Source organism: Caloenas nicobarica, chromosome 7 (assembly GCF_036013445.1).
Source record: "Caloenas nicobarica isolate bCalNic1 chromosome 7, bCalNic1.hap1, whole genome shotgun sequence".
Lineage (NCBI taxonomy): Eukaryota > Metazoa > Chordata > Aves > Columbiformes > Columbidae > Caloenas > Caloenas nicobarica.
Genome location: NC_088251.1, coordinates 35890378 through 35956182, shown reverse-complemented (window position 1 = coordinate 35956182; position 65805 = coordinate 35890378). Strand labels below are relative to the sequence as shown.

Sequence of the window (65805 nt, the reverse complement as noted above, 5' to 3'; positions counted from 1 at the left end):
GTGCCATATGGGATAGTCAATATTGTATTTCCATGTTACTGAATATATTTGGTGTCAGCATGTGAGGGCAAAGAAACAAATACGGAAATCCTTTGGCATAATATTTGAGAGAGTTTTGGCCCAGTTTGGTAAAAAGCATGGCTTTCAATTTCTGCTCGCTTGCCTTGCAAAATGCTGGGGTTTCCATGTCAAAGGGAGAGGTTATTGCTTCTTTCTCACTTTCCTTCAGAGTGAAGCTAAAAAGTTTTTTCACTGACAAGAAGCTCTGAAGAAATCAGTGAGGAATCAGTTGTGAGACTGAAAGAGCAAGGCGAAATTGCAAATATTACTACAGCCACTCTGAAGTCAGGGTGACGAGGTACTTGTTGCAGTAAATCTGGCTGGAAAGGTGCCTCTGACAGGGAGCGATGCCTCTACCGAGTTCTGGGCAAGCAGGATTTTCTGTGAATTCCAACAGCTGGGAAGGTGTCAGAGGCTGCCTCAGTTGTGGTCTAATAGTCTGGTAACAGCCTGCATTGTTCTCTAGCTTGGATTGAATTTACTAATATTCTACCAAGGGAATAGTAAGAAGTTTGTATCCAAGTATTTTAATATGAATTGGGCTGATTCAGTCCAATGGTAAAACTATTGCCATTACATTGGCAATTGTCATCTTCTTGATTTGTCTGGTTTATTTTGCAACTCCCAGGAACATCACCTTGCGTTTGATTAAAAAAAGATGTATTTTCTGGGTTGATGCTAGAATGCTGCTTGGATGGCTGCAGTGGGCAGCAGGATGTGGCAATTTATGGAATTTCTCCAAACTGGGCTGGGTCCTGGTGCTCAGGAAGGTGAAACACTGTCAAAGTGCTTGTGCGAGTACCAACTGTTAAAAGCCGGCTGACAGGGCAGGATCTTACCCAAACATTGCCAGATGCACCTCTGCATGTAACTTCTGCTATGCAATTAAACCAGGATGTGATACCATGATTTTCTAAGACGTTTAGGGGCATAGCACTGGAAGGAGTCGCACAAATCGCACGCACGCAAATGCATTAGGACATACAGTGCTGACACTGATGTTTGGTCCATCTTGTCCTTTTCTGCCACTGATCTTTAATATATCCAGCACCTGTAGAAAGAAGAAGCATGTGGCTTGAGCAGGGCAATTGTCAGACCTATAGGGATCAGAGGGACGAGAAAGAAAGAAACCAGGATGGGAACAAGGACAAAGACCAGAGCAATAGTGGTGACAGGTTGGGGAGGACCAGCAGGTGACACTAGGATGTGTCTGGAGTGCTGCAACAAGGTGACACCTTCCAAGTGACACACGACAGCCCCCTGGAAAGGAAAACCTAAAGTGTTCTTGCCATAAACAGCGTCAGAAATGTCTGGTTTGGGAGCGCTGGGGTCAGCGTTTGCAAGAAACCCTCAGGCTGGCCAAAAAAGTAGATGTTGCAAATCTGCTACTCAGTGTCTTGCATTTCCTGTTCCCAGCTTGTGGCAGATGGTGTCTAAGGCTAATGGCTCTGCACTCAGTAGGCTTTTCTCTTTGTTTTGGAAGGGCAACAAATTTCTCTTGGGGAGCTACATGTAAAACTGGACAGGAAAGGGGAAAAAATAATCCCCTGAATTTTTTTTCCCCCTGTTTTTCTTCTAGAGAACGGCTGCTCTTTTACTGATTTGCCATTTCCCGATCTTGTACTGTAGTCATTAAGCTAAGTAATTTCTTCAGAGTTTATACAAAACCAGAGCTTCGTATTTATGTCTTAATATATACACAGAAGGCATAACACAAATATTTGTTTCCATGTGCTCATATTTCAGCACTTTGAATAGCTTCTGCCCTTGGCAACTTGGAAACAAGAAAATAAATGGGATTCCTTTTAATTCCACCAATTCCAATGTAATTTTCTGTAAGATGAGAACCTATGTTGCCTGCCAAATAGGAATACTGTACAGCTGTTTCAGGAGCTGAGCCCATATGTGCACAATATAAAGTTGCATCACTGAAGATTACAGGAAAGAATTTTGCTAGTGTAGATAATAGCTGCTGTTCTTGATCTGTTTAGTTATAAATCAAACAAATCAACAGGAAAATTCTAGGTTAATCAGACATAATGGGGTTTTTTATGTAAACCCGTGTTAGGCTTTCATTGTGAGGGCCCTTTGAGCTCATTTATTTTTATATTGCTTTTTAAAAGGCTGTTCCTCTGATTGGTATGAGTTTTCTTCTAGTCCTCATCCCTCAAAGGTGTATTCATGTATTTAATTTTACGCACCATAAATTTTGATTAAGTTTGTGCTGTACTTTGAGCTAAGGCTTAGAGCATCTGCTCTAGACCAGATTTGCCTCTTTAGGTCTTCAAGAGTAAGCTGGGGGAAGAAAGCTTCCTGTTGACAAAGATCTATATAACCACACTTTTTTTAATGGAGTAGTTTGCTGGATGTACTGTACCTGGCTCAGTCTCTGCAATGCATTGCACCCCTGTCTCATGCAACATGACAAAAAAATCCTAACAAGGCACTGATGCAGTTTTCCCTGAGACAATCTGGGGTTGTAAACAGCTTAAATCTGGGTTGTCCTTATAGCAGCATCTCCCAGCCGAGTTACAAGTGCCCTGTGTAATATGGATGTGAGCAGTCAGATCAGAGCATGCTGTGCTGAAATACATCCCGCTCCATCTTTGCAAAATTTGGATTATTGTTCGTTTGCAAAAGCTGCTCGATGGGTGCATGAATTGGGATTGTGTGTGATGGGCTGTGCTCTAGCAGACACTTGGTTGATCTCTATAGGCTTCCATGTGCTGTGGCCACTCATGTGAGCCATGTAGTGGTAGAAGGGAAATGTTGTTCTTTACCATCAAATCTCTCTTGTCCTCTGCTCCCCCAAGGCTTGCACAGAACCATGCTAACAAAACAGACTAAATGACAGGAGAAGTGTGATCTGGGCTCTGTTAACATCATGGATGTTTGGATGGAAATATGGGTCTTGATCTTTACAAATCACTTGTGGGCAACAGTGAATTTACTTAGTTTTGCCACATCTACTTTCTGTTCCTAAGTAGCGATCAGGTTATTTTCTTAAAATGATTCAGTTAACTATATCACCCAGGTTTTTGAGATTACCTGCTCAGCTGATGAATTGCTTACAGACTGCATCTGCTCCGTACTAGTTGCGACCCCTCATCATAAGAAGGACAATTGGTACTAGAGAGAGTGCAGGGGAGGTGATGAAGCTGGTGAGGGACCTGGAGCACAAGTGTGATGAGAAGCGGTTGAGGGAACTGGAGCTGTTTAGCCTGAGAAAAGGAGGCTGAGGGGAGACCTTATAGCTATCTGCAACTACCTGAAAGGAGGTTGTAGCATGGAGGGTGTTGGTCTCTTCTCCCAGGTAGCAAGTGATAGGACAAGAGGAAATGGCCTCAAGTTGCACCAGGGGAGGTTTAGATTGGTTATTAGGAAAAAATTATTCCTGGAAAGGGTTGTCAGGCATTGGAACAGGCTGCCCAGGGCCGTGGTGCAGTCACCATCCCTGGCGGGGTTTAAAAGGCATTTAGACGAGGTTCTTAGGGACCTAGAGTTAGGTTATGGCTGGACTCCATGATCCTGAGGGTCTTTTCCAACTGGAATGATTCTATGGTTCTAGTTATGGACACTTCAGTGGATATTCGGTATGATATTGCCTGTTCTTTGATTAGGCAAGGGAGAGGATGGTGGAAGCCAGTTCAGATGGTATCTCCTCCTTGAGCCTTTCATATTCTCCAAATAAGCAAGTGAAAACCGTCAGTGGGCTATTTCTATCCCAGCTCAAGCCTCTACAAGCCATGGCTGGCTGGAGCAGAGGTTGTAGCTCCTGCCTGTTGCTAAAGTGGGGAGCAACGTTTCTTGCAGCAGCACAGGTTTATTGCACCTTCCTGTACGTTTGAGAATTACAGCTGGAGGTTTGCTAATGGCTTGGCTATTGATTTGTTTCTTAATGTGGCATTGGTGATTCGCTTAGGTAGGCAACATTAACTGCTTATAAATGGCAAATCTGAATGATGGTAAGTCCTGTGGAATCAGAGGAAGTAATGCAGTCTCTAAAAGAAGCCTTCTGATCAAATGTAGATCGAGAACCTTAAATCTACGTTAAATTGTGTTACTTCTCCCTGTCTTTTAAAGGTTAGCCCATTCCTTCTCTTCAGGACTGCCAGATCTAAGCAAAGTGGCGTTGAATAAGTGAAGCTGTTAGTACCTTAAACTACATCAAGAATATATTATCCATCTAAAATCCTCACCAAAAATATTTAAACCTGCTTTTTCCTCTCCACCTTGTGCGGGTGTCTCACCTGTGCATGTTGAAGCCAGGGTGCTGCTGACACCTTAACTGAGAAGCTCTGCCTTGTGCTGCTTCATCGCAGCTTCTTGTGTTCCTCATAGCCAGCTGGTTGCTGCTCGCTTGCAGGAATGAGCAGCGAGCGTTGAGGCCAAGAGAAGAGGGGTTTGTTCCATTCAGAAAGTTATTATAACCCGCTCTTTTCATTACTTGGTGGAAAGAGGAAAAAAACACGCCTTTTTTCACACTCGACTGCCTTCAGACTTCACTTCTTGCATCAGCCCTTTAGCTGGCTAGTCCTGCTGGATTGTGCTCAAGGACATATTTTTCTCTTATAAATATGTAACCTGTAATACCCACGCACAGTCCTGCTGGCAGAGAGGGTCTCGGAGCATTGCAAAACCAGGACTTTTTTTTTTTTCTCTTTCTCCATCCCCTTTTCCGAGACAGCCTTTAAAGGAGGGTGCGAGAGCTCTGTTTTAGCATGGGCAACGCTGGCCTTGCTTGGCAGAGTGGAGGTGGCCAGACTGTGAGACTCTGCGGGAGAAGTCCTCTTGGCATCACTGGGAGGATGCAAGGGCTAAGGTGCTTTCATTTTATCTTCATCTGAATAGCAGCCAAAGCCATTTCTGGCTGGGCTTTGGAGGAGCTGTGTGATGGACCAGAAAAAAACCCATGGAAACCCTGGTTTATAATGAATATGGGAAACCTAATGTCCACAGAGTAAGTCCCCCACTTTCAAAGGCTCGTTGGTTGTTATTGCTCTAATGGAAAGGCTGCTGCAGAACCTTGGCTCTCTCCTGGCTTTAAAACCTCTTGCAGTTCTCAGCCTGAATTTGCATTCATTTGTACTCATGTCACCATTGTCCTTTCACTTAAACAGCTCCTCTTCCTCCTGAACCCTTGTATTTATAGTGAGATACAGTGTTCTTCTCTACCTGTGCTTTTAGTCAGATTAAACAAACCAAGCCCTTGTTTTCCTGGCGTTGTGTGAAGGTGTGTGTATAGATTAGCAAGGCTTGCAAGGATGCATCCTAGGAGGTGGTTTTTTTTAGTTTCAAAGGGACAAACAAGATTTCCTCTCACTCTCTTGAGAGCAAGATGTTACATAGACATAAATGCATTTGTGTGTGGTTTTTTTTTTTTAAAGGATGTTTTCCAAATAGCAACATTTTTCAGCAAGTTTAGGGGCCTCACTGCTTATTGCAAATGTTGTTTCAATCAGAAAACACAGCACTTCTGGGGTCATCTCGAATAGATGCTTTCCTGCTTGGCAAATGCACAGGAAGAAGACCTACTTTTCGAGACCGATCATGGGTTAGTAACAGATCTGTTTGTTCCCTTTTCTGCTAAAAAGAACATCTGATGTCTAGGAATACTTCTAAAAACACTCCCTGGAGGGCAGTTTTCTTGAGATAAAAGTACTGCCTGGTGACTTATGTAAGATGCCATCTTCTGTGAGGAGACAGCTTGGATGGCACAGTGACAGCTGATGAAAACAGTTACCACTTGTAATGCAGCACAGAGTTAAATATTTGTACTAACTACAAATGCCAAGAGCTGGTACTTGTATACCCATTTCAAAACATTATAAAAACAAAAGTATGGGAGGTTAAATGCAATCACTTAAAAAGCCACACCAGAGTCTGTGCAAGAGAATGTACAGATTTATAGATTTTAAAACCAAGATACATCCTGGAGTGACTAACCAGAAATCTTCAGTTTTAGTTTTTATGAACCTAATGTCTTAGTAGGTTTGGAAGCTTGCAACAAAAGGCGCATCTCCAACACTTTATTATGGATACAAGGGACAACAAATAACTGCAGGTTTTGATTGATCTCTGGCAAAGACATCAATGATTATTCAATAACTGGTTTGAGTGTGGGCTTCAGACTCTGCACTGCAAGAGCTCCTGTGTAGGTCCAGGTGAAGATGGGCACTTGCCCCTGGTCATCTCCAAGGAGAGGGCAGTTGCTCGGAGTAAAGCACCAGGCTGTGGCAGAGGCAGTGCCCTGTGACGCCCTGAACTGTTCCATGCGTTAATTTTGGGGCTGGAAATGAGCCAAATGCTACTGTGGTACGTGTCCAGTTCACACCAGTGGCAACGGGAGCATCCACTTGTGTGTTTGCCCTGAAAGCGCAACCCTACCCGAAGTCAGGCTGCTCTGCTGTCGCTGTGCGAGGAACTACTTATTTGAAATGTTTGCCTTTCTTTGCGGCACTGCCCTTTGGATGTTTGCCCTGGATGCCTAAAAATTGCTGTGCTTGCAGGTGGCTGGACCTAAACGCTATTCTGCTGCTTGTGTTTGAAACCCAGCACCCAGCTTCTGTCTCATGGGGTTCCCTTATCCACCCAAAAGAGAGTTTATTGCGATATTGACTGGTAACTCCTGCGTTGTTTTGCACAGAACATTCTTCAAAAAAAAAAAAAAAAGGGCAGAAACACTGTGCATCTAACAAATGTATCATAAAACCAGCGATATGGGTTTAAGAGCAAATGGATGCTGGAAAAAACTCTGAATAAAATATCTCAAGGGCTTCGGCTGCTCTTGTGCTAACTAAACCTTTGGCATGCATGGGGGTGTCTGTGTGTTAATGCGGAGTTTTTAAGGTAAGGGAAAGCAAGGGCCTGTCCTTGTGTCCCTGACAATATTTCATATTTTCCTTAAGGTCTAAAATCCTGGATTTATGATAATCTCACATTACACATTTGAAAGGGTAAGCTTCTGGTTCTCATGGCTGCAGAGAAATCTTGAAAATCTGAATTTTTAGACTCCGTAATCGGAAGACAACCACCTCTACAATCTTTACGTTTAAAAAATCCCAACAAACTGTAAGCAATCTCGTACTTTTTGGGAACATGACTCAGAATTTGAATGTTTCGATTTGGCACTAATGCTTAACTTCAGCTTTGCAAAACAGTCTTCATACTTTCCATATGAAATTGTCAGGCTTACTCATTTTTTAGGGGCTGCAGTTTTATGACTGGTCAATGTGAGTTTGTGAAGGCCATAAACACAAGTCCTTTCTAACTATCTTGAATAATTACTTTTTCTCACCCTATTTCTGGATCAAGACCCACTTGTTGGATTTCGACATCTAAAGTGAAGGAGGCAAATATTTATATTTCGAGTACATTCATACTCAAAGCTTGCTGAAATTGGTGGACCTTTGCAGCAGCTAATTAGGAGGCAAGCTCTGAGAACCGCTTGTTTGTTGATTCCTTAAAACTCTATTATCAGGAGTTTCCCTGATTGTGGTGGTGTGAGGAAGCAGCTCGTTGGACCAGGGGTGTCAACAGGGCGGGTTTATAAACAGCTTTTTTAGGCTTTTAACCAAAAGCCAGCGTTATCCCGTGCCGCAACACTGATTCTCGTGGCTTTAAAATTGAGGGGAAAAAGGTGAGGATGGAGCCAGGCTCTTCTCGGTGCCAACCAATGGTAGGACAAGGGGCAATGGGTACAAACAGGAGGTCCCACTTAAATATGAGAAGAAACTTGTTCCCGGTGAGGGTGCCAGAGCCTGGAGCAGGCTGCCCAGGGAGGTTGTGGAGTCTCCTTCTCTGCAGACATTCCAACCCGCCTGGACACCTTCCTGCGTAACCTCGTCTGGGTGTTCCTGCTCCGGCGGGGGGATTGGGCTGGATGGGCTTTTGAGGCCCCTTCCAACCTCTGACATTCTGTGTTAATGCGGAGTTTTTAAGTTTAGGGAAAGCAAGGGGCTGTTTTGCAGCAGTTAATTAGGAGGCAAGCTCTGAGAACCGCTTGCTCGTTGATTCCTTAAAACGCTATTATCAGGAGTTTCCCTGATTGTGGTGGTGTGAGGAAGCAGCTCGTTGGACCAGGGGTGTCAACAGGGCGGGTTTATAAACAGCTTTTTTAGGCTTTTAACCAAAAGCCAGCGTTATCCCGTGCCGCAACACTGATTCTCGTGGCTTTAAAATTGAGGGGGAGGGAAAAAAAAAAAAAAAAAGCCTTAAATTAGGCCTCCTGGGGTGTGTTTAGGCCTCTCCCTCGCGGCGCGCCCAGCAGGGGGCGCTGCCGGGAGGGAAGCGGTGAGTGCGGGGCGGGAGAGACGGGGGGAGGCGCCCGGGCAATCTCGGTGCCGGGGCGGGGAGAGCTCGGCCAGGGATTCCCCCCCCGCCCTGCGAGGAGGACGAGGGAGGAAGGAAGGAAGCAGGAGCGATGGTGAGCCGGGGTGTTGTGTGGGGTCGGGCGGCGCACGGAGGAGGGAGGGGGAAAGGTGTCCCGGTGCGGCCTGCGCTGTCCCGGGCCCTGAGGCGGCCAGGCCGGGGCCTTGTCCGGCGGGGGGCGGGTGTGGGCCGGGGCCTCTCGGTCGCTTCTCAGGGGGCTCCTGGCCGAGCTCGGCCGCCGGCGGGGGGGGGTCGGGGCGGGGGGGACCGGCGGGAAGGGGCCCAAGGCCCCTTCCCGCCGGTCCCCCCCGCCCCGACCCCCCCCGCCGGCGGCCGGGCGAGGCCCCTGCTTAACGAGAAGGCGGTCAAAACGGGGTCCTACCGAATTTTTCACTTCTTATATACAGAAAAGATGGTATCTGCGTCTTATCAGTCTGTCACCGATCTGGTTTTAAGTAGATCTGCGCAAATTAAGACCGAAAGCCAAGCCGGAGTAGAGCAGCGCATGAGTTTAGAGAAGTCGTGTAGTGCGATTAAGGCTTTAATCGGGTAAAAGTGTTTAAACTTCCCTCCTCTCGTTCTATGCTTGTCACAGCCAAAGAGGCGCCAAAAAGGCAGGAGTCGGACTCGATGATCCTCGTGGGTCCCTTCCAACTGAGGACATTCGGTGATTCTGGCATGCAGTTTGAGTCCTCAAGCTTGGATAGGGTGCTATCTTTATATTTTATTTTATTATTTTATTTTTTTAATCCCCCCAGGAAGCTACTTTGAAATCGTGGCTGCCACTGGACGGTAGATGAAAGAGCATCATCTCTGGCCAGCTGCTTTTTCTCACTCGGTCACGGGGAGCGGCTGTCGGTGCCCAAACACTCAAGTGCCGCTTCCTCTTCCCACTTTGGCGTGGAGCTGAGCCCAGCCAGTGTGTCACTGCCTCTTTGTGGGGGACAAAAGCAGAGCCCGTGGCATGCCCATCAGCACGGATAGCCTGGGACAACACTGAGAGTTTGCACCGCTTTGTGTTTCAGTTGCCAAAAGTTAGCTCTTTTGGAACCGAGTAAATATATTGCACACCTTGTGCACTATGTGGTCTAGACTAGCCTGGGGTTGCTGGAAGCATGCTGCGTGGTCAGGCTGTTCTTGCCTTAGTCTCTCCGTGCCAAGGCTTTGTGGAGAAAATGGCTACTTACTGTGTCTGGAAGAGCTGTGCAGGTTTGCTGTTTCATTTGTTAGTCTAGACAGTAGCTATTGCATAGGGTTTGGGGCTTCTGGAATGCTAAGTTGGTTGTATATGTGGGGGCTGGAGCTTTCTCTGGAGGAAAAAATGAGTCACAGCATTTAGTGGTTTTTACTGTGATACTTCCCATGACCTTAGCAAAAGGGATTGCGAGACATTGGAAATTTTCTTACCTAGATGAAGAAGAATCTTGCTTCTCCCATGTACTACACGCTTCTAGGCTACTTAGAGTTTTCTGCCACCTCACTGCCCTTAAAAGTTATAGATGAATTGCTAACGTGAGCAGGAGATGGTCTGCTGAGATGACACAATATTCCTTGCCTTTGATTTCTCCAGTGCATATTTGCACTGTTTGGTAGTGTTAAGATAAACCTAATCACAGCATTTATTGCATGCATGTGGTTTGACTGGTGTGGCAGCGATCAAAACCTCGCTCTGATTCTCTTGGCAAAAGGTATTTTCAGTACAGCCTGTTTCCATGAGTAAGGATTTTGAGGTACTGCTTGTCTCTTCTGCCAAACACACAATTCTGGCAATAAAAAGGCGCCGTTTCAATCTGATCTCCTCTCGTACCAGCTATCTCCCACCACAGACCCCGGTGTGCAGTGAGGGTTGTTTCAGAAGCCCCGATCTGTTCACGCTCTTTGGTTTTTTGGAAATGGAGTGATGCGTTTTTGACCTAGAACTGTTGCTCTTATTCCCCGCATCCCAGGTGATCAAAGACTTTTCCTTTCAAATATCAGCAGGCCTGCTTTCTGGAGTATTTGCTACTGAAATCTCTTTGTGTACTGGATAAATGGCTGTGGCCTTTTTACTGGTTAGTGTAGCGATCAGGGCTTTGAAGTACATTGTAGTACTGTTCTTAGTGTGCAATGTGTAACTAAGATTTGGATTCCATCGATTGATGCTGTAGTAGCAGGTGCGTTGGTCTCTTTGCAGTGAGCTGTGGTGACTGTGATAGGTTGTGTGTGTTTTTTTTTTTTTTCTTTAAGGAACAATTTCTATTTCCTAGAAATTTGCAGATAAGTCATTTGGAAGCCCTTGTGTTCTGAGCAATTCCAGTTCCTTTGCCCTCTGAGCTCATCAAGATCCATCCGTGCCACATTTCTGGAAGGCATGTGACGAGGTATCACAGGGGCTGATGGGTTTTGCACGTTGGTGTCGATAAGATGGCCCTTGAGGATCCTGCACTGTGGTCAAAGTTGCCCAACAACAGGGCCCTTAACGAATAATAGCGACATTCAGTTTGTGCTGATAGTAGGGATTTTGTCAGGGCTTGCATAACCCTGCTAGGAAGCTGTGCCAGGTTTTGGTGCTCCCTTTGTTAGCCAGTGCTCGTCTCCAGAACAATTGCCACGCTGTCGTCTGCTTGCAGACAGCTCCCGCCAAGAGTTTATCTTTTAATGCTGCGTGTACCTGTGCATGCCACTGAGCTACTCGCAAAATGTTTCAAATAAATAACTAGTTTTGCCCTGCAGAAGTCATATAGAAATGACTGTGTGATCTGCATCTGGCAGGATGCTGAGTGGAGGAGTGAACAAATGAGTCTGGATGAGTCCCAGCACACAGGGAACTGAGTGCTTCTTTTATCCTAATTATTTGGTATGCCAAGAGAGGAGGTTTCCTTGCAGGAACTGCATCTTCTTGGAGCTGGTGACCCACAAGCTGATCCGTAATGGGTTCACGTAGGGCATCTATTGAGTGAATCCTGCCTCTTGTGAGCTTTGAGGTCTGTGCTACCTCGACTGTGCCAGGACTTTGTTTCTATAAATTGGTTTGTTGTAGTGAGCACAGTGAAGAATAGGCAGCAACATCTCTGTGTTTTGGGTTAAAAGAAATTAGAAATTGCATCTCATTTTGTAAGTCCTTTGGGCTCTCATAAAGCTGCACATTTTTTTGAGCCTCAAGTCAGCCTTTTTCCATCTTGTTTTGATTGTTTCATGCTCCTTCTCTGCCAGTGGAAGCTGGGATGCTGCTGGCCTTACTCCGAGTTGGTGCCTTGTTTGTTTTTGTGCTGAAGCTATAATTAGTCCTTGTCTAGCCACTCCCCTTGAACTCCCAGTGCTGGTGGGATAGTATGTATACCTTAATTTTGCAGAGGCAAAAAAAAAATTGCTGTCACTCTGGGGGAAAAAAACCAAAGAGAAAAGAAAAAATAAGACTTCAGTATGGCAGTGGTGGAAATAAACATGGCACAAAAGAAGCTGGTGGTACCAGGGAGCTGTGGTGAGATGAGCATGACCTGAGTGTGTTTTTCTTTCATGTAGTTCAGCCTGTACACCTGAAGGTTCGTGATTCTTGGTTTCTGAGAGACTCCTGTGCCTGGTATCTCTCCGCCTGCCCACATCCTTTGGTGAGGGGGGGCAGCATGTGAGTCCAAACCTCCAGCTATAATTAGGAGACGACTAACAAATATTCCCTTATGCGGGGCTTATGTCAAGCTGTTTGTCACGCTGGGGACGGCAGGGAGGGCCAGAGGAGCTGCTTCATTACTGAGGTGCAACTCAAAACACTGCAGGCACACGCAGCAACTATAGCACCCTCCGACGCGGAGCTGGCATTGCTCAATTCCTGTCCCCGGCTCTCCGGTAGGAAGCTGATGGGCTGAAGGCTGCAAGTCCAGGATTTACCTGCGGCCAGGCCAGTTACACAGCGTAGTTACGCTGGTTGTAGTTAACACTGGTGGTAGTTATGCTGGTTGGGTGTGTCTTTTCCAGCCGGAGCCTGTGCTGGCAACAAGGTGTTAACTAAAGCGCGGCTAATTGAAGTCTTCCTCCTTCTTAGGAGCAGAATAAACAAAGCTGCTGCGTTGTTGCTGGTTTTCTGCGGTTTATTTTCAGTTGGGAAGCCTCCTCTGGAGAAAAAACAAACTTGTTGCGTAGGAGCACAGACCTTAATTAGGGTGGCAATACCTGTATTCTGTACATTAGCCTAATCAGAGTTGACCTTGCAGGTGCTGTGCAGTCTCCCTCTGCCTTGATTTACTGCATGCTGAGTTGTGCGACACATGGCCTCGTTCGTCAGCTTTGTCCAAGTGAGAAAAGACAAATGGGAAATGCAAATGTGAAGGTTTGGACACAAGGAAGATGGTCAGAGGGCCCCTGGTTTGGGAAAATGTGTGGATTCAGGTGAAAGCTGAGGATGTGGTTTGATTTTTGCAGTTCCTACTCTCACAGTGAGCCTAAGATTCATGCTTTTTCTCAAAATAAACTTGCCTTTAAAAGCTAGTTTTATGTTGTGGCCCACTTTAAATACTCTCCTGGGTAAAGGAAGATTCTGCTGATAAAACCTTTTTGTTTTCTTTCCACAGGTAAACTTTAACAGTGCTTCCCCTTTACAGTGTCAGAAACAGGAGGTGCTTGTAACAAAAGTGTGAGGTCCTCCTGTTTATTGCCTTTCTGCTTTTCCCTCTCTCGCTTTTTTAATTTTTAAGGCTTAGTTTAGTCCTAAAACACGCAGACAAGGAAATGCTGTTCTGGCAAAACTGCGAAATGTGCTCTCGTTAGCTTTGGCATTTTTTCCCCCCTCTTTTTTATCATCTGGGACAGAAAAGCATTACTGCAGTTAATTTGTCCTCTTTTGTAGTGGCGTAAGTGCTATCACTGGAACCAGCTCAGCTAGCTAATGGCTTTTAGAAATAAAGTACTAAAGAGGTATTCCTAATCTGTGGAGCTAAAAATTCAATATGTAAACCGCTTGGGTTGCTGAGTGCATTAATATCAGTACAAATGAACACTGCAAGTCCTAATGATAGCAATTAGTATTTTATCTGATACCTGGGTCTGTCTTAATGCTTTGAGAATTAAAAACAAATCCTCCAGTGGAGATTTTTCTCCCATGCTTTTTAGCAGGCTCGTAAGTCGGGCTTTTAAGACTGCTTCTAAAATAATCCTGTGTCTTGTGAAGCTTTTGTTGGGGGGAAGATTCTTTTAAGGAAATAAAACCAGCTTATCTACTTTCCTATAATGGAAGGGAAACCTTTTTTAATTTTTTTTTTTTTTTATGTCTTCACAAGTAAGCAGGTTATTTTCTTACATGAAATTCTGTCCTGTAGATAGGCTTAAAATCAGGCCAGCTTATTCTCTGTAGTCCAGCTGGGGAAGCTGTAATAGCAGGAGCGAGTGGATGCTTTAATCCTGCCAAGCTGGAAATGCATCCTGTTTTACTGCATTTGATGAACTTTTCTTATGGCTGAAGTTGATTAGATAAGAAAAATCCCTGTTTTTTACTTTGTTATGAGCAGCTCCTTCAGGGCTGTAGGGGAAGGGATTCAAAGGTCTTGGCTGAATGTAGGCAAAAGATTTATTGCAACCTGCCTCCTCCAGAAAATAAGCGGCATAGGACTGCAGCAGTGAGGCTGTAATCACACTTCGTTGGGTGGAATAAAAACAGGGTACGTTTGAATGTGACCTTCTAAATGCCCTCTGGTTTCTCTGGGATTAAATTAGTAATTCGGAAAGCAGAGGTCTTTCATATCTTGCTGGATGCTTTGGGGCAAAGGGATGATTTAGAAACACTGAGTGCTTAGTTAGCCAGGGAGCTGAGAAATGGTATTTCATTGCTAAGTCATCTTCCATGCCAATTTTTAGGGTTTTTTAAAATCCTTCTTTTTAATATCCTCCTAAATTGATCAATCTCATTCAAACTCTTGTAGGTATGAAATGACTGAAGTAGGAGAAAGTGAGAAATACAGAGAAAACTTTACCCTGTCAAACTGTATTATTTCCAGAGTCATCTCAGGTTGTTTTTTAAAGCAAGAAAGTGAAAGAAATTCTTCAGTGGCTTAGAATGAACATCATAAAAAATCTTCTCTTATTTGTTCAAAACTTAAGACATACCATTGAGTTACCATATATCAGTGCTGGTGTGCGTGCTTCTAGCTTGGGGTAAACTTAAGGTAAAATATTTTGTCTTGCGCAGTAATGGAAAAGTGAGCCAAGCTGTGATGTCTTTGCTGTGCACCTGAGCCTTTTTTTTTTTTTTTTTCTTTTCCTAGGATAATAATATGGCTGAGAAAATAGCTTTGTGCGGGAGCAGGCTGGGGTTATTGCAGTGTCACACCTTGCAGACACCCTGTCTGCCCTTTGCTTGGGATCACCTGAAATTCAGAGTCTGAATTTACAGAGCAGGCTCTTGGAAAAGAGAGGACAGAAGGGCTTTTCCAAGGGTTTGCTTATTTCTGTGATTAGGTGCGGGATTTGCTACTGGTATTCGTTGTGTCTAGAAAAACGGACTTATTTTTTTTTTTCTGCTTTTTCAGTGGGGAGTGTGTGATTTGGCCACAAAATATACAGTTGACTTGGGTCTTCTGCCCAGAGCTTTCTCCAAGAGATCAATCTCTTGCCAGATTTATTTTAATTTGGCCGCTGACTTAAGTGACTGCTGTCTAAAAGATCATGTTACATTTTGATTTTGGGCTTGTAGCTTACAGTATCCTCCGTCTTCGAGGGGGAAAAAAAAAAGCACAACCCACTTTATATTTGATGCTGAAGCATTTTTTTGCCGTCAGTTGAGAACAGCTATTGAGACACCAACATATTAGGTGGCTCTGTTTCCATCCTTTGAGTGCAGTTCCAAAGCTGGATGATATCCCAGCATTAGCTCCTAGGCAATAAACCAAAGTCACACTTGTTGATTAAACATGCCTTTCCAGGGATTTTTCTGAGAAGATTGTGCAGACTCGGTGAAACTTAAGTATCACCTCTGGTTAGTTGAAAAATGTAGCTCTTCCCTTAAATTCTAGGCTTTGTGGTGGCTGGATTGGAGGACATTAGCTAGGACATTGCCTAATTGCTGTGGTTTATGTGACTCTCTTGTTTTCAAGGCTGAAGTAGCTGGTATATTTTTAAATTTCCTTTTTGCCAATGGATGGGTGCAAATTTGACATCTCACAGCTGAGTGCTGCTCCTTATGAGGAGTCCTGGTTTTGTGCAGTTCAGTCTGTATCCTGCAGCCTGTGCTGGGATTTGGGTGATATTAGTTGATGCTGCTGTTTTCCTGGAATTTTTTAGCTTTATGTTTGAGTTGCTTAAATATTTTTAAACTCTGTTGCATTATATGCATTTTACTGCTTTTACAAAGTAGTGAATATCCATCAGTGTTCTTTTTTTGTAAAGAATCCTGCCTTCCTCCATTGATTATTTGGAAGAACTCGGCTTTTTTTTTAGGCTGTCCGTAGCCTCTCCAGTTGTAATGGAATGACGTGTTACCCCTAAAGGTAACCTAAAAAAAAATATTAAATACTGCTTTTGTTGTTGACTTGACCCAGAAGTGAGATCTGTAAAGGGTGCCGAGAAGGGAAGCTTTAGCAGCTTTTAACTCGGTGGTTTATTTATATCCATCTTTGCAAGCTGCTCTAAGCCCACTGAGGGTATGACAGCAGAGGTATCAAGGATGGATTCCTTCCAGGGTTTATTAACAAATCTTTTGAAAGGCCCCGTGTACTTTTTGTGTTTTTTGGTGGGTGAAGCTTTGTAGCGTGAGACGTTGCCCTCGAGAAAGCTTTCCAGCAAAACTGGGGAAAGCTCAGCTTGGTGGTAGGTTAAAAGGGGAGAAAGGATGGGAAAAGTGCTCTGTTGGCAGCTGAAGAGCTTTTTTTTTTTAAAAAAAAAAAAAAAAAAAAAGCACAAGCTTTTGTCTGTAATGTGCAGCAAAACCTCCAAATACTTATTTTTGGTCACCCAAACCAGGTGTGGTTACCTGGATTCTTTTTATCTGCACAGCCCTTTTTCCAGGGAATTGTACTGAAGACCTCTCTTTTGGGGGAAATAGCCTTTTCCCCTTATGTACATCCATTTTTCTCCACCCTGTTTTTCTGAGACTCTTGAAGAGAGTGTGCTTTGAAGCTATTGATGCATCCTGACATTAATTGGTAGTTTGATGTTGTAATTGTTATTGCATCACAGTTTTGTGTGTCCTTTTTTTTGGCAGCAGTAGTGTTTGTCTCTTCCTTCCTCCCTTCGTATGGAACATACTAATTAGATCTTAAACTTAGAGAGTTGCCAAGTTACTTACATCTGCTTTAAAAATCCAGCTCTAGGTACTTAATAAACCTGTTTTGGTGGTACCTGATGAATGGTGGCTCCTCTCTGATGTATTGAAGTTGTTCAGTCTTCACTTGCCACCTGATAATACCTTGGAAAAAATATTGAAATTAAGACATTTGCTTCTGTCGGGCCATGGTAAGATCTGGTGATGAGTCTTGGGACTGTGAAGATTGCACATCGTCCTCCTCTGCTCTTGGCCTTTCTCTCTGAATGTTTGAAATCTCTCAAGATATGTATTTTTGTCAGTGCCTCTTGACTGGAAATTGTCATTACTATCTCCTACCTGTTCTGTTTACAGGAATTAAGGAAAGCGTGGAGTCTGCATGCTGAAAAACACCTATTTAATAGACAGTAGACTCATAGACTCTTTGCTCTATTTGTGTTCATTTGAACTTTCCTCAAGATCATTCCCATTTTCCTTTGCACAGGATACAATCGTTCCCTACAAAGAAATCCTCCAGATGTACTGGGAGAAAGCAACGAGCTTTGTGAATTCTCAGTGCGATGGACTTGAACCCTGGCAACTAGTTGGGCTGACGTTTTCTTCGACGCTTGTAGGTGTGTGGCTGCACGGCTTCCTCTTCCAGTCCGAGAGTAAGTATTTGAAATTGGGGATTTTCCTATGACTGTGGGGAAGGGAGGGAGGACAGAGTTGTTGTTAAGTGGAAGGAAAGAGGACGAAACAAGGCTGAACACTTGTTAAAACAGACTTTCTGCTGTCGACTAGTATTAACAAAACCCTCTCCCAACTGAAGGTCAAGGTCTGTCTGACTATTGAGACACCCCCATTCCTTCCCAGGGTGTGGTAGGCCAGCCTGGAATGCACCTGCATCTCCTTCACTTCCTCTCATCTCCCTTTTGCTTTTGGCTAAACCACTTACTTATTGCAACACTCTTCTTGCTCAAAACCCGGGAAAATTTATCTGAGAGCTGTGTTCTTGTGAACTTAGTCACTGGTGCAAAGTGTCTGGATAACTCTTGCTCTTGATTGTTTCCCTTCCTGCTGGGGGAGGAGATGTGGTTTAGATTCAGTGTTGGAGGTGTGTTTCATCTTCAGGATGTTCAGTATAGTTGCATGTGGTATTGTGTGAATTTTTTTTTCTTCCCCTGGAACATCTTCCTGTTTTGTGCAGTTTCTGATATTGATAACTCTTCAGAGAGGTCTCTTTTGAACACGTGTGATGGTCAGAGATGACTACCTTGCCCTCAGAGGAGAACATGGTGCTTTGCAGTTTGCTTTAGGGTTACACTCCAGTGGCAGTTTGTCCAAAACAGATGAGCTTTTAACTTGATGTTTACTTCTGTGTTTGTGTTTACTTCCTCAACCAGCCTTTTTTCTTTTTAAAAGTGAGAGTAGCGGAATAATGAGAACGTCCATGGAAGGAAGACATTGTGTGAAGCTGTTGCTCAGGACAGAGTTATGTTAGCATCCTCACTAGTATTTGTGCTGTTGCACAGTATCTTTTTTTTTAAAGCATTGACTAACTGTTGTGAGATCTGATTGTCTTTTTTTTCAGGAGTTTGCAGTCTTCTCTCGCTGTGGAAATTCTTAGTGAAACAGTGCAATGGGCAACAGAAATATTATTGTCAGAGTGCTAAGCATTTGCTACAGAATGTGCCAAACTGCAATTGCTGTCCCTCTGTAGCTTTTCAAAATGTGTATGAAGTATGGGAGTGGAATACAGATAAAAATTGCGAAGTCCTGAAATGATTGATTTTTAAAGTTTGCTTAGTTATTTGTTGGCATGTCCTTTAACTGCTGGTGCTCAGCTGAAATGCCTGTAGGACTCAAAAGGCATTTTTGGTGGTTATAAAGCATCTGTGTCATCCTGCTTTCATTCCTGCCTTTAGAGCTACCCTGGGAGTTTTCCGGTGTTTATCATTAGTGGCTTCTCCCATTTCGATATTTGGACTGTGGTGGAATTCCTGCTCTTCCCTCTGTCCATCCCCTTCCCCTGAGTCACCTCCTGTTGCATCACGCGTTTCCTGTGTCGAGTGCGCAGACACCGACCAGGTGAATCCTGGTCATGTCAGGGCTGAACTGCTCTTTCCTCCTTTGGTTTGGGAGCCTGTTTCACGTTGCTGAGTGTTTTATGTTGCAGCACTATTCTGGTTTGAAGATGCAGAAAATAATTTCAAAAAGTATTTTTCCTTTTGCTGGAGACCTTAACCTTTAGCTAATACTAAAGTTCTTATGTGAAATTCCGCATGTGAGCGTGAATTCCCTTGTAAGAAAGAAAACAAATCAAATTATTGGTTCCCCGTAGATGGCTACTGTTCTGCAAGCCAGATGTCATGGTCACTTTTGCATGTTTCTCTTTGATAAACCCATCTGTCTCACCATGTTCCTTTGGTCACTGTGTCATTTTAGCCTGGATCAGAAATACTGAGTCTTTGTCATGGGCTGTATCAGAAGTATTGTGCTCAGAGTCTATTCTTTGGTTTGGTTTTTTTTTCAGTCATTTTAGGTTAATTGCTGACTTTTTATCTTCCAGGTTTAACATCACGAACTAAAAAACAGTTCTTTAAACTACTGAGAAAAATGCCATTTGTCGGGGCTATAGTAAGTATTTGAACAACTTTTCTTAATATTACCCCAGGTCCTTTTTTCAGCCTCTGTAGCTCACTCTGAGACCTCACACTTCTGTGCATCTTTGCTATCATGTTACTGTGATCATAATGATCCAAGAATATACACCTGGAAGGTCTTCTGCTGCCGCTTGGTTTAATGAAAGATATAATTTCTACCTAGTATTTTTGTCATAATATCCCTCTCGTGAAATGAGGGTTCCACCTTTTTGAACTTGAGTTGTTCTTCTGCAACGATAACTTATTCTTGAGCAAGTGTGAGATAGCCAGGTGTTTGTGCAACATGGAAGGATAACTTTTTTTTTTAATCAGATGACCAGCCATGATTAGTTTAGAGTTCAGATACCTATTAGCGATAGTTAGCATTCTGGCACAATTATATCAGAAGTTTGTGTAATCATTAGAATAAGGCAAGCTTTGGTGTTTGGGAGTTTTTTTTTTTTTTGGCATAGAAACTTGAAACTACAAATGTCAGCATGTTTTAGCACGTTAACAACTTAATGATCAAGAAATGCACAATTTGGTTTATTTTGCCTAGCAAATGATGCTGTCACACTTGATGATTGCCTTTCTTTCTACTTGACGTGTTGGCAGATTTACACGTCGATTTGGGGTGTCAGATCTGTTATAGGCAATTTTATCAAATGAGAGTAGCGAAGAGGAACTTTTTCCTTTTGCTGTGGACACGGAAACGATTCTCAGGTTTCTCCCCCAGCCCTCTGGAAGTGACACACATCCCCCTTTATGTCATGTTAAGTCCTCCAGCTTTCATCTTCTGATCAAGCGCTACTCAAGCCAGTTGAATTAATTATTTGTTCTCTTCTGCTTATATCTTTTTTTTTTTGTCTGCCTGTTTGAAAAAGGCACCTTCTGGGCCTCTTGTATATGATCTCTGTTTTGTCCTCACTTAACCTTCTCAGGGCTGGCGCTGTTAAGCTCTCCTGTGCCAGAGGACTCCTGGTGGGTCCTATCTGTGTGCTCTTTCTACTCTTTGGTAGGCTGATACTTGATAACCTATCAGTTGCTTACAGGAGGCCTTGACTTTAAGGCGTTCCAATGTCCAAAAGTCTTTAGAACTGATGATATCCCAACACCTGGGCTGCCTGGAAGAAGAGTCTCTACTTTGGAATGTGTTGTGAGAAGAAGTCTGGGCCTCCTGAGTGTAAGGTGTGGGTGGGAAGCAAGAAATTTCCTACCTGTGTCTGTAGTGGAGATTTCTTTATTGTTTCTTTCTGTTTTCATGGGTTTCTAAACTGTGTATGCTGGCAGAGGAGACAAGGTACAAAATAGAATGCATCTGAAGACTTTGACAAATCAAAAACCGCAACTTAAAAAGGTTCAGTGGATAAAAATGCAGTATGTTTGCCTTGAGCTTTGTTTTCTCCAGCATTAAGGAAGGGATCAAAGCTCCCACTGCTCATTGGTAATAGCTGAACTTGGTGGCGACTGTGCTGTTAAATGAAACACAGCCAAGCAGCGGCCCGAGTGCCACTCTGCAGTCGCCCAGTTCTGGGCTGTGCCGGCCACCATTCCAGCAGGCAATTCCCAGTGTGATTTAGAGACTGATGTGTGCCAGTTCCCTATTCCGGGCAGCTTGTGTTTGGAGGGAGAGGTTGGTAGGAAGGAGGAGCTGAAGTGTGTGGCTGTGAACTCTACTGTGTTTTTTTGGTCATGGAGCTGAAACAGTTCCTGTCTATTCTGCTCAATAGTATGGAGGTAGCCAGTGAGTTCAGTGTTGCATGCGCTCAACAATTATTTGTAATTTGGCCAGTGCCAATGCTGATAGGATTTTCCTTTCTTTTTAGATTCAAAAGAAGATCGATGAAGCCTTGAATGATGTCACTTCCAGTTTATCCTTCCTGAAAGATGAAAAGGATTATATCAAAGCGCTGCCGGAACAAGGCATGAGCCAGCCTGAAGTACTAGAGAAGATGAAAGAGTACAGCTCAAAAGGTACGAATGTGAGTCTGTGCTGCAGCAAAGGTGTGTCTGCTTCACAGACCTAACATGAAACTACCCTCTTAAATAAGATCTAATGGCTCCTGCTCATGGTTTCATCTTAAATATTTCTTCCTTGATGTTCTTTGCTTGCAAATTTTTGTCTGTTTTCCTCCTGGAAGTCACTAAGATCAGTATTCATGACTTTTAATGCTGTATTTGGGTATTTACATTGAAATTCTGTTCTTTGCCCCAAGAGTTCTAAACTGATGATGGCAGAGCTGAGGAGAAGTATGGAGGAAATTATTTGAATGCAGTTTTGATTACGTTTCTGAGCAGTTGCCTTAATGTTCGACTGTTACCAGAAGTGTGTTTTCTGTGGAGCCCCAAGGAATACTCATAATAAAAAACACAAACAAAAGCAAACAAACAAAACCTACAAACAAAGAAAAACCAGGACAAAAAGACCCTGAAAAACAATGAAGGGAAACAAATAAAACCCCCTCCAAAACAATCCCCTAAACAAACAAAACCCAAACCAACACAAACCCAACCAAAATCAAACAAACAAAACACCCCCCCCGCCAAACCACTTGCAAACAGGATTTTTAGGGAATTACCAAGACTGTCCCTCTGAACCGAAGTCATAATGGTTTGCATCTTGAAAATGCCACTTAAGGAAGGAAAAGCCATGATATTCTTCTCCTGGCTTGAGTCCACCTAAGCAGTGTCTGATACTTGAGTTGCCTCACTCATGCAAATATCTCCACCCCGGTTTGTGTGCTTGTTACTCCTAATGAGCAAAGTGGGTGACTTGCTGTGCAGAGGAGAAGGTACGACTGCCCTGCTCCTATCCCAAATTTAAGCAGTGCCTTGTATTTTCTGCTAGAACGGTGTACCTACTCCAAATTCAGAAGCAAATGGTTTTGCAATCGAGTATCCTGTAACAACTTCCTTCTTTTCTGCTTTTATATATTGCTTATGTAGCTTCTGTCTTTGTTTTCCCTCAAATGATTATTTCCTTCCGTCATTGGATTCTTTCCTTTTTCCTTATGGCCCCTTTCTTCCCACATGTATTAAAAGTTTCTTGGAAATGAGGGTTGGATTGTGACTGTTTAGTTTATCTATGCTTGTGAAGCTGATACTATTGAGTTTTTTGAAGGAGGCGAACAGGGAAGGGAGCAAATAACCAAACAAGGGGAAATACGTTGCTGGGGTTTTTGTTACGTGGTTAAGTACCATCATGTTGGACAGTGGGTCGAAACACTTTTCAACAGGGTGTGCTGCTGATGCTGTTCCATCCACCTGCTCTCGTTTGTTAAAGCTTCAGCAGCTTATCCTTTTAGGTGAAATTTAATTGAGACACCTGGCACTGTAGGTTTTAGCAATACCAGCTTGGCCTTTCTATCTCTTCTCACCTTGCAGTGGTGATGGATGCTCTTTGAAACTGGCTATTAATTTTAGCGATGCGAGTTCAGCTGTGTGAACAGCAGTTTGGGGAGACTGAGTGGGGATTAAGTGGATTACATATTAATACAGCTGCAGGTAGATGCTGTGTATGTGCTGAATCTTGAGTTGTCATTACTTGCAGTTCGCTAAGTTCATGGGATACGTGATGCCACAGGTTTAGTGTCGCACAAAAATCATACTTGTTCCTCATCAGTGAAATCTCAAAAGCTGAATTCTCATCTGCAGAACTGCTGAGGGGACTTCTCAGTGCACTTCTACATGCTTTCTGCAAGCAGTGTGCTCTTCCTTCTTTTTCAGGAGACGTACGTTGGCAGGATGGGAAAGTCTCTGGGACTGTGTACAGTGGTGAAGAGAAACTCACCCGTCTGCTAGTGCAGGTAAAGTGCAAGCAAAAGTTAGATTTTTGCATCTTTGCAGATACCCTTAGCGTCTTCAGGGTGACCAGAAACTCCGCAACACTGTTCCAGCATCTTTCAAAATAAATAGGGAAGATCTGAAGCTAAGGCTGCCCAACTATGAAGACAGACCCTGGGGTAAACGTAAGTGGAGTTATTAGCAAAGCTTTTGGTCAGTGTAAGGCTGGCCAAGTGGCTGTCGCTGCGAAAAGAACCATGTAGAGATAATCAGGATCCAATCAGACAAGATGTTTTGAGTAAGAAAGTAAGAAGCTGGAAACCAGTACTGACACTCTAATTCAGGGAATGGTAGGAGGCATAAAATTGCCATAGTTCAGGTTCAGCAAGCCCCCCTGACAGATGTGCCTTTGCTGCAGGTTGGAGTGGAAGCATCCTTGGCTGTCCTGCTACTGTGGGACCTCAGACTGGAACAGCTTCACTGGGCAAAACTGAATTCCTCTGGAGTTAAGCAAAAAAGAAGTTTGGAAAATGTTTTTTGGCGGTCCAAATCTTACAACAATGGAGCGCTGGCATGCTTCAGTGGTGTCTTTGTTAGATCTGTTTACCTACTCAGGAACTTTTCCTTTTGAGAAGGGTGGAAAATTACCTCAACAGCCCAAATGTCTGTTTTCAAATATATCTAGTTCAAGAGGTTTTCTGGTAGAAAGGGAAGTCCAGCCTTCTTGCTCCTGGGAACAGCTTTTGTAACAGCTGTAATGAGCTCTGTTTGGTGCTCGCTATTGCTGTTTTCTTCTGCGCGTTGACCTTTTCTTTGCCACTTCTGGGGAAACATAAAGGTCAGAGCAGCCTTTCTAGAGGGGCCTCAGCTTGGATCGAGTGTTGTGGAAACATTCCCTCTGTTTGTGCTGATTATTCACTTGTTTTTTCTGCTGTATTTCTTTTAGCGTCCCTGCAGTTGCTTTTTGATCTCAGCTGCAGGAGGTCGGAACTGGCCTGTTCCGCCCTTGTCCTGTGAGCCTGCAGTTGCAGAACAAGCATGAAATACTGGTTTCCGCGGCCACTTTTATTGCGGTGTGGGTGGGCAGCTGTGCTTTTCTAGCTGCTTCAGAATTCCCCTTTAATAGTCAACGTCAAAACTCGTTCTGCAAAGTAAGCTTTTTGACCTGCTTTGTGTCAAGCAATCATAGGGTCCATGTTGTGTTCTTTTTAAAAAATAGCTAGACAATTCAACCTGTCTTCACAACAAGAAATACTGCTATGTTATAGAATCACTCCAGAGGCCAGAATGCCCTAGAAAAACAAATGAGTTTGGTTTTTTTATCCCCCTCAGCTGTAGCTTCCCAGCTTGTATTTACTTGCAGCAGGAGTTAAGTCCAAGGAGATCTGCAGTATTTTTATGGCTAAATGCAGCTAATTTGCTTATACAGTGTGTTACGGTGACTTCCCAAATCTGCGCTGATAATCCAGTACTTCATCTGTAAGGCTAACTTTCTGTCTTTGTTTTCCGAAGGTGTATGAAGAGTTTGCCTGGAGTAATCCTCTCCATCCGGATATATTCCCTGGTTTGAGGAAGATGGAAGCAGAGGTAGTGAGGGTTGCCTGCACGCTCTTCAACGGAGGCCCCAACTCTTGTGGTGCCGTAAGTAGCTTGTCTTCAGGTGTCACATGAGCATTTTGGATATTTCTGACTTGGATTAGGTGCAAATGCACCGTCTGCTCTCCAGCTGAGGCTGAGGTGAAGCTAATTGTGGTATATGCCGTGCCAGCATGGCTGCATGGCGGACAGTTGTTAATTGCTTTTCTTAGTGAAGCTTTATGAGAGATCATTTAAATCAGGGAAGTAGTTCTCCAGATGAGGGGTTGTTTTTTTTTCATGCTCTTAAATGATATAGGCTTGATGGCAGCTGGAAAAGGGAATTGGTGTAATGTAGCCGGGCTGGTTGTCAGTGGGGGATGATGAACAGAACAGGGTCACTTTGAGTAGCTCTCCCTCAGTTTTAATCTCTGAACTGGAAATGTGTGAGCCTGCCAGAACACGAAGATTGAGGAGAAGGCCAGCTGGCTGGCTGGTCACCGACAAGCAGCTCAAAGTCTCAGTGATCGAGCAGGCATGGCACGTATTGTCATCTGTCCAGCTGGAAAGCTGTCTTCCCACACTTACGTGGCTTTCCAGTGCGCCAGGGTAGAAACCAGTTTTAAAGCCTTGATAGAGTTCCTAGTGAAAGTCCAAATGTATATTCTGAAACTGATGCTTTCAAAGTTGGTCCAGGAGTAAAAGACGTGAGCTTGTATGGTGAATTATTATTATAAAAATAAGCCATGGTTTCTTATGCTCCTCTCTCTCGCTTTACCGTTTTGGTAAGGATCCTGAATTCCTTTGGCCAAATTCTCTCCCTGTTTACATGGTGCGTGGGACAGCAAGGTCAGGTGCAGCTGGGATACAAACAGGCTGCTTAAATGGCTTGCAAAGAAGCAGTTCCATTTGTGAGAAGAATGCAGATAAGATATTTCAGAGCCTGGGAGTGAAGTGGTTGCTGCCTGCAAATATGCGAGGGAGGGAGAAGGCCAGAAACGATTGAGGGTCAGTATGGGAAGGCAGCGGTGACACTAGAGCTTATGGGCTGAATCTGACGGTTGGAGTCTTGGCTGTGTAAGGACTGGCTTAGCCTTACAGTAGTAGGTGTAGTTGGGACCAAACTCCAGCTGAAGATGAAACTTGACTGTGCAGTGCCTGGGAATGTGAGACCTGATTGTCTTTGATAGCAGGAGCACCCTGTGGCCTGACTTGTTTCCTCGGGACTCTATTCCTTGTCCCACCTTCAGATTTAGAGAAGGAACGTGCCCCTTTGCTTATAACAAGCATTTCATCTCCCCTCATCTCCTTCCCGGTTTGCAGTGCTGAGAACACTGGTGAGATTGTCCATGGGGTGGGGAAGAGGCTGTGTTTAAAGCTGTTGAAACTCATCTTTATCAACAGTTGGGATGTCAATCAATACAACAGTTGGATAGCTCTGTGGCAAACTTACTGTATTCTTGGAAGACTTTGCTTGCTGAAGCATGTGATGCCTGTGTTCAGTTTTTGTTATACGAAGTGTGTGTTGTAGAAGTGTCAACCTGGGCCCTGTGTGCTCTTTCACTCAAATGTAAAGGTGGAATTGCTTAAGAGGAAAGGTTCAGAATGAGTAAAAAACTGTTCCAAAACAATCGGGCAGTGACCACAGCCGACACGAGGCCTCCACAGATGCTCTCAGGGGAATCCTGCTTTTCCCCCTGCTCCTTTCTTCTTCCTCCTTCTGAGGATCGCACTGCAAAGCCACAGCTGAGATTGAAGCAGAAGCGAAGCAAATGAGGAAGCGTGCAACCTGCCGTGGAGTTTGGTTCTAGCTGGTTGAACCGGCAAATTTGCAGGGTGAGAGGGAGAGTTGAGAAGTTGATTTGCCGGAAACAGAAGATTAATTGCATCCCTGTAATTATCTTGTCCAAACGAGTCTTTCTGGTGGACTTCTTGTCTTCCTCCCACATTGCCCTTCCTGACTGTGAAGTGTCCAGAGTTGCTAATCATTGATGGAGAGGTGTGGGTGGATGTATGGAGGTCACATACTCTTGAAGTAGTTGGTATCAAATACTTCTCTTAGTTTCTTCTCCCCAAAACAGAATTAACACTTCAGAATTACTTCTGGAGGCTTGGACAGCTACCAAGTCCTTTAAAAATAGATATATATTTTTTTCCAAACAGATGCTACGCTTTCTGTCTCTGGAAAGTCTTGCTGTAGCTGGTTGCTCAGGTTGTGGGCAGTTACACTTCTGTAATAAGTGATTCTGTAAAACAGAGATGGCTAAACCAGGGAGGGTGCAATGCTCTGAGTTACTTCTATCCTTAAGTTGCTCTGCTCAGGAGGTACTGCTGGCTTTTTTTACTGAGAAGGTGCCTGCTTCAGCATTTGTAGTGTTAAAAACTAAAATGCTTTTTTTTCTGAATTTCATCACTGCCATCTCTGAGAAGTAGCGTGTCTTAGTGCCAGGTCCACTGGCATTTACTAACATGATTTTAGCAGCTGGGACGGCTTGTCCAGTTTTGTTGGTGCCTGGTGACAGTCCCTAAAGGCAGATGGAGCTTGTTACTGTTTTTGGAGAGTGTATCTGTGGCTGTGCAATGTGGAAGAAAAAACCCCAAAAGTTTGTGTCTGTGCTTCTCAGTGAGGCAATTTCACTTCCTTTGTTCAGATTTCCGTGACATGTTGCAGAACAGCATTTTTTGGGGCTAATACTCTGCTGCTCAGTCTGGGAAAAACAGGACAGTGACACGTTCATGCTGCTTCCAAGGCTTTTGGCAGCCTGGGGATCCCCACGCAGTCCTGTCCCGTGTCATGGGGACGTTTCCCTAAGCAGGATCTGTGGAAAGCAGTCCTCTGCCTTCTTTTTGAAGGTTTTCCATGTTTTTAATAAATACTAAAACGAAACATGTCTTTTTAGAGTTCTGAATGTTGAATCAGATCAGCAGCTTGCGTTATTTATAGAAATTGCCTTTATTTGAGAGATGGGGGCTCTAATTCTCTTTTGTTTAAACCTGGGCATAAAACCACTGACGATGCCCTTGTGCTAGGGGATGTGTAGGCACGTCATTTGCCTTAAATTGCACCGAGAGATGTTCCAGGTTTTTAAGCAGGTTTTAAAAGTAATCATTTTCAGCAACGGATGGATGCTTCCTATTTCTCACTAATTACTACTTTTGTTCTTACTTTTAATCATGTTACAAAAGAGCAAAGAGACAGGAATTGGTGATTTTTGGCTCCTGGGAGGTTCTAATCATATTTTTGTAGTGATTTGGGAAGGACCAATTAAGTTCAGCATGTAGAGGAGGAATGGGAGAGGTTGTTCCTGTCTGATGTGTGCACATGTTTCTGTTCACGAGGTGCTTTGTTTTGCAGTGCTGGCTCTCTGGATTTCCCCTCTAATTTGGGGAGAAATCACCACTTTTATGCAAGCTTCAATTATTTTTTTTTTTTTTTAGTAGTTTTTTCAACTTTAAAAAAGAGCAGCTTTGAAGTGCAGGGGAAAATTGTGTAGGGGAGTGCAGGTGTGTGTATTTGATGTCAATCTCTTGGTGAATTCTTCTTTGCACTTATTCTGCAGCTGAGGACAGGAGAGAGGAGGCAAAATCAGCAGATGCAAACCTAGAGCCTCCTGTAAAAACCATCTTGTCTCTTTCTCCCAAAATTCTGGGACGTCTATGCTTTGTTGTGGCTCTGGCTGCACATTTAAGTAGGACTTTTAACAGTGAAATACGAGTAATGTGTTTTGGAGGACGAGAGGGGCTTAAACTCTGCAGATCTGCCAGGTTTTATCTGTAGTGGCGAGCTGGTCACCTTGGGAGGGACAACTAGTGGGATGTATAACCTGCAAGTTTACGGGGGGTTTATGTGAGTCTGCCACTATGTTATGACTGTGCAGTGGATTGTGGTGTATTTTTAGTCCAGTGCTGCCTTAGAAATAAATTGTAGTTTGCTTTTTTATTTGTGGGTTGGTTCAGCTCGCTGAAACTTTTGGTCAGCTTCGTCTCCAGGGTCTGAATGGATGTGTTTCCTAAGCTGAAAATGCAAGCAAAACTTTAGACCATGAACCAAAATGGTTCTTTTACGTCTGACAGTTTTACAGTGGCATGACCGAAGAAATCCTAGAATAGGGACTGTTTAAATGATACTGAAGGAATATGCTGAGTTTAAATAGCAGGAGGATAGTGTTTCCTCTGTGCTTTCTCCTCTCCCCTCCCATTTGGAAAATAAGAAATAAATCGAGAACAAAAAAGTCTGCTTGCTTGCCATTTTCAACACACTTTGCCTGGCTTTTGAAGATAGCTCAAGGTTGGAAAGCTGCTTAAAACAATGCCTGTTTCCAGCCCTTTTTCCCCATGGCATTGCTTGAGCCTGTGAACTTTCATTCAGAGGAGAGAGGGGGGAAAAAAACCCCAACATTTGTGCGAGCCTTTGGCGGGTGCTGAATCACTGCATGTTGGCCGGCTGCCGTCCTGCCGCGGGCACTGGGGAAGTTGTATCCTGTGACAGTGATTCAACAGCAGAATGAGTTTACTGTTGGTAGCAAAAGCTGACAAAAACCTCGTGGAAAGGAGCAGACTCCCTCTGCAGGTATAAACCGCCTGGACCAAAAGGGGTTTTGCTGTTGTAGCTTCACCACGGGGAAGGTGCCGCCGTAATTCAAGCTCCTCTGGCATAGCTCTGTGGTGTACGCTCGTGTTGATACTGATGTGCTGACTCTGGGCCAATTTAGGAAACTGACCTGGCTGGATTGTGTGGATTTTCAGCTGCCTGAAAAAGTGTTCTGTGTGGTCATCTGCCTGGGAGGAGGATCCATCCTGGATACTGCCAAAAATCGTTGATTCTGACCTCCCAAAAACTCTGTGTGGCTCAGCATTTCCATGCAGGTGATAAGCCGGACTTTGAAGGAAGGTTTGTCATATGTGAGGGTAAGATGGTGGTGGTTTGGTGGAAAGATCAAAATGGGAATAAGCCAGAGGCTGCTCTTTGAAGGGCAGGTTGTCTAGAAAAGAGCGGAGGTAGGGACTGCTTGCTCAACAAGGTGCAGACCTGGTGGCACGAAGTGTCTGGTATTCGGTAACAGGAATCACAAGATCCCCAGATCATGCCTAGCGAAGTTTTCACAATCACTGCAATATTTTAAGCAATGTTGCCAGCAGTGTTACAAGTATGCAATAATCCCATTCCTCTTCTCCCACCCAGCAGTAGGAGGGCAATCCATGCTATTTATACCAGCTGTTTCTTTTCTCCAGAAATAATAGCCGACAACTTACAGATCTTTTCGTAAGAAGGGCTGAGAAGTGAATCACACAGCCCATAAAATGCTTTGGACATTGTGTTCCTGCTACTGTCTACTTGCTTCATAATAAATGCAATGATTTCTTTATCCAGCGTGATGCTCTGCTGGGGTTTTCCTGCGACAGCTGTTGCTTTACAAACTACTGAAAAAGCAGAAATTGTCTGTGGTGTGACTGTCACTTCCACGGTGCCTGTGGTGGCAGCTGCTGCAGTTTGGCTGGTGTTAGGAACAAATGTGGCAAGCTGCTTCATGTGCCCATGAACTTTGTTCCTTATCTCTGTACTTAATGTTTAGTCATTGTCACGCAGCCGCACTTCTTCTTTGCATTTTGGGGGTTTGCAGCTATGTCAGCTGGGAAGAAACAAAGGAAAGCCCAGACTAGCAGATGTCATAAGGCTTGCAAATGTGACTGTGTCCTTTTTATGTTTATTTTTTGGGAGCGGGGGGAAGAGGTTGAAAGGGGAAGTTGCAGTTGGTTCAGCAGAGCTGAGGATCAAAATTAGTCCTCCATAAGCGCTAAATGTAGCTTCAGGTTTGTGTCTTTCACTTGCTCTTCTGTAGACCTGTCCCAAGTACCCCCATTCTCACCCAGCACCGCAGTAAATCAGCCCTGCAGGCTGCTTGAAAAATCAACCTCACATTTTACTGGGTTAAAGTTTTACTTTGAAAGGTTTGTGCCCGCATGCTTTTGTGTCTCCTGCCTGTCAGAACTCATAAAGGCCGACTGACAAGAGGCAGTCCTCCCACTTGAGGAATTTCTTCTTGTAAAGAGTTTCATTTGTTTATTTGCAACAGCTCTTGAGTTCTGGTGTGTGGTAGTAAATTTGATCAGGCAGCTTGTGCATGTGCCTTCCTCTCTTCCACTCCCTTGTTCTCCTTCTGATCAGGGTAAAGAGGGCTGGAACAGGATGGGTAGGGGTTGTGCAGATACTAAGGGACCTGCTGAGCAGAATAATGCAGAAATTCCTCCTGATACAAAATTTCTTGGGTCCTTGAGAACTTGAAAGCTCTGGCCTGGTGTTGACCCGACCTAGACTGGCCTCTGCAGAGAGAAGGTGGGAGAGAGCTCTGCGGCATTCCAGGTTTTGGGAAGGTTTTGTAGCTCAGGAGCAGTGCCAAGGCTGAGCTGGCTCTGTGCCTCAGCATGGGCACTGCTCCAGACCTAATAAACCCTGCTGGGCTCCCATTGACTTAATACAGAGTCGACTTTGTTGTGTCCATATATGTGATATAATTAATCTGCAATCCAGATAAACAATCCCTGGGTACTCAAGAGCTAAGTCTATACTAGTAGCGTCATGTTTGGCAGGTAGGGTCTGTGCAATACGGTCCCCTCTTACCAGACTTTTAAGTTGGATATTTTTTTTTGTTGTTTTCCCTTTCCCCCTCCCCCTTTAAATAGTAGAGTCAACCTTTATTTAAACGTGCGCTTTCAAGCAGAATGGCAGAAAGCTATCTTGAGCTGTTCACTGTCTTCTGCTGCCCTTGAAACCTGAGTTGTCCTGTGCATCTCCTGCTTCTGAAGCCTTTCTGGGCAGAGATGCTGTGGCAGCATCCCTTTTTTTTGTTTTTCTCTTTTCTGCAATGTCCATGTAAGTGGTTGTTTTTTTTGTTTCTTCTCTTCTTCGCTGCAGATGACATCTGGGGGGACAGAGAGCATTCTGATGGCCTGCAAGGCGTACCGAGACCTGGCTTACGAGAGAGGCATCAAACAGCCAGAAGTGTGAGCAATACCTCCGGCTTGGTTTTCCTTTTGGGAGCTTGTGGGATTTATTGTTCCTCTGAGTGGAGGTGGCTGCTAGACCCCAATATTCCTTCATTTCCTAGCTCATTACCACCTTCTCCTTGTCCATCTGTGTCTGAAAGAGAAAAACCTGGGTCGAAAAAAGCGGTGTAAAAGGAGAAGAACCTCGAATCAGCCTGAGGGGCATGAATGTTGCTGGGGCGCTGTAGTAGCGATGCTGTGCAGGTGTATTTTGGCAATACCTGCATGCCACTCTAGACAGAGCCTCCTTATATCCACTTTGGGCTCCTCTCGAGCAGAGGTTGTCAGGCCCTTTGAAGTGTTTAAGGGTTTTGATTTAATCAGATCAAAGAGGATTTAGCCTGAAAAATCTGGGGCTGATTGGAGCTGAAATGAGGAATCGTGCTAATTGTTACACTGCTAATAGAGGATTTGTTCTCTCTAATGTGCTGCTTTTGTCTAGACAGTGCATCAAAAATATCTCTGTGGTTAATTGCTTACGAGGGAAAAATGTAAAGAGAGATGAAACACTGTGGTGTTCATCTTCTGCTGAATTCCTGCTGTTCTTTTCTTCCCTCTCAAACATTTTTACATGCTATGAAAGGCCCTGATAAAGATACGATACCTTAGAAAGACAAGGTTAATTAAGGCTCTTCAGCTACTGCCGTTCAAAATGGGAGACAGCAAAAATGTTATTTTCGTTTGGTGTTACTTATGCTGCTCTTTCCTTTCTGTATCGTCTCAGATGCCCCCCTGAGGGCGGGTGGTTGGTTGGAGATAGAACAATATCATTTGATATGAAAGAAATCAGCTTTCTTGGGAATTCTGGTTCCTAGTTCACAAAAGACCGTGCAGTGGAATAGAATTACTTTAATAGGTTTTCTCTGGGTTGCTCAAGGTCTGGTGTTCCATCATTTTAGTTCAGAACAGCACATGGCCCCTATTCCATCTCAGAGAGTATTTTCCCCAACTCCTTTATTTTTTTTCAATCTGTATGATTTTTGGCTAGTTGAAACATGCAGTTGGCGTGTTTGTGACCTGTCATACAGAAATATCTACAAGTCGAATTTTTTTTTTTTTCTCTTTCCCCTTCTGTTCGCGGTAGATCTGAGGTGCTGCCTGGGTGGACATGTGATATCTGTTACTTTTCTAGGTTGGTGCCGGTGAGCGCTCATGCAGCGTTTGACAAGGCAGCGCATTACTTTGGGCTGAAGCTGATTCACATCCCGTTGACCAGGGCTATGGAAGTGGATGTTCAGGTATCGCTTTTGGCAGCACAACACTCTTCCAATGGGAAATTAGCACTGTGCAGCAAATAGCAAGAAACCCACCTATCCAGGTGGCAAGTCAATGGATAGAGAAGGATGAATCCTTCCTGGAAATAAGGAAAAATGGCAAGAATTAAGTGCCTGTTGTTGCAGATAAAGCATTGTTTGAAATAACTGTATGTAAAACATCCCTTTCCCCCGTGTGATTAATTTAGAATAAAATACTTTATGTATTTCAGAAATAGCCCCAGATTTCAGATGGGGGCAAACAGAAGTTTTCTAGTATTTCCAAGTGAATGAGTTAAATTACTCAGCTGATGTCTGCTAATGCCTTGTAGCTCATTGCTTTGCTTTCTATTGGCTTTTATGTGTTGGTTTTTAAGATCAGATGCTGCACGTTTTCACTTTTTATCTTTTTTGGCAGGGTGGCACTTGGTAAATGGAATGTGAGCATCTTCTCTCTTTAAATCTTCAGGCAATGAGGAAAGCCATCTCGAAGAACACAGCCATGCTGGTCTGTTCCGCTCCCCAGTTCCCCCATGGAATTATGGACCCGATTGACGAGGTGGCAGAGGTAGGATGCCCCTGGGACTTTGGGGTGCTGTAGCAATAAAACCACCGTGTACAAGAAGAGCGGAGGGGCTCCCAGGAAGCCACTCAGTTAATCTGGTGGGAGGAGCAGACTGGTTGAGAGGGTATTACTGTCCTCAAATCTGGTGTTAACCAACAGCAGGGTGTCTAGGACACAGTTTAGAAGTAAGGAGGAATGTGAGGCTATTTTTTTGCACTCTTAACTGCTGTGGGAGGGTGTACTTTAAATACCAGAAGTACCTCTGGGCATTATCATGAAGGTGTTTGTTTGAGGCTGGGTTTCGAACCTGAGCCGGTGCACACGGTGTGTCCTGGCGAGCCTTTTGCTTGTGTTTTGTCTCTGAAATCTCAGGTCTGTGCCACAAACTTGGGCTGTAACTGAAGATATGTGTTGTGTACATGACTTAGGGCTCTGCTGCACACACTGCTAGATTAACCAGAAGGGCTCATTCTTTGATATCTGAGAGGAAATACCAGCAAAATAGTCTATCTGGTAAAAAGGTTTTGATTTAGGGCCTCTACTGGTTGTAGCAAGCTTGATGCAGAAGTCTGAGGAATGCGTGGAGGGAGTAGGAGTCAAAGGGCCAGGATCTTATTTTTCAAACACACCTCTTGATGTTTCTCTCCCTGCTCCAGTTATTTATTTTGTATGTAACCAGCCAAGGCCTCTGACCTTCTTTTCATTTGGATCACGGCCTTACACTTTATTGTGGATACTCCTTTCAGACCACGTTATCGCATCTCTTTGGCAGATACAGCAGATTGCCAAAATGCGATGTTGTTTTTCCTCTTGCTGGCTACCTTCAGATACCTGAAAGGCAGGAGAAAGCATTCCACAAGTAGCCAGCCCTTCCAGATCTCCTATCCTCACCAGCTTGAAAGTGGCATGATGTTCCAAAAGGGTCCGGGAAACATTTAATTTTGAAATGCAAAGTACCTTTTGGCAACCAGAGTTTGGGTGCCCTGACAACATTGTTTTCTTGCCTGATTGCATGTTAGTAACATGAATCTTGTTCACATGCAGCTTGCGGTGAAGTACAAAATCCCCTTCCATGTCGACGCCTGCCTAGGTGGTTTTCTTATCGCTTTCATGGACAAGGCAGGGTTCCCTCTAAAGCGTCCGTTTGACTTCCGCGTAAAAGGCGTGACCAGCATTTCTGCTGATACCCACAAGGTAAGAAGTGGTGAGAAGAGTCTTCCAATTCTCTAATTTTTTGGGAGAAATTCCTGATGCCATCCCTGCCTTCAGATGTTTCCACTCTGTGTTGTGGAGGAGCACTGACGTGCAGGGTAAGGCTGTCTTAGCTGTTTTGTGCGATGCCCGAAAGTACAGGCAAATGGGATCTTTGCGACAGCATGTAGTGAGTGCTTGAATCTGATCCTCTGCCCTCCTTCTGCTTTTTAATGCTCTCTGTGCCCCTTGCAGTATGGCTACGCTCCCAAGGGTTCCTCGGTGGTGCTGTACAGCGACAAGAAGTATAGGAGCTACCAGTTCTTTGTAGCACCCGACTGGCAAGGGGGTATATACGCCTCCCCCTCTGTGGCGGGCTCCAGACCTGGTGGAATCATAGCTGCGTGCTGGGCGACTCTGATGCACATCGGTGAATCGGGCTACGTTGAGGCTACAAAGAGGATCATTAAAACGGCACGTTTCCTCGAATCAGAGTACGTATGTGACTTAGTGTTTTGGTCATGCTCTTTAGCCCTGTTCTGGACTCCTTCTCCCAAACTGATTTTGTTTCTCTTGCAACTTTTCTTTGTGTGTGTTTTTTTTTTTTTTCTTTTTCCCCCTGGAGAAGCTATAGCATGTTAGCTGCTGGGTGGGGATCCACTGGGCAGTTACGAGTGAAGATGCTTTGCTTATGCCCAAGCTGCTGCCCTGTGCCAGCCAGCTGAGAGGCATAGAGAAGAGGGCTGCAAACATCTTTATTTAGCTGACTTTGCTTTGAGAGTTTCTTCTGCCACAGCCATGGCTGAAGGGGAATCTGTAAGGACTGACTCAAGATGATGGAAGAAGGGTTATACTCTCTCTTGTTGGGGTGCTTGTGTTGCTGTGTGAGCGGATAAGCTGATCTTCTCAGCTACTCTGTCTTCCCTTGCCTCTCTGTCTTCCCTCCTTTCCATTTCTTCCTGAATTTACTTCACCTCAGGGGCCTGAGTCCTCTTGCAAGTCCCAATGGCCTGGGCTGGTTGCATGATTTTTTGCTAGGAATGTGCTGTCTTCTGTTCCCTTCTGTAGCTTTTCCTTTAAGGCTCCAGATAGATGGACAGTGTCTTACCCCCATAACCCTCCCAATCAATCACTTCTTTTCTTCTTTTCAAGACTGAGAAAAATTGACAGCATCTTCATTTTTGGGAAACCTGAGGTGTCCGTCCTCTCCATCGGTTCGGAAACTTTTGACATTTATCGATTATCTAATTCCTTAGCTGCAAAAGGATGGAACTTAAATGTCCTACAGTTCCCACCGAGGTGAGTTTGTGGTCACAGCAGGAACCATTGTTGTAGACTGATGGAACAATGTGTGTAGCCAGGGTACACAGGATGGTTGTCTTCAGGCCATGTAGCTCTCTTGATTTACTGAGTTGTGTTGTCTGTATTTTGATAAATTGTATGTAGACTTTTCCTCTGCAGAGAAGGAATTACTTTTGTGGTAATTGAAAGAACAGGGAAGGGCTGACCATTTTCAGTGATTTTTCCAGCCTGATGTAAAATTAATGTTTGTCAGAAAGATTTCTTGAGTGGGTATTTTTTTTTTCTGTGGGTAAAAATGGCAGATGCTGTCAGATGTAGCTACGCTGAAAAAATTTTGGACTTGCAGTTAGTGTGAAGCGAAATCTAGAGAGACTGAAGTGGTAGCTCAGGTTCGAGGGGCTCCATTCCTTCTGGTGGATGCCAAATTCCACGCAATGGGTGACTACTGGCTTGTCTGCGCTGGAGAGGAAGGAAATGATGACAAGGATCGCCCTGCTTGCAGGCAGCTGCGTTTTCCTTACCTGGAATGAGGTGATATAATTATAGCCCTTTAACTGTGTACAGTGACATCCAGAAGGAAGAGGGAGTTGCCATTTTGCGAAAGAGCTGAACTCCCCGCAGCTTGGTTCTAGCAAATATTTTGCAGGGATTACCTTTAATTGGAAGGGAGTGGCTCGTCTTCTCCCATTATACTGCTGAAATGCCCAGAAAACATGGGGTTGTCCATACTTGAGGTGGTTAATCTTTCCCCTCTCCCCTGCCCACCCAGCATTCACCTCTGCATTACGCAGTTGCACACAAGGCCCGGGGTTGCTGAGCAGTTCCTGCAAGATGTCAAAGACAGCGTCGAGGAGATCGTGAAGGACCTCAACGCCAAGACCACAGGCATGGTAAGGAGACCAGCACGTAGTGAGGAGGTGTGTGTGGGGTGAGGGTGTTTCTCTGATGGCATTAACGATCCTTCATAACGACCTCCTCTTCTCCGCTCAGGGCGCAATCTATGGAATGGCCCAGTCCGTCCCAGACAGGAGCTTGGTAGCGGAGATTTCTCAGGCGTACTTGGACGGCCTCTACAGCACGGATGTTCCCTGCAGTGAAAAGCACATGAACGGCTCTCCCGGCCACCACTGACTGTCAAGCAACAATCGGTGCCTTGCCAGCTAGCACTGGGGTGGTTCTAAAGGTTTTGGAGAACAGGAGATTGCAGTAAGCCTTTGTTCTATCTGATGGCGGCTTCATCTTAAAACTTCCTTCCATGTCTTAGTCTGTTCTGAAGTCCACATTATTTTCATGCCCAACTTTAGTTTTAGGGCTTTTCTTCCCTTCCCCTTGCCTATTTTCATCATGACTATTGATGGTGAATCAAATGTCCATTCCACAACTCAAAATTCCTCAGGTATTCTGCATGTCACTTCATTCCTTGCTATTTCTTCTCCTCAGACCTGATATTCAGCCGGCATCCAGCCAAGCATTAGATTTGAGTTCTCACATTGAGTTCCAAAGCTTCAATCTTCCCAGAAGTTGAAGGTAGAAAATAAATCGGATATTTTGGTTTGAGTATTTCTGCAAGCCACTGCATTTAACAGACTGTGCTGGGAGCCTTCTATCTATGTAATTCAGAGCTGATAAATTGGCAAAGGAAAGATGGTCATGTACTCTTTTGGAAACCCCCTCTGGAGATCTCAGTGAGACTGCAATCAATAACTGCTGAAGAGGGTAAAAAAAAACCCAAACAAAATCCTTTTTCTGGAATCTCTTGGTTTGAATAACAGCAGAAATAGAAACCAAGTGGATGGTATAGAGAGAGGAACTGGATGGTACTGAAAATCCTAGGTACATAGTAACTGTTTTGCTTCCCTCCCTCTTTTGGAAGCATTTACCACCTAGAGTGCTCATTGTACCTTGCACAGTTCTGGAGGGACGTGCAAAACGGCGATTTCACCGTTCATAACTTGAAGGTTTTGCACTATCTCATGATGCTGTAGTAGAGTCAGCCCAGCCCTGGCATGTGCCACAGCAAGGGACTTCACCTGCAAACGGATGGCGCCAAAGCTGACCTTTTTTTACTGTGATCTTTTAGCATAAAAGGGTGACTTCTTTAACAGTAGTGATCTCTGCTCTTTGCACTGATTGTTTTAAGGCACATTCTCAAAAAGGGCATTCACCATTGTGCCTTGATGCTTCTCTGGCTTTTTTTTTCTGTGGGATGCCAGGGCGGGCTTGAGGGTTCAGCTGTCGACGGCAGCATCTGCTGCGGTTGTTTCCTTATGGTACTGTACTGAAAAACAAACCTCAAAGGCAGACTGGCCTCAGAGAAGGACACTTGCCTGTAACGTAGAAGAGGAGTTGTACTGAGCCCAGTTCCTTCACAGTATTACAAAGATGCTGGTCCAGCTCTGATAGGATGCAGCAAGTTGGGAGAGAGTCAAGCCTTGGGTGTATGGCTCACCCTTTCGATTTTTCTCCGCTGTTTTTATGGTGAGAGAGTTTTCCCAGTGCTCCTTGGGAGGTAGTTGTGGCCTTAAGGACAAGCTAGAATCTCTTGAGTTATTGAACAGCGGTGGAGTTACTCCTGCAGGACTTTCCCCTGTGTTTCCTCTCAGCTTTTTGCAAGCTACCAAGGAGAGTTTCCCAGGCAGAATTCAACACTTGGGCCACGTCTGCAGAGCCTCGTGCAGGGTCGAAGGCATCTTTCTCTGCTGTAGTGGGCTTGTTAGCCCTAAAGCTGACCCTCACTGGCTTAACACTCGCACAATAATTATATGAGAAGGTTATTTACCAGCCACTGCACAAACCAGCGGAGCCTTGGCCCAGCCATAGAATACTTGCTTTTTAACAGGCTCATTCTCAGTGCTAAGACACAAAAGTGTTTTGGCCATCTGCCCTTAAGTGGATGACTTTATGCATGTCTCTGAGCCCTTTTGAAAAGAGTTGAATTGCCTGATAGTCTCTTGATGGTGTTACCAGCTCTGGCAGTGAGCGTTTGTGTTGGACCTATTTATTCTGGTAATGACTTGCCAATGTGACCATTATTGCATCTCTGAGTTTGCTGTACTTTGGAGGCAGTCTTGAAGTATCTGGCTGCTGTGATGATTCTCTTTAGAACCGAGATTTAGAGGAAACAAGACAAAACAAGGGAGGTACTCTTTGTGTTTCTGCTTTAAAAGAGAGAGGAGAGATGGACTGGAGTGGGGTGAAGGAGAAACTCCTTTCTCTTCACTGGCTGCGTTCTCCTCCCACAAAGTAGTGGATCTAACAGATCAGTGTTCCATTTCACATTTTTGGATGTATTTAAAGATGTTATTTGTAAGTCAATGGTATTCCATTCTGGGCTTCACTTACTAGTCATATTTGTGGGTTTAATTGTTTTGTGTGTATTTGTTCTATACTGTAAATGTAACCTTCTGGTCAGGAATAAGACGCTGTAATTTGCTGTGTAGTCTTTATTTATCCTTGTCATCTAACATGTAATCTGCATCTCCTTTATCATGCCAAATGGTCTTAGAAAAACGGTGCGATTAACAGGCTGTATAATTATTTAAAAGACAAAAAAGAATTTTATGGACTGGAATATGATCTGAAACTGGATGGTACTTCAGACCTCAAGGGATCTTTGCAAGTATTAATTCCTGCAAGATTTCTGTGAGATTTTCCAAGTGGGACACTGGATTTATTGCTTGTACAAAGCACTCCCGAGGGACTTGAGTGCTCTTAGGTACTAGACCGAAGAATATCCAATGGGATGGACCAAGAAGAGTTGGGTGTCTTCATGCCATGGATTTCATCTACACTTTCCTGAAGTGGAAGGGTTCTGTACAACACAATAATGTCTTGCCCTGTAATTACACGTGGACTTTTTGATGAAGAAATGGGATGAGTTCATCTGATGGCAGTGTTCTCTATTGTTCCAACTTGCCACTGTACAACTGTAGGCTGAAATAGCTGAAGAGATGGTGAAAATGGGCCTAGTTTGTATTAAAATGGTGCATTTAGCTATGTAGGCTCATCGAACTCTTTATGTTTCTGGTGTCAATGCTCATTTGAATGAATGGGGACCTATTGCTCCTGGTCTTTGCTCACATACAGCCTAATCTGCGACTGGGAGAATGGCTTATGAATTCTCACTAACTCTGCCCCAGGGCTGCTCTTTCCTTCTGTCAAGATAAAGGTGGTACCTGTGGCCACGTCTTGCATGTGATGTTCAAGGATGCTGAAAATTGCCATTTAAGAGCTATGAATTTTCTCTTAATACTTTATAGAACTTAAAAGAGTTAAGAAAAAAATACCTGAATTGGGTGTTCATAGTGTTTCTCCCAGACTGTTTTGTTCCTGTTCTATGGAAAATGCAGCAATTTGGCTGCAGACTCCCCGAAGCTCTCACGCCATCAAATCCACCTGTAGCCTCTTTTGGGAGGTGTCCCACCCTAAGCAGCCCCTGGGCTGCTTTTGTGCCTTTTGGTTGTGCCTTCCCTGCATTTGTACCTTGGCTACAGTACACTTTTTGGTTTTAGCACAGGCAGTTTTCATCTGATCTGTTCTGGCTTTGATCATCTCATTCTCTTTCAGACCCCGCTCACTTTGAGGCTGCAGGCCTGTGAAGGCACACTGCTGTTTCTCCGTGTTGCTTCATAAAGAAGTTTTTTCTGTGGCAGAAGCACCTTTCTGAGAGAGCAGTCAGCCAGTTACCTGCCTAGGGAAAACCTGTTGGCGTAATTTTGACAGTGAGGCCTCCTTCCAAACTCACATCAGGTTAACCAAGACCTTTATTTATGAACATTTTCAGTTGGTATCTGGCTAAATGCTGGTTACAAGAGGGGTGAGAGCACATGCCTGCTTATAATACTGCTAGAGAGAGGTTACAGTCATAACCATATTGCACATCACAGTTGCTGGTATGTTACAGAGAAACCAAAGGGTTCACGTACCATGTTATGGGTAGAAAGCGTATTCCAGTAGGTAAAAAAGCAATAACACAGTGGCTGGATGCGGTCAGGCTCTGGAAGGATTTACTGGTGCGATTGTGTAACATGACTCCTAGTAACAGGGCACCTCTGCTGAAAACTCTGCAGTTTGCAAGCTAGTTTTGCACAGCGAGTGAAGGGTTTGAGAATGGAAGCGGCAAGATTCTGGGTGGGTATATGCAGGGTGCTTCCATCCACCTGAGCTGCGGTGGGGCATTTGGCATAGCGTCAGGCAGGCTGGAACTAGCCTAGGAGCGGGAGGAGGCTCTAGGTGCAGGTGTCCAGGTAAGACATGGGTTGTGGCAGTGGCAGAATTGATTTTTGACTTTATGTGTGTCTCTCCAGTCAGGAGAGAGAAGCTGCAACTTGCTCGATGAAGCTGGCCAAGTTGATATCTCGCTCCGATAAGCCTCCACACTCATGGGTGCTCAAGGTGATGTGAACCTAAAGCAAGACAAACAGACCGACCAAGTGTTGCTGGCAGAAAGAGCAGGAATGGTTTCCCCCAGTGCTGCAGACAGTTTTCATCTGATGAGCCAGGTAGTGCTATTACTTTTTCCAGACTTGTTTAGCAAAATTTCCTGGGATGGGAGAGGTAATCTGGTGTTTTGCCTGGTTTTGTCCTTCCTATGGCTTGTTCTGGCCACAAGCTGTCACTACCACCACTGCCTTGGTCACAGCAGCTGGCTCTGCCCACCTTTTGACTCGCTCTGCATTTCTCCAGCAGCTTTTCCCCTTGCTGCTACTTCTGATACTGATTTTAAAAAGCAACGCCAATTTAAAAAAAAGACCTCTCTCTGTAGGCTCTGCCAGCTCAGCTGGGCAGGAGGGAAAAAACCCAACAAAACCAAACAAACCAAAAAAGGGAGGGGAGGAAGGGATCTGTAGGTGGTAGCTGTAGCCTGTCCCTGATATGCCAAGGGAATAGCATCTGAGAAAAGAAGGTCCCACTGATCTGAACAGGCTTTGCTGCTGCTGGTTCGTGCCTCACAAAAGAGATCTGCTCCCTGAAGAGCTCCGGTTGCTCCCACCATCCCTCTTTCTTACCTTATTGTACACATTGAACCATTCGGGGTGGTGATCCAGCTTTTCTGCCTGTAGAGCCACTCTGGTCATGAAGCCAAAGGCCTGCCCAGTGGAGTAAGAAGAAAAGTTACCTCTGAACCACTTACTGTGCGATATAGTTTTTCACCTCGTTGCTATTTATTTTACAGCATATCTTTCTATGTAACCCAACCATATGCGAGGCATGGCATGTTCTATATCTTTTTTTGGGGATTTTTCTATGGGTTTTCCTTCTTCTGGGGAGCTTTTCCCAGGCAAACCTTGTGCTGGGTCGAGCACTTTGTCTTGGGCAGGTTATCTCGCTCAGCCGTTACATTTCAGGAGAAACACAGAGGGATTTATTTGGCTGAGCCTTGCAGATGGGACTCCCCGCTCTGCAAACCAGGTCCCCCGCGTGTTGTAAAACTCTTTACCACCGACGCTCGTACCCGGTTGAAGTCCTTGAAGTGGAACTCTTTGAAGATGGCGTCTCTGCCTTCCACCTCGTTCCACCCCACGGCTCTCAGGTTGGGCAGCAGCTGCTCCCTCTCCTCCGTGCTCAGCCTGTGGGCTTTCCCTGCCTGATGCCGCAGGAATGGGAGGGAAGAGGAGCAGGTCAGTGTGGCGTGGCAGAGGTGGGACGAAGCAGATGTTCCAAGCAGCAAGGCATCCCGTGGGTGGTGGAGTTGTGGGGCTGAGGAGGTAGCTGCAGACTGGGTGCTGGGGTTAGAGTGTGTGTGCAGACCTGAGCTGGAGGGTGCTGATGACAGGGGACATGGATGCTGTCCTGTCCCCAGCCCTGGGTACATTCTGTGTGTACATAGGCCAAGTGATGCCCAGCTTGTCACTTGTGTCCTCTGACCTGTGACACCTACCACTTCACCTGTGTGTGTTTGTGTGTATATATATTCATTATAACCCAAGGTACTAAGAAATGATGACACTGCAAGGTTAAGCTCCTAAATACATTATGTATAATTTTCTGGGAAAAAAAAAAATGAAAGGAACCAAAACCAACAACCCTGAAAATCTGATGGCTTCTAGAACTAAGAATTGCTTGCTTTTGAGGTTTTGCAAAGTACCCTCCTGAAGTGGGAGGGCTTTTGTTTGCAGGTCACCTGCTCTGGAACCCTGCTTTAGAGAAGAAAAAAAGCAGTGTGAATCAGACAGATGAATCACACTGAATTGGAGTTCAGCTCCTTTTCCTTTTCAATCTCCCTTATGTTACGATGGAGTTTAAGAGGCTGTTTTTGTCTGTGAGTAACAAAGGGCAGAGGGAGGGATTGGGCAGAGCTGCTGTTATTTGTTTTTTAAGAGGAGGAAAAAAAAAAAACAAAACAGCAGTTCCTTGGCATTGGGGAGTGAATATAGGCAAAGATGAAACTAAAATGGAGTTCTTGGAGATAGGGGTACCTGAGCCAGCATATCTTCTGGCTCTGTGCAGAGGGGTATTGCTCTATCTGAAAGGTGGTGTTCTGGCAATTAAAATTCTTGCCTAGTGGGTGATCTATCTTCAGAGTTAGTGAGGATTGTTTCTCAATGACAAAGGCCCTGCATCTCTTTGCAATTAGCATCACTTTGCAATTAGATGTGAGTCCCAACAAATACAGCTTCTTGTGGGTGTTTGCTCAGCTCTCTAAAATGCTGTTTCTGAGTGACCATGCCCAAGCCAAGTGTCTCAAGGGGCTGCTGACCAGCGAAGGGCAAATCATCCTTTCCTACGCTTCACCTGCTCACAGGCCGTAACAAACGAAAGAGGCAGCCATGGAGCTGATGTTTTTTGTGGATTCTTCTCTTGTTTTGCATGTTTTGAGGAAGATGGCAAAGGTTATGCCCCGTTCCTATGTTTCTGGGTCTGCTAAGCCATTGGGCTGTGTGGGTGGCTCCCTGTCTGCGTAGCCGTGACAGTGCCAAGGTGTGGGGTGGGATGGGGTCCCCCCAGCATCGTGGCTGCATGTTCTCCCTCTTGCATGGTGTTTGGGGAAGGCAGTGAGTAAACACGGCTCAGCGCAATAAACCCTCAGCCCTTGCCCTTCTGCGCTGATGGCGCGATAAGCCGGGTGCGGGTAGCTTAGCAACTAGATAATGTGGGGACGGAGGCTGGTTCTGCATGGAGGGGTCAGGAGAGGACTCTCAGAGTGGGGTAGGGGCTGTGCCAGGTTTTGGGAGCAGAGGCTGAAAGCTCCTGCTCATGTAGGGATGCTAAAGAAAGGCTGCGTAAAGGCAGAGCTGTTGCTTGCCTAGTTGTGGCTTAATTGTTATCTGAAGCCTTTTGTGTGTCGCAGCGACGTGGGAGGCTGGGCCTGGGGGCTTTTTCTAGGCCCAGCATGGCCAGGCAGAGGTTTGGCCAAGGGACCACACAAACTCCAGCTCTTCTGGCTGTGTCTTGTGGAACCCTCTGCCTGGATCCCCCTTTGTGCCCTCTACCCTGCTCCCTTCCCTCCTGCTCCACCCCAGCACTTTGGCCAGCCTGTTGTTTTTGTCGGTGTGGCATGTTAATGCTTTCATGTGTGCTACCCCTTTAAAACATGTTTTTCTTATTAGGGAAATTTAATTATTTTGTTTGCTCTTGCTGGTTCTCAACTGCCAGCAGGAAACCAAGTAGATGCATTGTGCAACCAAAGCAAAGGAACCAGCATGGGAGACTGGGAGAGTTTTGGGCTTCCTGGAGATGAAACAACCCTCTTTGCTCAGACTAACATCTTCCCTTTTCAGGGTGACTTGTCACCTGGGAGAAGATAAAGGGGAGCGCCCCGGCGTGAGCAGGACCCACAGGCAGGGCTGGAGTGAGGTGCACCACTAGGCCCGTGGTTGTTTTGCTCCCCTCCCTTCCGCTGCTGTGGAAAAGCTGATTTCCAGAGGGCCGGGGTGGGTTGCACAGGTGGGGATCCCACTTGCCACGCAGTATTTGAGCATGGGTTGTGCTGGGCCCTTCCCCTCACAGCAGAACCAAGCCTGGAGAGTGCTGGCTTTGCTAATTCCGCAGCGGCCAGCTGAGCTCCCTGCGTTACTGATTAACCACAGCGCCCAGCTCTGCTCCTTTCCTCCCTCACCTCCCGCCTCATTTCAGCGGCTGAAACCTTCCTGCCCTCTCCTTTGCCGCCGCCTGCAAAACCACAGCCGGATTTCCCAGCAGCGACTTACCATCGCCCGCGGGTCTCCGTGGCCTCCGTCCCTGGTCCAGGCACGCTGGCGCACGCTGTGCTGTACCGTACCAGTGTGCCGTACTGTACCGTACCAGTGTGCTGTAGCCCGATGGAGCCCTGGCTCGTCGGTGGCAGCTGGAGGCGTGGCGAGGGGGCCGGGTCCACCCCCAGCGAGCCGCTGCCCATGCTGCCTGTGCCTTTCCCAAGGCAGCGGTCACAGGGGCTGTGGGGCTCAGGGGATGCTAAAACAATGTCTCTGGGAACCCCTACACACCACAGTGGTGATTTGTGCACCCCTCAACCACCCGCCCCTCTGCCGTGGGGTCACTTTTAACCTCTTGCAGAAGAGGATGGAGAGGGACAGCTGAAGTGGGTACTGCTGGCAACAAGTGTGATGAATGTGTTAGTCATCCTGGCTGAGCGTACACGTGCCTCCCAGCCCTGGGAGCTCTGTGCAGCGATAATCGTGAGCTGAAGGCTGTATTGTCTGGGGGCAGTTGGGATTATATCACAGCATGTGGGCCAAGAGCCGGGGTGATGAGGGGAGTGTATGCAGTTCCGCACTTCTGAGCATTTTTTTAAAGTGTTTTCTCCCGTTGCCGAGGGAACCGTGTCTGCACGGATGCCGCGCGCTGCTCCCTGGCTTGTTTTTGCTCTCTGGACCTGCCGGATTTGTGCCCATGTCCTGCAGCTCATCATCTGCTAAATCCACAATAGGCAATTTTCTAGCGCTGACAACAATTTTGTACCATGCTGATGTACGTGGCAGACAGAAATTCACCACCCTGCTATACCCTTGTGGCTTTCTTTACCCTTGAAGCAACTGGTTCTGGAAATTTTTTAATATAGTATGACATACATCCCTTGTATATATGGTTGTGCACATTTGTTTTCTACTGTTAGGGTTTGTGAGTGCCACAGAGATGATTTGTTTCTCCAGCAGGCAAGTTAGAGGGAAGCAAATTCTTCCTTTATTCTTTTGCACTCTATAGATTCTCTTTCCAAGGTAATGAAAAGGAAAAATGAGCATCTTTCGTGTCCTGGGAGACCCTGAGTGTCTGTCCAGGGAGAAAAGACTTGCAGAGCAATGTAGCACCTGAGAAGAAAATAATCATGTGCAGGTAGGAAGCTGGAAGCTCTGATATGGATGAGAAGGGGTGCTGTATGGTTTCCAGCAATGTTTGTAAGGTTGGGGAAAAGCCAGTAGAATATTTTCTTGGCGTCAGTTTGAATTGCGGGACCGGCAGTATCATCAGCACAGCCCAGCAGAAGCAACCTTGTAAACAGGGGCATAAGCAGGAGGTAAAGGAAGTGATATTGTGAATTTGCAGGTGGAGATACGGGTGCTGTGGGTACCAACTGTGCTCAGGGGATCCCAGTGTTTTTCTCAAGAAAATGCAGTGGCTGTGCTGATGGTGGCTCGTCAGGGCCTTGAATGCATCTTGGTTAGGGGATGGTGCTTCTCTTGGCCTCCCTATTGATTTGGAGATGGGGAGGAAGCAAATCTTCTATCTCTCACTTGCCCTCGGCTGGGTTTTGTTCTTGGGAGCTGTTTACCTTGCCAATAGGTGTGCTGGCAGTACAGAGCAACTGATGGACACCTCCACTCATTAGAGGTGAGAATTTCTGTGCTTGGAGAACATCAGGAGAAAAACGATTAATTATACTGTGTCTACTGATTACCCAGCTCCTTTGTAACTGTGTTTTTTCTCCTAGGTTGTAAATCAAGCTTTAACTGCCAGCCTTATGTGAGGTCTCTCGTAAAGGGACATGCTTTTGCTGAAAACTGTCAACAGGGCCATTGTGATTTTCCTTGATCTACACTGTAAAATTGTGGCTGGGGGGAGTCCTTAGGCCAACTCCAACACCTGAACCCCTGAATGTGTGAAACATCCTCTCTGCGTGGCTTTAATTTTTATTTTTTTAGATGGGCCTCTTTAGATTTGCTTTTAATGATTAATTGAGTGATGTTGGGCAAGGTGTTTGCTCAGAGCAGCTTGCAGCTCCGTGCAAGGGGCGTGCTTGTTTACTGGCCAGAGGTTTTTTTTCTTTTTTCTCTTTTTTTCTTCCATTGTTGCCTAGTTTAGAGCTGTGTTGCTTTGGGCTGGGTCAATGGCAGCTAAACCCATGTGCTTGTATTGCTTCTGTGTATTTGGAGGGAGCTCTTGTATCGCTCACCTCCTATTATTCTTTTTATTTTATCAATACCTTTTCAACAAAATGTACCCGACCCTGAAAGCTGCTTTGGTTGAGACCCATGTACAATCTCTCATCTCAAGATTTGCTTTTTGAATTCTCCCCTTTTCTCCTTTCACGCTCCCTGAAACATTTTGATAGTCTCTTTGAGGGCAGAGGGGACACGAGTTTCCTTCTCCGAGAGCGCTGGCTGCAATTTGTGGCTGCTTGCCATCACGTAAGATGTGGAGAGCGTGATCCTTGCTGCTTCCAGGAGACAGAAGCTCCTTGTGGGAGCTTAGGACTCTCCAAGAGCAAAAAGTGGCTTTTTAATTTTTTTTTTTTTATTATTATTTCCCCATAGTCTGTGCTGGCTCCTCACTTAGCAGTATTAAAAATGTGCTCAATGCCGTTTTCCTGCTGGTGTGCTTTTCCAGGCATCCCTTGGGAGCCACTGACCTGCGAGGTGTGTATGAACATGGTTCAAATCACGGTAAATTCACTCTGATTCTGCATCTTGTCCCCTCTCACAAGGCAAGTGGGATTAACCAGTAAAGAAAGCGATGGCTTGTTTGCTGCAGTGCAGGTTTGCATCGGGTTAGCAGAGCCGCTGACTCAGCAGCGGGATGTTTGCTGATGACACTGGCAGAAGGAGTCTTTTATCTCAGGCAAGGTGCAGTTTCAGGGCTGGGTGTTTGTTTTATGTTGTACTTTGGAAGGAGAGTGCGTGTCCTGCAGCACTGCTTAGGAGAGGTTTGTCTGGCATGGATGGGAGGGACCCGCTGGGGGTTACTGAAGGGAAAAACACACGTCATGTGAAGATCGTAGAATAGTTGGGGTGGGAAGGGACCTTCAAAGTTCACCCAGTCTCACCCCTGCCATGAGCAGAGACATCCTCACCAGCTCAGGTTGCTCAGAGCCCCGTCCAGCCTGGCCTGGGATGTCTCCAGGGATGGTTCCTCTCTGGGCAACCTGGGGCAGGGTCTCACCACCCTCAGTGTAAATAATTTCTTCCTCATGTCCAGCCTGAATCTCCCCTCCTTTAGTTTAAAACCGTCACCCCTTGCCCTCTTGCAACAGGTCCTGCTGAAAAGCCTGTCCCCATCTCCTGTGAAGGCAGAAACAGGGAGAAGGTTCATTTGTGTTTGCTGTGTTCTTGCATTTCCCAGGTCCGCTTCTGCCTGCGGCTGGAGACAGGCTGAACTCGATCCTGTGTCAGGACAGCCCTTCCTGCTCCTTAGAGAGGCCTTTAGAAAACTCTGGGTGTGCTTTTAGTTTGCTTCACCTTTAACTAATGCACTTGGCTCTTCTTTAGATCTGGCACCATCTGCCATTGCCTCTTCCCACTGTTTAGGAGGGAAAGGGTGTTTTGTGCTTCACCCCTGTTCCCTGAATGGAGAGGAGCCAGGGCAGGAGGACTGCTAGCAACCCACGAGGTGGGGGAACAGAGGTTTGCCTGGTGGGTACTGAATTGTCCATGTATTTTGTGGCTTTGAGGTTTCTCCTGTGCTGAGATTGAAACTCGTGTGTTATGGGCAGGGTGGGAACAACTGCTTAGTCAGCAGAGAAACAATTAACCAGCTGCGGAGCCTCAGGAATTCTCCAGGAATATGTTTTCAGAGTTTGCATCCATGCTGATGGCATCTGAGCAAGTCGCTTGGGACAGGGTCACAGGTGAACCTCAGCCTCCAAAGGGTGTTCTAAGCTGGGCTGGGCCAACCTCTTTCATCACTGACTACTCTGCTGGTATCTGAAGTATTGCTCTTGTGGCACAATAGATTTAATTAAAGGGTTTGTTTAGCACTGGAGGGGATTTATGGCAGTTGTGACAAGTTTAAGTTGACAAAAGGGCCTAATAAATAGAGATGAATCGTTAATTATTCCTGTGTGAGACGTTCTCTTGTTAGAGTCGTTTTATCAAAGTCAGCGAGGGCTGGGAATTGGCCTTAGTGCGATGAACAAAATAAATCAGAGGCTGGTACGAGTAGGGGCTTCTCTGATCTGCTCACATGATGCTTTAGGTAAAGGGTCTTGGTGTCAGGCAGTGTGCGGGAGAAGGCTAGGTTGAAAAAAATGGTAATAAAAGTGGCATAACTACTATTGCGCAGCAGACACGAATACTAAAGCAGGAGACAGCTGTGTGCAAGGTGGTGGAATATCATAGCATTTGAGTGTGAAGAAATTTTGCATCAAAAGGATGTTTCCTGGGGGAGGAGGAGCATGCAAATGTGTGTCCAGGGTACCTGAGTACATGTTGCCACGAGTACCTTCTCCTCTATCAGAGTGGTGCTGGAAGAGATGACCCGTTCCTAGCCCGTGCACGGAGAAACCTGGCGTAAATTAGGTTTGAAAATTTAGGGTTTAGACAACAACAACCCCTCTTTGACTCTGAGTTTGTCCTTGAAACCAGGTGGCACCACAAAAACAAGGGCCATGGGCCCTGGCAGTTAACATACTCCTGTGTCACGGGTTTTGTCCTCAAGATCCCCAGGAGTTTGCTCCGTGGTCCGTGGCGGATGGCGGTGAGATCACGCAGTTTGCTGCCCTGCCAAGGTCGCTCTGTTCCCTGCAACAGGATGCTTTTGCCCTGAGGGAAGGTAATACATCAAAACTTGCTTTGTCCAGTCTGCTGATGGATTAATCACGGAACCCGGCTTCCCTGGGCACAGCTGGAGCCTGGTGCAAGGGAAACTTCTTGTATTCACCTTGTTTCCTGACTTTCAGTCCAAGTTTGAGTCTTTGCTAAACAGGCTGGATTTTCTCGCAAATTTGCAGGGGTTGCAGAGGGCGAGTAACTTGATGGATCTGGAAACCTTTCTCCCATCTTAAAGAGTGAGTTTTGCTCCTTGTTTATGCAAGAACAGTTGGGTGCTGCATGTGAAGCAGCTGCTGTACAGCCACGTCTTGTCACTAGGGGTCAGGAAAATGCTGAGAAACGGGAGAGCTCCCTTGAAACCTCAGCCCCTGGCAGGACAGCCCAGGGTTGGGGCTTTTGGAAACCCACTTCATCCCGACACCCAGGAGTGATTGCTGATGTGATCAGCCCTGCTAAAGAATGGCTGCGCTCAGCAAAGCGGCTCTTCAGCTGGACTTTTGCTGCCAAATTTTCTCGTGAGAAACATCTCCAGATCCTTTGGTACACCAAAGCACCGGTACCACTCCTGGGGTGTGCTCGTCCAGAGATACCTAAGCATCGGGGATGTCTCTCCAGCCAGATTGTGAGATGTCTTTGGTTACCGTCACTGTTTTCAAGTCCTGGAAGTCCTTAGGTTTTATTTCCAGCTTCATAATAGCTGGTCTTGCGGTAACTTCCCCTGAGGCAGGGACAGGAGGGGGGCTCTGGGTGTGGATGTGACGGCCAAGTCTGTCTGCACAGACCTTTTATTGGGTAGGATTAGAGACGGTAGAGAATCTTTTGGGCATACGAGCTCTTCCTCGACTGGAACTAGAAATGGCAGGCTTCTAAGGCAAAGGAGTTGAAAACTGCTGCTCAGTGAGATATTTAACATGTGTGGTTGCTTTAGAAGTAAAGAGTGGCTGTAATGTACAGGAGATGATGATGGGTGAGTGAAGAAAAAGAATGTGCGAAGGCAGTGATTTCCTTGGAGGCAGACACATGGGGAGTTTATGGTCCAGGGCTGGCAGAGGGGACTGGCCAACTCCAGGAGCTTTGCTCTGTAGTAGAGTTGTGAATTTTATTTCCCAGAGCTGCCTTCAGGAGGTGTTTCATAGGATCATAGTACTTTATTTTTTTTTTTTCCTCAAATCACAGATGAAAGAGCAGAGGGAGTGATTTTTTTGTTTGTTTGTTTTTTTTTTTTTTAATTTTTTGGATAAATGGTCCTAGGCTGGCAGCTGGGTGTGCTTGTCCCTTGCAGGTTGTCTGTAAGGAGTCTGTTCAGGTGCTCAGCTTCAGCTCCAGCCTCCCCAGGAGGGCATGAGGTGAGCAGGGTGAAGCGTATCCCATTGCTGGGAGCACAGGGGTGATGTCCAGGCAGGGAGGAGCTGCTCGACATACATTGGCAAGTTTTGCATTTTTTTGTGCAGAATCTGATAGCAGAAACTCTTGTGTGAAATTCATGTCAGGTGCAATGCTGATTTTATTTTTTTTTTCCTTGTTAGCATTAAACCTTTTGATGATGTTATTCTTCTATTTATATTACCACCTCTCTTTTTCCCCAGCCTAATGAGTTTGTACTGCTTCTTACAAACTGAATTCATCTGCTTTGCTTGTTCTTGCTCTTAGTGGGAACGACCACTGGACCACGCTGTCTGCACTGTTTGTTCGAAGCAGGGTAGAAATTAATGGGAAAATTGCGTACACAGCAGTCCCTAAGAAACCAAAATGCCACTGTGAATCACCCGTCGGGGATAGCAAATTAAATAACGTAGCAGCTCACTTCAAAGTCTGAGGTAAAGAGTTCCTGTGGCAGGCATGGCAAGGAGGGAGAGATGAAATGCCACCGATTCGCAGCCTGGGCTGGAAGTTTGCTGATGTGCTACAGCAAAATGGAGCTGCATTTAATTCCAGCTGCCTCTGCTTCCTCCTGCGACAGCTGTATTTTAGTGAGGCGTTGGGACACGTTGCTCATCACGGTGTGGCTCAGCTCCTGGACCTCTGCTTACATTCCTCTGAGGTGCTGTTGAAGGTTGTGGTAGCCTGAGCTGGTCTTGGAAATTGCTGCTTGGTGTAGGCTTGATCTGAACCACAAGCCTTCCAGAGAGTCCTTGTGAGAGCTTGGTCCTCATGCTGGTCACGCAAAGGGAAGGTGAGGAGCAAGAGTGTGCCCCAGGATGGGGAGACAATGATTGTTCATGGGATGGGAGGGTTTCCAAAGCGAGGGTATCTTGGGGGATCCACCTCTGGCATTCATCAGGCTCAGAAGAACTCATCTGCTGGTGATTCGCCCTCCTCAGCCAGCGTGGTGGCTATGGCTTTGGATAAACTGCCTGCAAATTAAATGAAGAAGGAACAGCTGGTTGAAGTAGAGCTGGGACAGGGACAGACCCAGTGGCCAAGGGCAGAAGAAGAGGGAGGACAAAACCAGGAGTTTTCCTCCCCAAAATTCCTATTCCTGGATCAAGCAAGTTGCGTTAGGAAAAAGGACCATCAGTTCCAGTGCAACTGGGAGACGTGATCTTGCCTGCCGTGGCAGCAAGGACTGAAGTCAGCAGGATCAAAAAGCAACCTCTGTGCCCCAGCAGCAGCATCGCTCGGCACAGGGAGGGTTTCCCTCCAGGAACCAGCTATTTTTTTATGTTTATGGTGAGTGCCCAGCATGTAAATAAATACAGACACTGTGGTGCTTCAGCCCACCCTCCAGGCCTGCGTGGCCACGTGCTCTGTGTTAACGCGGCTGTCTCCTCTGCACAGTTAGAGCAGGTGAAGCTGAGGCACTCAAGCCTGGTGACCGCAGCTGATCCACCTTCTTCAGTAGGTAACTAGTGGCTTATGGGGCTGAGAGATGTCTTAAATCAGCAGGGATGCTCCATGAGGTATTTGAATATACCTCAGCCCACTAGATGCTTGGGAATCCAGTCTTGCTTTTGCTATCAAATTCAGCACAGGGAGGGAGGACTGTGATTTTTAAAAGCACTTGCATTTTTGGGTACATCCCTGGTGCCATCGTGGTTCTTCACGTGGCTGTTGTGGGGGGAAGGAGTGAGAGCCCATCTGCTGAGAAATTGGGCATATCTTTTCTATGCCCTCTGCACAGTAAAATTTGGGATCTGAATTGGTCTTTCTGGAGCTTTGGTGTGAACCACAGCTTAACGCTTCCCTTTTGCTTAGTGGTGCAAAGCTTTCATTAAGTGATGCTGTAAAATACTTACGTTATGGGCTATGAACCAGAAAAATCAGACCGTGGTCATTGTGGTTCTGGGTCACGTTTTGCATGCGCTTCATTGACAAAAGTAACCAACCAGCAGAGATGAGTTGGGTAGAAGGTTTTTACTGTCTTAGTGGTACTGGCTTCCGATGACATTTGAGAGACATGAGATCTGCTCCATTTTAGTTTAAGAGGAAGAAAATAGTGTACTGTTTTTTAACTTTACTTGCTTTCATTTACTCTGCTGGAAGGTTTAGCCCTACTTTAAAGCATGGAATTTATTTTTCTTTTTTCCTTTTACAGAACCCCAGAGTGGGCATTTTAGAGCTTGGAGGAAACTTAAACTGGAGAACAGGCCAGGATCTCACCCTCTTTTCCCTGTGTCTGTATCTTCATTGGCACTAAGCATGCTGCAAAAAGCACCTGTCTTATTTTCCAAATCACTGTAGCCAGTGATGAAGTCTGCCTTGTCAACAGAAAGCATTAAGACCTCTGCTTTCTGCTGATGCAGAACGATAATTTGTGGCTCAGGCATTACTGAGATGTTAGACGCCGAAATTATGACCACTCTGTCAGATTCACTGGATAATTTTTATTCCTAAACCTTCCACCAAGATGATTTTCAGTGCTTAGAAATTAGTCTTACTCTGCAGAGCTGTCAGTGTCTCCCAGCTGTGTCGGTATGTGCTCTAACAAATGTGTGAATATATGATATAGTTATTTCATCATCATTCCCTGTGCTCCTCCAGACACCTGGGAAGCTTATCTTAAGTGCAGCTCTCCTCTCCCAGGAATCACTTTTGTTAATTCTTTTTTGGCTTGTTTTCCAGTAACGTAGAAAAGCCCCAGAACAAGCTTCTTGTTATGTTGTTTGGGTTTTTTTCAGGCCCTGTAGACACACGGGGAGAGAGATTTTGTGCTCTTGAGTAGGTTATGCTTGAAATGGATGGGGGAAGGGTTTTATTTATAGAGGTAGGAAACTGAGGCAAGGAGAAATCAAGACCTCAGAGACGTTAGAGACCCAATTCTCAGCAAGTTTCTATCCCCAAAAGGTAGAAAACAGAAAATTGTTGTACAGGAACACTGTGCCGAGGTCTCTTGGGCAGGTCTGCAAGGGTTGCAGGTTCCCTTGCAGAAAGGGGAAAAGCAGGGCTTAAAACAGCAGATCTTGGAGAAAACGGAGCACCCATCCACTGACCTTCCACCTTGCTGACCTGCAGCCACGCTCTTGGGTTGACGCAGAGGTCCCACCTCCATGCCCAGGGCACTGTTCCTCCCTGAGGGTTCCTGACCCCATAGCAGCTCATCCTGGACACGTCCCTTCCTAGTAAGAGGTGGAAGATGACAACGAGCCCTCTGGAAGAGTTGCTACCTTTGTTGCCTGTGCTGAAGGTGAGTTACAAGCCAACGGTTGCCTCATCATCTTTTTGGATATGGTCCGTGACCGATTTGGGCTCTATTATTAGTAGCTGACGTGCCAGTAGGGTCACTCTCCTGCTAACTCTGCTAATTAATCAATGCCTTGCATGGCAGCTCTTGACCACTAAATAATTTTTAGTAGTATCCAGACACCAACAGCACGGACGAACCTATCTATCTTCAGTAGCTCTTGGATTTCAACATCGGGAAGAGGAGCCAAAAGTGACAGTAGAAGGGCAGTTTCCTGTTTAGTCCCTTCCTCATCCCACAGAAAACTGACCTCGCTGATATTTTTATTTTCTTTTCTCCTCACCCTGTATTGTATGTTGGTTTAAGGAGAAGATGGGCAGTAACTTCAGCTTGTCTCTTTATCTAAAGTGATTATCCGTAGGAAAATAGTGGACTGAGGTAGACAAATAACATATGATTACCCTCATTCTGTAAGTAAAATGAGAATGTCTTTCTGAAAGAAAGAAAGTGAAGATCAATAATTATCGATGTCTGAATTACCTTCCTTGATGCCAAAAATTAACTTTGCCAGTGGTGAGCTGCATCTGTGCTTGGTAACGCTAAACTGGCCAAAATTGTATGCTCAACCTCAAAATCAGGAAGGAGGAGTTACACTTTGTGGAAGTGTTTCCTGACCTCACCCAACATCTGGTGTTTTCCTGGAAGGGCTTAGAAGCCACCGCTGCATGCTCAGCCTTATCCTCCAGAACGAGAGGGCATCGCTGTCCTTGCTCACCTGCGGGGTTATTTCCTGGACACCGGTGTAATATAACACGGCAAATATTCCGTCATGCTAGGAAGTTGTGTCATTTCCTTCCTGCCAGGTTGAATGTGCCCTGAGGTGATTCCTCCTTTTGAGAGATTAATGTGATTTAGATTAGAGAACTAAAAGGACTCAGAGAGGCCTCCTGAGATGCTGAATTTTGTCCTCTGCTCTTGGATTATACAATGTGGTCTTCTAGTCCATGAACGTTGTGAGGGTGGTGTGTTTGGCCTCTGTTAACTTCTGTTTCTCATAAAGCACATTCCTTTTCTGTCGGATGGGAAGGAAAAAAAAAAGAGAATAAAAGCCAAGCTTTGAAGAATTGAGCTGGCTGAGCAGCTTTACTGCTCCCATCAGGAGTTATACACCATGTCCTCTGTGCTGCCCAAAGACCCATCCCAAGCAGTGGTGGCCTGTGGGCAGGCAGCGTCTGTCCATCCCTTTTCAGTAAGAAATTGCACTGCATCTTGCAGACCCATTCATTTTCCCAATAGTGTTTCTGGAATTATTTTTTCCCCTTCTGTATATCTTACTGGGAGCCGCCTCTGGTGATACGTGTCTGTATCTGCTGAGAACCCTTCTATCTGTCATTTGCCCAAAGCCACTGCTGTAAGTTATTTATACAGTGATTAGTTAAAGCTTCAGATGTTTAATGCAACCTTTAAATCACATATCCACCAACAGCTATTGGTCACATAAAATTTCATTGAGCGGTATCTGTCACTTACTGTTTTTCTATGTGTGCATATATTTAATTTTCTACAGACCTCTCTTGCTAATGTTTTCTGCTGAGTAAATAGTAAATCGAGGGACTTCGAAAAGTGTTTTGTTGCATTGCAGTGAGTGACTTGTAAAGTGAACATGGGCTATAAAAATTCGTCTTGCAAAAAAGTTGCACTGTTGTATAAATCCTGTCTCTCTCTGTGTTAAAGGCTCAAACCTTAAAATGAAATGTATTTTCACAGCATACGTAGCTAGTAAAGACTTTTCCAACCAGCCAGCTTTGAATATCCAACCTTGTTGGGTTTGTTTCTGTTTTTTGCCTCTTCTACCTCAGCTTGTAGTATGTTTATGGGACAGCATCTGCTTTGTACTGGTGATTTAAAACTGTACATGCAGATTCAAATATACAGTCAAAATTTAATGTTTTTAGTTGGCTCAGAAGGCCAAGTTCTTCAGCTCATCAAAGGAAATGAAAGTTGGAAGAAATGTAGGTAGAAAATGTAAAGCTGAAGTCTAATGAAACAAATTTCATTTTTGGAACAGGTATTATTATTATTATAGTAATTAAGAGAAGTGAAACAAGATCATGTCTGCATCTGCAAGTGGGGTGTCACGAAGAGCTGGGCTGAGCCCAAGCCAGCACAGGCCCTGAAATGAAGCATCTGGCTACAGAATCTTACTCCGTGGTCAAGAGAGACGGCTTGAATGAATCTCTTGAATGATTCAGACCCTGGGTGCATTGAACTGCTCCATGATATGGTCCTGTCCACAACCCCAGCTGGACCCGACAGTAGTTGGGACTGGGAGCAAAGAGCCTTGAGTTGGGTAGATTGAGTTCCATCCTAAAGATTCAAGTGCTTCTGTGCACGTGCAATGCAAATCTTCTTTTTCAGGTGTGTGAGTCAGTTTGGAGAGCTGTGCTTAATTTGTTTGCCCTCAGCTTGGTATTTAGGGGCCCTATTTTGCTGTGCGTTTGAAAATGTTGCAGTTTGGTTGGTCTGGAGTTGCCATATGTTCCGTAATTAGGTGATTAAAGAACTCTCTGAATATTTCCTCTCCCCCTTTTTTTGAAGTAAGGATGGAGTCAGACTTCCATTTGGCCGAACTACCTGGTGGGACTCAGTAGTAAAGACATAGTGGTAGGTGAATGGAGGTGATGGAGAGTCCTACCTGTGTGTCTTCCCACGCAGCTGTGAGTACTTTACTCCAAGCCATGTTATAAATAGGGGCTTGACCTCTTTTTGAATACAATTAAAAGCAGTGTAGCCCCTTCCCAGCATTATGTGGTGTAGCACAAGAAAGGGAAAGAACCTCCATGGACTTCAATGGACCCTTTCCAAGAGCGAGGGAGCTCCCGCTGTATTTAAAGTTCAGAGCCAAAGACTGTCGTTCAATGTACTGTATTTAACTTTGTCCAATTCCGTTCCCTTTTTCTGCAGTGATAAAACAGCTATTTGCTCTTTCATCTCTCCCCCTTTCTTCTCGAGTAGATTGTGTGAAAACAGTGTTTGGGGGCACTAAATCACCAAATGGAACCATGCATTCATAAAATGCTTTATACCTCCCTCCATCAATATTTCAACGCGCAACACGGACGCCAACATTTCATTTTAATTACGCTGCAAATTTCCCTGTCAAGGAGGAAAGCTGAACTCTGCAAGGTAGCCCAGCCTCGTCCCCTCCGTGCCACGGGAGCGCTGTGACATCCAATTAACCACCACGTCTTTTGTCCCTCCACATCACGGGGCTGTCTGCGTGCCCGCCGCGCATCTTTTCCACAGGAGGAAAACTTCCAGCTGGGCTGAACGTGGCCCGGCTCGTCCTTTTTCTTGCCACGGGGTGAAGAGAGGTCTTGAAGCTCATGCCCTCACGTAGCCCTCGCTAGGAGATTTAAAAGACAGCTGCTTGGAGCTGAATGGCCATTCAGGAGCCAATACATTGCACACCCAATTAATGTGCTAACCCTGCCAGAAGATACCGTAGTAGACTTGCTCAAAGTATTAAATTCACAGGTATGTGAGCTAGGAGAAAAATATACATGACAAAATGCTTAAGGAAAGGAGGGGGCCCCCTTATGCAACGGAATACGTCCCTCGTGGTGGTGCTGTTCCATCATTGTCAATTATAAGGAGTGTTAAACGTTCCTCTGTAGCAGCTGGTGTGGGGTATTATTTTAGAGAGGGCATTAAATTAGATGGCTTATCAGTGTAATTCAATATGACAATTTCTGTGGTCATATCCTGAAGACAGGGGAAAAGGTGGGGAGAGGGAGCAGCACCCGTTACATGCATAAATGCTAACGGGAAGGGAAAGAGGCATTCATTTCTTGTTAGCGCATACAAATGTAAATGTACTGATTTATGTAACCTCCCAAAGCTGAGCTGCTCACCGCCTGAAGAAGCATTCTTAAAACACACGTCCAAATTAAGATGCCACGTGTCAGATAAATTGCTCGGTGTAGAAACTTTGTTTGCAAAGTCAACATTTTTCCAACAGTCTTTTTAAAGTCCTTAAAAAAGAGAAATTCTCTGGAGAAACAAATGTCTGTATGTTGCTGGTATCAAGGTCCAAGAGGTGATTTTGAAGCCAGAGAAAGCCGAGGTCATGACAACCCAATCTTGGATGGACAAGTGTTGGCATCTTTGGATATGTGCTCATTAAAATTAATTCAAGTCCAGACAGCACCAAAGAAGTAATTTAACAAATGAATTTGCTTATTTTGACCTGGCCGAGCACAATGATTTGGGATTCTGGAATGGAAGGCTCAGTGTTTCAAACTGAGATGGGGAGTGTGGGATGTGTTATGCTTCACCCAACGTCTTAATGCAGCATTTCCTCTGCGAGGGAAGATGTGAAAAGTAAAGTTAAAGCTATGATCTCTTTTTTTTTTTTTTTTTCTTTCCCTAGGACTGGTGTCTCCCTTTTACTCAGAGCTACACCAGGCTCACATAGCGGATCTCTCAGGTAGTGTTATCCATGGGGTAATGGGTATTTTCCTACTCTGTATGTATGCTTAATAACATATATACAATGCCCAACTGATGTTAGGGCAAGAATAGTTACTATTTTGGAGAACCTCTCCTAGGACCTCCTTGGAGTTACTCTGAAAAGAGTTCTGGGTGAGCCCCACTCTTGCAAAAATTAATCTGGTGTCTGTAAAGACAGAAGCCAGGAAAGTACGTACAAGGCAGAGGGCCCTGAAATAAAGCTGTTGTGTAGAAAGACCATAACAGGTCAACAGGCTTCATCTGCGAGCTGGGAGAGATTCACCTGAGCTGAGAGCTGTTAGGAGGATGTGGGATGGGAGGAAAGCCAGGGACACCCCCAAAAAGCATTTCCAAAGAGATGGGACCCACAGTCCTGCTTGGGGCATGGCAGGTGCTTGATGGGTCACCCTGTGCATTAGCAAGGAAGATTTCCATGCGCAGTCTTGAGATGACACAGAGCATCCTAACAGCCAACATTCTTGAACAGGAGAGTTTAAAAAGAGCTGGGATTTATCTGTCTTTGCAGGAGAGGAGCTCTGGTGGGTTTGGGCTGATCTGCAGGAGAAGAGAGGAGTGTGGATGGGAAGAGTTCTTTGCCAGGTTAATTTGCCTCCCTGCACCGTGCAGCAGTTGCTGTAAGTCTGTCTTAAAGAACCTGTGGCTGATGCGCGTGGCCTGTAGACGTAGTCAGGGAAGTTTGTTTTGGAGTGAGACCTTTTTATCTGGACCCTGAACAACAGGACTATTAGAGAGCAGGAAAAGAGAAAAAAGGTAGCGTTTTCTGAGCATGCCCTCACCAAATACCCATTGGCATGTCCCCCCTGCAGCCCAGAAATAAGCAGAAGGGATCTATTGACGTGCTTCTGGGTTCCCTGTCCTTGGCTCCTGTTGGAATACAACTCCACCCCAGAGTTGTTTTGCATTTCACCAGGGAGTCTTTTGTCTAAAGGGCATCACTGCTACAGCAAAGCGGAGCGTGTCCCTGCCCCTGCTCTCTCCAGTGGATATCCCATTTCATTACCCTGATGAGCCTGAGTGAATCCTCCCGCTTGTGTTAATTTGCCCACAAGCCAGCCTGTGTCACGTCCGCAAGAAGCCTGTGACATTTTCTGGCCTCCCTCATCCCTCCCGCTTTTGAAACCTCGAATAATAATCGCAGCTTTGTCCTAATGCTTAATTTTTTTTTTTTTTTTTCTTGAAGCCTGGGTGCATTGCTAGGGAGAGGACCACATAGCGTTGGACAACAAATGCTTTAAACCCTGGATCAGAATGCTGCATTTCAGAGTGCCCTGCAGGCAAAGCACAGAGGAAGGATTTAAAATTAGATGCATGGGGGCAGGTGAGAAGTAAACTATTTGTGTTCTCAGTGTGGTGCTGCTCCTTCCCCAGGTCTCCCGTTTAATCCATATTTTGTGTTGCACTGATAGTACTGGAGAGTTAAGGCTGTTTTCCAAAATGTTGCTATCCAAAAGTGTGAAATTAGGTGTCCTTCTGCATGTATTCACGCTTTTTTTTTTTTTTTTACTTTAAATAATGAAACTTCTGCTTTAGCTAATGATACGTTTAAATGATGATAATTTTGCTGTTCTGGTGGCCGCGAAGTTGAGCTGTTGAAAAATCAGTGGTGCTTATATCAGCCTGACCTTAAGGACAGGTTATTAATTTCTGAAGAAGTCAAACAAGCTCTAACAGGACAGAGAAAATTAACTACTGATTATTGGTACTTTTAAGAGAGATGAAGACTCATTCTTTCAAGATACTTCTCCTGTGATTATGTCCCTCATCAAACCATCCCAGGAAGGCAATTCAGCATTCTGCGAGGCTTAGCTGTGCCGCATGCTCTTGACTGGTTATTGGGCCTTTTGGATAACCATTGTTCTCTGTATTCAGGTTTCTGAGAGGAAAGGTTAATTTAAACCGGCTCATAAAAAACACTCTGAATGCACTGAGATGCTTCGTACTGAGCGCACGAGAGCCTTGGTTGTGCGCGGACGAGAGTTACTTGTGCATGGAGAACCGGCGACTGATTGAAAAAGAGTTTGAGGCGGTAGGTGTGTGAAGGGGCCTCTTTGGGTGCGTTTGGCTGTCACACAAAGCTGCTGCTGGAGAGCTCTTCAGCAGAAAGAAAGAGGCTCCGACTAAGTATTGGTTGTGTGTTGTATCAAAGACGAAGGGTCGGGGATTGGAGTGAGTGGATCTTACAGTAAATGATCAAAGAGATAAGGATACAGAAACTAAAGCAGAAGAAAATGACAAGTGAGAGTAACCACTAATGAAACTTGAAGCCCTGAGCACTTAAAACATAGTGAAGGAGCTCCAGGAGCTTCACTCCGCCCTCAATAACCAGGGCGGGTGAGCACTGACCAGTGGTGTGCTCCTAGGTGGGGCAGGGTGATGGTCTGGGTAGCCACGGTCCGCAAGGATATTGGGAAGGATTCAGTTGCGGATAGCGTGGATGTAGCATGCATGCCTGCCCCTCCTCAGACCCGCTTGGTAAACAAAATCCTTGGGTTTTTGCCAAGAAAAGGAAAGCCTGGGAGTCTCAGGCAGGCTGGGTGACAGCTTGGAGGCTCACCATGCCCTAAGGCTGTTGTCAAGACCCCTTGCTTGGCTTGCTTCACACCTGGGGACAGATGTGTAGCACCATGGATCCTGAGCATGTTGCTTCTGATTCATATTAACCATTTCACTTAAGACCAAGGCAGTAGGAAGGTTTCAGGTGCAGTTGAGGAGAATGTTTGGGGTGTCTTGCCTGAGTGCACCAGCTGTTGAGGTGTCTGCTTCTCCCTCCAGGAGCATGCAGTCCTAACCTTATTCTTTAACATCTGGGGACATCAATGTACCTCTGTAGGACAAAGAAAGATGTAGCCCAGCCTGAGCAGAAGCAGATGATCCAAACCATCTCTGAATGCTTCCAGCCTGGCCAGAAGCTGCTATGGTGAGTGATTTCTAGTCCAAAGAGAAATTTCTTCTCCTGACATCCCTCCGAGACTTTTTTCTTTGCCCTGAAAGGATTCCTCCCTGCATGTTGAGTCACGCTTGAAGAAGCGTTTGTTAAAGGAGTACCGCTCAGCTTTCCTTAAAACAAATGAAGTTGATTTAATAGGGCTGTAGAGTGGCCAGGTATCTGTGTTATTTAAGAGTATTGGCGCTTTGAAGGCTGAGAGCTAAAAGCAATTCATTTTTATTTCGACTGTTAATTGAAAAATCAGCTTGTTTGTCTTGTTCTTTCTGCTACTGCTCCTTCTCCTCGGCTCCCTCATCCTCCTGCGATGGGATAACAGCTGTTAATGCAACACCCCTGCACAACGTGCTGCTCAAAATGTGGCACGAGGCCAGGCTTTCACTTGTGGTTTATTGGTTTAATTAACCAGGGTCTCGCTAATACTTCTTTGTGAGGCAGAAATGAGAGAATCTAATGTTTCTTGGGCTGGATCCTTAGATCATTTTTAGGTACCTGGTGAAGGCACCAAGGTAAGAACTTGGCTTCTCTGATTAACCTTGACTGAATCCAATAATACCTTGGAATCACATTATTGCTGACCTTCGTGTTTTGCTACCTTCTCATCTTTCTAATTTGTCTTTTCTTCCTGCCTCTGCAATAACAGTCAGAAGTGTTTAAGAAAAGTCTCTTGCTGTCTCATGGGAGAGCTTCTCTACTTGCAGTATGGGTTTTTTTTAAACTTTTCAGTGTATTTCTTGGTTTTGTTTTTCTTGTAGGTGACCTTGTAATTTTTCTTTAAATGAATTCCTGTGATGATCTGCTGAATACTGCCAGGCATTGAGACAATTTGGAATTTGTTAATGCAAAAAGAAATTCTTCCTGTGTGCCATTTTAGGAGATGATCTTGACAATGTTCCTGAGTAAAGCAGTGTTGGAGCTGGCATGTCCACAAAGAAAAGTCCAGGTGCTGCCTGGGTTTATTCTGAGTGATTTGCTATTCTTTTTTTTCTCCCTTCTGTCCAGGTTCCTGCTGACGTGCTCTCCTCTCATAATTTTGGTCTGTGCTACCGAAGGTGTGTGTATTATTTTGGGCGAGGCATGAAACTGAGGATCTGAGCACTCGTTATGACCTGTGAAGTCTCTGGCATCTGTTTAGAATAAACTCCAGGGTCTCGTTTAGGGGTATGTGCGTGGGTGCAGCAGAAACCTTGTAGATTGAAGGACAATAAGGCCAGATCTTAAATTCCTTTGAGAATTTTGAACACTGTAGCCCTGCTGCAGTTCCAGTTTTGGAGTAAATGCCATTTACCCTTCCTTCTTGAAGTTTCTTTCTCTTATTTTCTTCCTTTTCCTTTACTGATACCCAACATCATACACAGTTCACATGGTCCATCCTAGAAGGTGGTGGCAGTGATTCTTTATTATGACTTTATGATGGTCTTAAGGGGAATGGTTGCCTTCCAGATAACATTGATTATTGTGTTAATTGACAGATCTCCCTTGCTGGGATCTCTGTAAATCAAGCCTACGGCAGGTCACATTCTCATGGGGTGTCTGAAGCGTGCTGCCAATTTCTGGAAGCGTCTTATCAAGTGGGTAAATAGTATATTAAGACTTGTGTTCATGCAGTGATTTTTCCACTGGAGTTCAAGATTTCTGTGCAAGCAATATCTCCTTTACTAGGAACTTCGAAGCAGAAATGTGGAGCTTGTTTCAGGCCTTCAGGAAGCAAAAATGCTTGCAAAATACCCCAAATTGGTACAGCCCTTAGCGGAGTGGTTTCTGGTCCCTGTGTGCATGAATGGCTCCAAGACCCGGGTCCAGATAAGTGGGAGTGCCTGAAATATCAAATAGACTGCAGGATGTCTCCAGAATTTTTCATAATGTAGCCTCACATCTGCGCTGGCCTGCCTTTCTCTTCCTACGCGTTCTGGTGGAAACCCAGTTTTGTGGTTCTGTGAGTCCTGGGCAATTGAAATAACATCATCTGCTGATGAAAGGAAGACAGGCTGCAGGTGGGTAAACTACATCATGCTCTATCCCCTGCTGTCACCTCCTATAACCGCTCTGATGTCACCCCAGGAGCTGCAGTCGCTTCACCCACCTGCTCATGGTGACATTGCCAAGTGTAAGGAAGAGACTGTAGTTGTCTTTGCAGGAATGTGTAGCTAAGGCACATAGTTGGTATTTCTTCAATTCTCTTGATGCATCTGCTTGGTTGATCAGTATGATCACCTGTGTGACAAGAGTTTGCCCAGAGAGTCCTTGCTTTTAGGTATAGGCAGGTGGGGCTGGTAGGACCATGTTGTTGGCTCCCGTTCCCCATATTCATGGGCAACCCGAGAAGATGTTGAGTCCAGAAGGGTCCAAGGAGCTTCTGTTGTCTATAGCTATTGCATGGACTGGCTGCCAGCTCTGACCTGTCCTTGCTTATCCCAAGATCCAGCATTGGAAGCCATGTCTTTGTGAGACCGGCCTTGCAACGTGCTCTGCAACAGCAGCAAGTATAAAAGTCTGGTAAACATACTGCTTTTCTTCCTCTCTGGAGCACGGTGAAATGCTAACTGCCTGTTTACTACCTTGTGCGACTTAACGTGCTGATTGCAAGAGCAACAACCTTAAGTGACATGATTGCTGGCTACCTAAAAGGTGATCTCCTTGCTTGGATAGCGATTCTCCTCTTGCAAATCACAATCTTGGTAGAGTTCATTGTCTGGTGGATTTGCGTAGGACCATCTCCTCTGGAAACAAATTTAATCTCTCAGCTAATACTCTGCTGACCCGTCAGATGCATCACAGGTTCCAGCCATTTCTCCAGGACTTTAGGAAAGGGGTGCCTACAAGATACAGGATGTTTTATCTTTCTTTGGGGGAGTGGGTTTAGTCCAAGAATAAATCAATATAGATTTTTCTCACCTGCAGGTCAAGAGGAAGTCTACATGTATTTTTAGAAACACAGGCAGTCAAACCATTAAATTAATTTGTCTTTGCTTTAATAAAAGCGCTTCTTGCCTTTAGAGAATGATAATGGCACTAGATTAATGTATCCAGGAGTACCGTTGTGAGTGGCAGCTGGAGAATGAGAACATGATGGGATCTAAAATGAAAGAAAAATGTTTGCAATCAGTTTTGTGCTTCATTCTCCTCTTACCCCAGCTACCTGAGATGTTCGACACATAATTCTACAATTATGTGGTGGTTTTTTTTTAAAGAAAGGCATTGTAAGTCTTCCATAAGAAACTCTCAAGATGCTATTTTCATGCAAATAGCTTTGTGTGCTAAATTGAGGAACTTAAGAACCACAGAAAATATAGGAATGTGGGCAGAATGCATTTGAAATGTAAAAGTTTCCTGGGAGTTGTCAACAGCTCTTTAAGTCTGTTGCCTGTACCTTTCAGCAGCTTCTCTTTGTGATTGCTGGAGGGAAAAAACCCAACAATTACCAAAGTGAAATGATTTTATGTAGTTGTTGCACCAAGGCACAACTCTCGAGAAGTGGTAATAGAGCGGAGCGAAGTTTCCAGTTCCTGATGAAAATCAAGATGATGACAATGCCCTGATTATTTTTCTAATTCCCAAGCTTAGAGTAAGAGGATCCCAGTTTTCTGGATGTTTTTCCCTTAAGGGTTCTCTGACACCTTCTGACACTTGTCCTCATACTCCTTCAGTGGCAACCCCAGCAAACAAACCTGAATTTCCGGGTGGAAGGATCTTTATCACTTACACAGGCTCGTGCCGAAGATGAGTGTGTGTGCCTTGATTCTTGAGGACAAAACCAGCCTGGAAAACATCCTCTCGAAATTGAGTGTGGTGTG

At 45.2% G+C, this 65805-nt stretch overlaps 2 protein-coding genes across 3 annotated transcripts; one reads left to right on the top strand and one right to left on the bottom strand.

Annotated features, from left to right (window-relative positions):
- Positions 1-8368: 8368 nt before the first annotated feature.
- On the top strand, positions 8369-61918 carry SGPL1 (sphingosine-1-phosphate lyase 1). 2 transcript variants are annotated; one of them, XR_010606486.1, is made up of 19 exons: positions 8369-8485; positions 17139-17304; positions 19206-19273; positions 21105-21252; positions 23005-23084; positions 24574-24702; positions 31550-31638; positions 32813-32918; positions 33403-33501; positions 34543-34692; positions 34945-35183; positions 35842-35988; positions 36761-36881; positions 36982-37197; positions 58967-59023; positions 59573-59681; positions 60248-60385; positions 60937-61093; positions 61840-61918. XR_010606486.1 is itself a non-coding variant. In XM_065639405.1 (14 exons), the coding sequence occupies exons 1-14, from the start codon at positions 8483-8485 to the stop codon at positions 37120-37122; spliced, it is 1686 nt and encodes a 561-aa protein (XP_065495477.1). In that variant the 5' UTR covers positions 8369-8482; the 3' UTR covers positions 37123-40002. The 2 variants fall into 2 exon arrangements, 1 of the variants encoding a protein (XP_065495477.1); XM_065639405.1 differs by lacking the exons at positions 58967-59023; positions 59573-59681; positions 60248-60385; positions 60937-61093; positions 61840-61918 and having other exon boundaries at positions 36982-40002.
- Positions 40790-45379, bottom strand: PCBD1 (pterin-4 alpha-carbinolamine dehydratase 1). Its single transcript, XM_065639225.1, has 4 exons — positions 45141-45379; positions 42446-42577; positions 42000-42080; positions 40790-41396 (listed from the first exon to the last, which is right to left on the bottom strand). Exons 1-4 carry the CDS (start codon positions 45141-45143, stop codon positions 41298-41300), a joined length of 315 nt encoding a protein of 104 aa, XP_065495297.1. The 5' UTR covers positions 45144-45379; the 3' UTR covers positions 40790-41297.
- Positions 61919-65805: the final 3887 nt, after the last annotated feature.

Bases quoted from the DNA above. Each gene is read 5' to 3' on its own strand.
- SGPL1 (XM_065639405.1), top strand. The intron at 17,305-19,205 runs GTAAGTATTTGA...TTTATCTTCCAG, and splicing joins CTTCCTCTTCCAGTCCGAGA to GTTTAACATCACGAACTAAA. The intron at 32,919-33,402 runs GTATCGCTTTTG...TTAAATCTTCAG, and splicing joins CTATGGAAGTGGATGTTCAG to GCAATGAGGAAAGCCATCTC.
- PCBD1 (XM_065639225.1), bottom strand. The intron at 42,081-42,445 runs GTACGAGCGTCG...TCCACTGGGCAG, and splicing joins ACTTCAAGGACTTCAACCGG to GCCTTTGGCTTCATGACCAG. The intron at 41,397-41,999 runs GTAAGAAAGAGG...GTCTTGCTTTAG, and splicing joins GGTTCAATGTGTACAATAAG to GTTCACATCACCTTGAGCAC.